Raw genomic sequence first — 72,089 nt, 5'->3', positions numbered from 1 at the left:
AATCTCCAATAAAGGGTTAAAAAAAGACACCACACAGAGAAAAAATATTTTAATAGAAATAAATACACAGACACACTTAGAGACTCCATGTTTATTACTCCCTCTCATCCCTCCACGATCAATGGTCTTCTGTCTTTTTTCTCCTTCAACCCATGCAGCTCTGCTACATCAGACAGCACAGCATGGGAGGAAGACGCTGCTGCTCCCCGTGCAGTCTAATCACTCAGTGAGTGAGCAGAAGCTGCAGGCTGTAAGCGGTGATGTCACCGCTGACAGGCTGGTTGCTATAGCAACGGTGATCTCAGTTATTCACCGGCTGTGGCAACCAGTCCTTGCATGTGGGCTGACTCTGTAAAGAGCGCACACATGCAGGAACGGGGAAGCCGACCATGTGCCAGAGCATTTCGCCGGTACACGGAGATGCTGGAATGATCACCGCATACCGGAGAGATGCACTGACAGGACCTAGCATGACGCCTAGCCATGTGACCAGTCTGTAGCCAATGAGATAATAGGCACGTGACTCGTCACATGCTATTTTGACGTCATGATAGGTCCTATCATCAGTGCTGGTTACCTGGAGGACGCAGCGATTATCGGAAGGAAAAGTGGCGGGAGACAGAGTGCAGGATGCATCGCGGGGACTTGTAAGTGTTATGGCAATGTTTATTAACTGTATACATTTATATGTATAATGTGTTTTTATGTGTTTGTGTTTGCCTCCCATTGTTTTCAATGGGGTTCGAGTGGTTCGCCGAACGGTTCGTCGAATGGAGCCTCCGTTCGACGAACCGAACCGAACTCCAACGCTAGTGGGGTGGCTCATCTCTACACTGAATACAATGAGGAATGCAAATCATCAAAATCCGCTGCTGGCAGCTACCTTTGCAATTGTCAACCAATGACGTCCTGGATGTGCTCAATAGGAGCATGCTGTAGGCCATAGTAGCATGCTTAGGCCATGATGGCTGCTCATCATAGCACGAACAACATGTAGGCAAGCGTTGTAGTGTTGAAAAACATTTCCTAGGACACTTTACGTCAGAGGGTGAGACAGCCATGTTGGCAGGAAGCCAGGTAAAAGAGACTGAACTATGCACGATTGATCAGGATCACTTGGAACTACAGCAGAACGGTTCCAATAGTAACTGTAGGGCAAATCGAGCCTGATAGGGAATAACACCTTAATTTTTTGTGCTTCATTGCTGTCATTCTGTACAACAAGCATTGAAAGACCCCGTTTATTTTAAATATTCATTTAAAGGAATTTTCCAGCAATATTTTAATGAGAGAGTTGTCTTAGGGCATGTCCAAAGTGTCAAATCCACACTGAAATTTGCAGAGGCAAGCAATGCACCAATTTTTCATTGAGGATTTTAATGCAGAAATATGGTAGCTTTGCCAGAACTTTGCATTACAAATGGTAAGATTTCCTATGTAAATCCACAGCATAATTTGATATGCTACAAATTCAATCTCATAGCGACCCTTCATTGTTGTGATCAATCTGAGTTTTGGAAACTACCAAGAATGTCCAGGTCGCATTTATGCGTTATTATTACAAACCTATTAATATTTATAGCGTTATATCTGGCACATAAAGAAATGTTCCTAGCAAACTGATAAGTCAGATAAAAAAGGAGCGGCTGGTCTGAAAATATCTTCTATATTTTCTATTTTTAGAGCCAGCGCTGACAACAAGGGGTTGATTTAGAACCGTGTTAGGATGCCAAGAGATTTCATGACCTTATACTAGACCTAGCTGTCTTACAACACTGTCAATAACACTTCACAGAAAGGTCTGACTGTTATGGGGTCTGCTGAGAAGCATGTGCTGATAATTGCCTTGGGTGTATACAAACAGTGGGAGAGAATCAATACTCCTTCTTGTTAGGGGCCCACATGCATTAAGCCCAAAATATGGTGTTCCCTGTTCACCTGAAAAAACTATACTCATTACCAGTGCCGACCTAATAAAGCAGGATCTGTTGTTAGATACTTTCTTTAAATAAATAAATCTTTATTTTTATATAGCGCTAACATATTCCACAGCGCTTCACATACATCAGCAACACTGTCCCCATTGGGGCTCACAATCTAAATTCCCTATCTGTATGTCTTTTGGAGTGTGGGAGGAAACCGGAGTACCCGGAGGAAACCCACGCAAACACGGGGAGAACATACAAACTCTTTCTGGAACCACCTCAATGTTCTGTTACCTCTTTTATTGTTACATAGCTTGGATTTGTAAACACTAACAAAATAATTAATACTTACCTGCTAGCAACCTCCCAGATCCAATGCAGTCTGTTTCTTAAGGCCGCTTTACACGATACGATATTTCTTACGATATGTCGTCGGGGTCACGTCGTAAGTGACGCACATCCGGCACCATTTGATATATCATAGCGTGTGACAGCTACGAGCGACTGTGAACGAGCAAAGATACTCACCTTATGGTTGCTCGTTGACACGTCGCTCATTTTCTAAAAATGTAATGTCCTTCTGTGGTCTAGTTGTTCAGCATTCCCGGGGCAGCACACATCACTTCGTGTGACACCCCGGAACGATGAACACAGCTTACCTGCGTCCTCCGGCAATGCGGAAGGAAAGAGGTTGGCGGGATGTTTATGTCCCGCTCATCTCCACCCCCCCGCTACTATTGGCTGGCCGCTGTTTGACGTCGCTGTGACGCCGAACGTCTCTCCCCCTTCAGGAAGTGGATGTTCGCTGCCCACAGCGAGGTAGTTCGGGAGGTAAGTACGTGTGACGGGGGTTTAAGACTTTGTGCGACACGGGCAACAAATTGCCAGTGCCGCACAAATGATGGGGGCCGGTGCGATCGCAAATGCGATCGCACGACAAATTGCAACGTGTAAAGCAGTCTTTAGTCTGCACCAACAAAGGAAGAGGAAACAATTGTTTCCTTAGTACCATGACTGCTACAGCCTGTGATTGACTGCAGTGGTCAGGTGACCTGAGTACTGTATCACTGGTGTTTCCTGTGATGCACAGTTCAAAGTCGCCTGACCACCACAGTAACTCTGCCGTGTTCTTTTACAGATCCAAACACCTAGGATACTTTCTTTGCCCAGACAACCCCATTAAGGTACCTATTTACATCAGATAAATATCTAATAAACCTACCAAATCTACACATATTACAGCAGGGTGAGCAACTAAAAGAGTCTGGCAGCAACTAGAAAAAAAAAAACAAAACAAAATATGCATGCTCAGTTACACTGTGCAATCATATGGTATGAGGGGTTGGACCAATTGCTATTTAAAGTGTACAGGTAGCTTTGAACATTTTTTTATTTTGGGTCTATGTTATTGCTGACTTCTGAGTCCTGACAGCATGCACTATGCCTACTGTCAAGATTCACTGGTATTTCCGATGAGACTACGCTGTCACATGTCCACATGTGCATACTTCTGGCCACATTACAACTAAACATGCCTGGCTTCTCTCAGTACAAGTGAATTGAAAGAAATCAAGCATGTCTATTCGACATGTGAATACATGTATGCAAATTGCATAAATGTGGTCACATGACCGCCTGCTTTCATCTGCAATACTGGTAAATCCTGACAGCAAGCACATTGTATGTTGTCACAATTCAAAAACCAGCAGTAACATATAGTGACTGCAGACTTTTGTCAGAAGAACAGACACTTTAGAAGCTAGTCTCTACCAAGCAGGTCAGAGAGAATGGAAAATTAGAGACTGTGAAAAACTGCTGAAATATGCAGGACACATTATACACAGGAGCTCTGTATATAGTGTATAGTGTACAGGTAATACAGGGATCACCGGTGACATTATACACATTATACAGAGGAGCTATCTATATAGTATATAGTGTATGGTGTAAGTGTACAGGTAATACAGAAACTTAACAGTGAGGTCTGTAGTTGAAGTCATTCATCTTTGCTCTTCCTTTTCAGCTGGCGCAGCCCGCTATCATTTCGTCCTGCCAGGCTTGAATTTGCAGAAAATAATAAACAATCATCTATAACTGATTGCTTCTAAAACACATTCCCACTTTTTTCCTCCAACGTCTACACTTCACAAGTTGAAGAAAAAAAAAAAAGCAACATAGAGTCGCCCTGCAAAGTAACAGAACCTCTCTTTTGTCCCCCCATGGAAAATAATATGCTGAAAAATATATTACAGCAGTAATGATGTCCCATAATTGGCCCCTGCAGTAATTTTGTCCCCCAATTGCCACCATAAAGCAATGATATATGTTCCTCATTCTAGTCCCCATATAGTAATTATGTCACCTATCCTGGAACCTAGTCTGTAATAATTTCCTCCATTCTGGCCCCTTCTTGTAATAATGTCCTAAATCCTGGACCCCTTATAATGTCCTCCATCCTGGGCTCTTTCCTATAATGTTCCCCATCCAGATCCCTTTACGTAATAATGCACCCCATCCTGGTTCCCATACGTCCTCCATTCTGGCCCTCATATAATCCCCCATCCTGGTCACCATATGTTCTTCTTATGTCCCTCATCCTGTTCCTCAAATGCCCACATCTTTGATCCCATGTAATCCCCCATCCTAGTCTCCATATGTCATTCATTCTGCTCCCCATATAATGCCCCTATCCTGGTCCTGATATAAACCCCTATCGTGGTGCCCATATAATACACCATCTTGGTCTCCATATGAGTAAAATAATTAAATAAAATAAATAAAAAATCTTCTTACCTGTCTGCCCTGCCGTCCAGCAGCATCCTCTTCTTGCTTCATTGGTGGTATGGACTGGCTGGAGCCTGACAGTGACGTCATATGCCGGCAACATGCACACTGATGTGCTGTCGGCCTCTGATAGGCTTGCAGCTGATACCGGTGACGGGCATGCTGAAGTCATCTGCCGGCATCTAATAGGCCAGTGACGTGCACATTGACTTCAGCTGCTGGCCTCCAGTAAATTGGTGGCTATTTTAACTATTGCATTCCAGGGTTTCCTACATCATGATATATTTCATCTGAATGTGTGTCCAAATACACACATTCAGTTGAAACCAGCAGGCCCCCAGACCGGATTGGTGTACTGCTTCTTGCCGGTTCGGGGAACTGGCTGCAATTTTAAAAATTGGTTCCCCTGGACCATAGAAAACCGTCTGAAACTCACCCCTGATAAAGGGGTTTTCAGGGTTCACTATCAATCAACTGAAGTCAAGATTCTAAAAACTCCTGGTGGCTGCTGCTGGAAACATGTGACGCAATGAATATAATACATAGCCATGCAGAGTCCTATCTGGAGCTGTTTGGTGCAGTGGCTCTTTGCTTTGGCTAATAGAATGTGATCCGATGTGGGACATCCCTATCTATGATATCCATATACTTTCATAAGCTGTATGAACCCCAGGGGTCAACTTAGTACACATTGTATACTATATTTGGGCTGCTCCAACAAGGACCTGGGGATAATGCATTAAGGACTTAGCAGAGGTATGCATTTACACACTATTCAGATTAGCCAACATTCCAACAGCTTTTAATAAAAAATGGATTTCCCTGGATTTTCATCAAACATTATGTACCAGTGTAGTACAAAAGAATAAATCGTACATATACACATTGACGGGCTTTTATATTTATACACATTTTGCAAATATCTTGGAGTTTAGTATACTTCTACTGAACTGTACATCAACACTGTAGAGTTGGACATTAATTTAGGGGAATTGCTAAAGACCTTTTGGCCATTAAGAGCTCATATGCCACATTAACATCCATGTTTGGCTAGTTTATACTTTGGTGATCTAATCCACATCAAAAAAATTTGAGAAAAAGAATTACTTTTTTTGTTGTTGTTTTTTTTTTTTGTTTAAAGAAACAGCATCATCCTTTTCATTGGCTTAGTCAGGTAGTGCTGCTCCTGGGGAATGAGGATACACTGTAGTAAAAGACAAAAGTGGACAAAAGTGACGCTTCTTCTTGAAACAGGCAGACCGTTTTATTTCTAAACCCAAAAAAAGGCAATAGCGAATATAGGGGCACTTCATATATACAGTATTTGGGCTGCTTGCTGTCCAACAGGCTAATTGTCAAGAGTGAAGTGATGATGTGATAAGTCTGCAGCAAATTTGGTGTGCCAACTCATACTGTCTGTGTCCGTACTTGAGGGTGATTGCCAGTCATAGATAGATACACATTCAGACTATTGCTTGATTTTCAATTAACAGCAGTCTAATATTCATAGTGCCCCTAGGCTATCTCCACAAGTCCCTAGAATGGAGCGACATGGTCACATATACAACCCTGTGCCAGATTGTGTTGCTGACACACTAGTCTCTGGAGCTCTATATTGTGAGAACCCACCAGACCCATTTCTTATATCCAAAAAGAGACAGAATAGGTGGCACTCAGCGGCATCCAAATGCAGAATTTATTCCAAATTCATACTGAGGAGTATAGGTGGTGGGGGAGGATGAGGACTAAACACACAACGCCGGATGCCACCGAGCCGTTTTGCACCTTTGTGCTTCCACGGGTCCAGTGCACTGGACCTGTGGAAGAACAAAGGTGCAAAACGGCTCGCCGTCGTCCGGCGTTGTGTGTTCAAGGAGAGGAGACTGGAATGGTAAGTATAATAGGCAAATATAGTCGTGGAGTCGAGAGGTGCCGATTAGCACAATAGCGGCCAATAAAAGAAATCAAGTCCCAATGCCCAGACTAGTCGTGGAGCCAAAGAGAGGTGGAGAAAAAGGAACGATGCCGAAGTGTAATCCCAGGGCAGAGGATACCGGGCAACGGCAGTAGAGAGAAGGCAAGTATGAACAGTTAGTTAAGAACAAAATACAACCCAACCCCTGTGCGGGGAGGTATGAACGGACAGAGGAAGGGAGGTACCTGAGACGGTCCCTAGTATAGAAAGGGCTAGTCGTGGAGCAAGGAGAGGAGACTGGAATGGTAAGTCTGGCTGACAGTTATAGTCAATGGGCCAAGAAGTGCCAATTAGTGCAACAGCGGCCAGTATAGAGAATTAAAACCAGAACAGATCTCAATGCCCAGGCTAATCGTGGAGCAAAAGAGGGGGGGGGGAGTAATGGAGAGAAAACTGCCAGATAAAAATAACAGAGCCGGAAGGTGCCAGACAATAACAGTTCAGAAAAAACACAGTGTGGAGCAAATAGTTAGGAGCAGAGTACAAAAAACCCTGTATGGGGGGATGTAAATGAGCAAAAGAAAAAAATGATGGAGATGTTGCCAGCCAAAGGAGCTAACACGCTGTGTAAAGCGTGGCTAGTAAATGGAAATGAAAAACCAAGTAATACCTGAAGGAGTGGAGGAAGATGGCGGCAGGAGGACGGTCCCAACAGCTGTTTCGCCTGGACGCTTTTACGAGGGAAGTGAAAAGTGAAGTGAGGCTGACCGCTATATAAAGGGTATAAAGGATAACTGCGCATGCGCCGGAAGTCGAGGCCAGCGGGCGGAGCGGGCCGAGACCGCCGGGAGTAGTGCGCATGCGCGGGAGAACGGACGTCTCCATGACTCCCGCGCATGCGCACAAGGCGGACACGGCCAAGCAACGCCACGCCAGCAGTCGGCAAACCGGCAGACGCGCAAGGACACCAGATATAATAGAAAGGAAAGTGAGGAGAATATATAACAATTGTGATGGCACATAGAAATACATAAGTCAATAAGGCACATTAAATTGCATAAAGAAGAAATAAATAAAAGATAAAAAAGGGGGTGAGTTATATAACAGATTGGTAGCACAGATACATTGATAAACGAGACACAGACAGATGTGCAAAATAATAAATACAGATTTCCAATATATTTCGATCCGGGCATTCTGCACTATCCAAGTTGTCCACCAATGAGAGAAAAATGAAGAAGAGATAAAGGAGATACGAATCCACAGCAACCTAATACCTATATAAAAAACATGCACAAAAATAAAGAAAGAAAAAATGAGTAAAAACAAAAACCAAATAAAGATTAAAAACAATATAAAAGAGACTAATTGTGTTCATATGGAATTGTGCCCCCTGGAAGTCCAGCGGCATGGACCAATGCGCAAAAAAAACGGTCCATGTCACAACATGTACCAGTAAAAGGGAGGGGAAAAAGGGACCGTCAGGAAGAGGTCCAAATGCACCACACAAAAGTGTGGAGGTGGAAACTGCGTGATCTCTACAAAAATGGGGAGTAGCTGACTGTCTCGTTGAGACCATGGGGGACCAAAGTGTTGAGGGAGACAATCCACCTGGACTCCCGCTGTGCGAGAGTCTTGCGCAGATTGCCTCCCCGGACACCCGCGTGAATTATATCTATGCCACGTACGCTTAAGGACCTCGCTTCACAGCCGTGAAATTTACGGAAATGACGGGGAAGGGTTTTAAGAAGAGAAACATCCTCCACGGACGCAGCAGCAGTTATGTTCCTGACGTGCTCCCTGACTCGTACGCGCAACTCGCGTGAAGTGAGACCGATATAAATCAGGGAGCATGGACAGGTCGCATAATATACCACGTGCGTGGACGCACACGTGATACGTTGGTCAATGGAGAATGTCCTCTTCCCCTTAGAACAAACAAAAGAAGAGGTCCGTAAGATATTAGGGCATGCCACGCAATGGCCACATGGATAGCAACCACGAATCGGACCACCGGAGCCAAATGGGTTGAGGTGGGGGGGATGTAGTGACTATTGACGAGAAGATCTCCGAGGTTCCTCGCCCTCCTGGCCGTCATGAGGGGTCTCTCCGGCAAGACATCAGCCAGAATAGGGTCCAAGTTGACCAAGTGACAAGTTGATATCTTATATCTTTGTATATTGGTGTGAATAAACGTGATAATCAGGGCCGGGTTGGCCATCTGGCAAATGCCAGATGAGCCGTTCCGGCCATGGTCCGCATCAGTTGCAACTCTGTTAACAACATCGGCATCTGCAGTCATTGTCACTTACTCTGGCAGGCTGCAAAAAATGTACGGCCTACAGGAGGCCAGCGCCACTCAGGTCACATTGTGAGGCACGATGATATCACTGCATCAACCGTCCATCCACTGCAAGACAGGATAGAAGGTGAGACAGTGGCTGTGAGTCGCCTACCACAGCGCTGCAGCGGTCGCCTGCGGGAAACTGCGGGGACTTCTCTGTAGGGACCCTTCTGGCAACAGGTATGTCAGGTTCACTTGTATAGGAGTCGTGACGCCACTCTCGGTTTTGCGGTCAGGGTGATGGGGTGACCACCACTGCAGTTTAACGAGCGACTGGGGCTGATTGTGTCTGCAGTCTGGTGGTATGGCCTCCCAAGAGTGAGGCCGGCCCCATGGGCACGGGTGTGTATGTGGAACCACAGGTAGCAGATTAACTCAAACACAGTCAAGAAAGTCTTTCAACTTGTTTACTCACTTTTGGATGGTTAGTGAGAAACCCGGGCGATGCTGAGATAATACCAGGTGGAACTAAGAATTCCTGCAGGCCGTTCTGAGGGTAGCTATTAACTTGCCTTCCTTGTACTTCCTTTTGTTTCGGATAACCCCTGACTTGCAGTATCGTGGGATTCATCCAGGGAAAGTTGCTACTGCCTCTCCTTCCCTTTCTGGCCTGTTTGCAACGGACCAGGTGAGATGGCTTCTGGCCCTATCTCTTTATGGGTCCCCCTGTTGCTGCTGGGGCTCGAGCGCTGTATCTTTGGTGAGGAACCTCTAGTCCCCTCACCGGCAGGTTTAGCAGATCAGTAAATCGATGTCTGGCTCTATGGACCTGTTCCCTGTGCATGCGTAGTTACCAGCAACTCAACTGCCTCTCTTCAGGTGTCTTTCAGGCTGACTTTCTGATCACTGTACTCCCCCGGTAACAGCTACCACACCTGCAGGGTCTGACTAGCGTGGCTGTACGTATGCTTCCTTCAGCAACTTCTGTACACTGCTCCAGACTGGCTTGCTCCTCCTTCTTTTCCTGTCTGCCACTGCATCTAGCTTCCAGCCCCTCCCCTGCACCCCTTGCTGAGAATTGAAAGCTAACCTCTTCTGAGGCTACCCAAGGGTCCCCTCTCAAGGTGTGGGAGACTTGGTCACTATGTGTTTGTGTGTACACACCTCATTCTGGCCTTTTGGAATTACCTGGAAGCACTGTCCCAGATGGGTCAGGGGCGCCACAGCTGCGTTGGACATGGAGGCTGGATTAGGTGAGTATTAGGGTTTTTTTTGTGTGTGTGCAGCGTGGTGCCCATAATACTGTCTTGGGGTTGGGTCATCATACTGTATTAGAGCCTTAAATGGGACCATTTTACCATATTGGGGCTGTAGATTACCATCATACTATTTGTGGGGGGATAATCATACTGTGTGTGTGGTGGGCTGTCTGGTAACCATTATACTGTGTAGCATACTGTGTGGTGCCCATCATACTGTGTGGTGGACTGTGGAGACCAGCATCCTCTAGATCAGTGATGGCGAACCTATGGCACGCGTGCCACCAGGGGCACACAGAGCCCATTCTGCTGACACACGTGCTGTCGCCTGATCCTGCCGCTTTGATCTGTTGGTGCAGTCGCGCCGGCAGATCAAAGCTGTGTTGGAGCAGAGGAGACATTTCTCCTCGCTCTGACACTCCTCCTCCCCCAGGCTGCAGGTGTGTTGCCTAGGAGACGGAGGAGCGTCAGTGAGCGGCGCCGGCGTAATGAGGTCTTCTGGCCGCGTGGGAACTGAGTACCCAGCGGCGCACAGCGGTGGAGCGTGTGCAGGAAGGTAAGTTGTGTGTTGCTTTTTTTTTTTTTTTTTTTTATAACTCGTGTGCGGCTGTGCCAAGGTGGGGATGGGGGGGCCAGCGCCAGCATGGGGTGGGGGAGAACACACATGCCAGCATGGGGTGGGGGAGGGGGAGCACACATGCCAGCATGGGGTGGAGGAGATGGAACACACATGCCAGCATGGGGTGGGGGAGATGGAACACACATGCCAGCATGGGGTGGGGGAGAACACACATGCCAGCATGGGGTGGGGGAGGGGGAACACACATGCCAGCATGGGGTGGGGGAGAAACACACATGCCAGTATGGGGGGGAACGCGCATGCCAGCATGGGGGGAAACATGCATGCCAGCATGGGGGCAACACACATGCCAGCATGGGGGGGAGGGGGAACACACATGCCAGCATGGGGTGGGGGAGAAACACACATGCCAGTATGGGGGGGGGAATGCGCATGCCAGCATGGGGGGGACACATGCCAGCATGGGGGGGTGACACACACATGCCAGCATGGGGGGGATGACATGCATGTCAGGATGGAGGAAACATGCATGCCAGGATGGAGGAAACATGCAAGCCAGGATGGAGGAAACATGCATGCCAGGATGGAGGAAACATACATGCCAGGATGGAGGAAACATGCATGCCAGGATGGGGAAAACATGCATGCCAAGATGGAGGAAACATGCATGGCAGGATGGGGAAAACATGCATGCCAGGATGGTGGAAACATGCATGCCAGGATGGGGAAAACATACATGCCAGGATGGGGAAACATGCATGCCAGGATGGGAAAACATGCATGCCAGGATGGAGGAAATATACATGCCAGGATGGAGGAAACATGCCACGATAGGGTACATTTACCAGGAAGGGGAACATTTACCAGGAAGGTGGACATTTACCAGGAAGGGGTACATGCTAGGAAGGGGGACATTTACTTGGATGGGGGTACATTTACCTGGATGGGGGTAAATTAACCAGGATTGGGAACATTTACCAGGATGGAGGACATTTACCAGGAATGGGTTACATGCCGGGATGGGGGAACATTTACAAGGATGGGTAATATGTCAGGTTGGGGTACATTTACCAGCATGGGGGAACATGCCAAAATATACATTTACCAGGATGAGGTATATTTACCAGGATGGGGCCATGATGGGGACAAATATACCAGAATGTAGGAAATATATATCAGGATGGGTGACATGTTTACCAAGAAGTGGCCCAGGAAGGGGACATAACTACAGAATGAATGGGGAGGGGAGCCACTCGTACGTCTTTATGGGATATCAAGATGTTCAGACTTTGAAATGTAGATGTAGATTACATCAGTGATTGCATTCCAGGCTAAAATCTCTGTCTAATATGCTGCAATTTTTTCCAGAAAGATCAACTGCTGTGTCTGAAAAGGGCTCAGCTTCAATGTGTGGTAAGCAAGCATGAGCGTGATGCCCCCTGCTGAAGAGAAGAGAAGACAGCAAAGGTAAGGTTAAAATCAATTATTTACATAATAGGATTGGTTAGCACTTCGGAAAAAAAATTGGGTTTAGGGCTAAAGTTTGGGCACCCGGCCTGTAAAAGGTTCGCCATGACTGCTCTAGATGAACCATCATACTGTGGTGGGGAATTAAAGAGGACATCATACTGTATGGGGGTCAGTGGTAGCAATCACAATATGTGGGGGGGCTGTTATGATTATATGACTGAAAGCCCAAGGCTGCTGGCAGAGGGACTCTCTCTGGCTGCACAGCGTAGAATGCTATTAACCTGCAGATTAACCCCATGCTTGCGGGTTAATAGCGCTCTTTTTACATGACAGGTTCCCTTTTAGGCTAGGGTCAGACGAGTGTATGAGACAAATCACCTGATTGATATGCCATGTTTGTGGCCATATTTTACATCCGTGAAACATCCATGTGCTATCCCTTTTTATACGCCAACAATTTAAAATGTACATGATCAAATACAGTTTTCGACGTTAATAATTGCAATTGGATGCAATACGGATGCTCCATATGGCATCAGGGTTTATTTTGCACACCCATGGACTTGATTGAGTGATTTTCATCTAAGACTGGAACGTGAATAACGCAATGCTGCAATTTTTTTCCATATGAAGACTTGGTGAAAAGACTGTAATGTGGATGGCCTATTTGATTTACATTGGTCAGTATGCTGTCTGATTTTCATTGGACGCTACATGTCTGTATTATATGCTCGTGTGTACGAAACCTTAGGAAGCCATAAAAAACAGCAAAGTTGTATTGGGCTCCGTGACCAACAAATTGGTCTGACTTCATAAATTGTTTTTCCAGTTTCAGATGCTATTGCAAGATAAAGCTACAGACTTTCCCTCTTGACTAATAGAAGGGGACCCCAGTGGATGAACCCCCTGACATTCATATACTGTACTTTAATAGGGCAAATTGAAAGGGTTTCTGTAAGGAGTGAACTGCTTTAAAAACTCGGACATGAATATTTGCTTTAAGCAGAGTTTGGACCTTCCTTTGTTAGTATTACGGAATGATCTGAATGAGTGATTATGTTGTGGCTATAACAGTTCAGCCTCGCCGGGCATTTGAGTGGGTGTTCAGCTATAACGAGTGGTATGTTTTAGGAGTGCCACTAAAATCACTGAAACTCTAGCACCCCACCCTTCATGGATGCCTGTGGTCAGACTACTATTTAGGTAACAGCATTTCAATATGACCTTTTCTGAGTCAATCCAAACAAGTACCTGCATGACGGTCGGGCAGTGTTTGGCAGCATATGGTAGTTTTACGTAGAATGATTTATCACAGTTTTTATTTTTTGTACTCATATTAAATCTTTAAATGTGTTTGATCCTCGGCATAGGACAGAAGAAGCCCATGTGCAGGAAAATTCTATGAGCCAATGCAGTCCAATAGCTCATCATAATGCACAATTCCTCCTGCTTTGGAAGTGGAATGGACTTTCTTACTTCTTGAGTTCTGTGCGACTGCCCAAGTTCCATCACTGGTATGTCCGCCCTTGCTTGGCACTCCATTAGAGATTATGTCCCTCAATAACAAGCATTAGCTGTATTCTGAACTAATTTGATTTTTCCATTGTATTTTCAGCTATATTAATTTACAGGAGCTGTAGCCCATTAGCAATAATGTCAGAAAGGCATATTGACAACAGATGGCTTTAATTTGGAAGTTCAGTAATTTAACAATTAAGCATTGCAGTTAAAATAAGAAAAATACAGTGAATTTGGCATCTGATAATCGTAAAACACTGCTAATCCAGCATTTGTTTCCAGCATATGGTTTTCATATGTAGGGATAAATTTAAGAGGCCCTCATATGCACCAGATTGTCAACCACTACTACTGAAATTAGCTTGTTCACTTGACTTTAAAGGTATTCTCTAAAGATTGAACTTCGGGAGTGCTCCACTGCCTTCCAGTTGTCTGCTTGCCAGGGGGCGGTGTGTGGCACCCCTGAGGCTCCAGTCGCCACAGAGGTACTGCACCTCAGCTAGATGTTGGTATTTCTGTTGCGGGCAGAGGCTGCTGCCGCTTCTGGGGCTGCTTGGATCTGGATTACTGCTGCGGCTCGAGTGGTGACCGGACCCGGGCTCGCACGACCGTCCGTCCTCACAACCGTCGGAAAGGGGATATTTACAAGGGAGTTGTGTCTGTGATGCCACCCGTAGGTTGCGGTGAGGGATGGTGGCACCGCTGCTGCCTGGTGATGGGGTGCCCAGGGCTGATGGAGCGGAGCAGCAAGATGGGATCCCCTCCATGGGTAGGGGAGGTGTAGTCCCGGGGTCCGAGGATGGAACTGGAGGTGGCGCTGGAGGGGGCGCGCCAGACCGGACCGGGGGACAGTGGTGTACTCCAGTTCAATAATTTCACACAAGTCCAGTAGTAAACCAAGTTGCCAGTGGCTTTGGAGGGTTAATTAACCCGATGTGTACTGTAGCTAGGAGAGCAAGGAGCCAGCGCTAAGCAGTGTGCGCGGCTCCCTGCTCTCACGGTTATGATCGCTGCTTCGGCTGCTGTGTTTGACAGCTAAGCAGCGATCATAACAGCGACTTACAAGGTCGCTGTTACGTCACAGAAAATGGTGACGTAACAGCGACCTCGTTGTCGCTGTCGCTTAGTGTGAACCAGCCCTAAAGCTCAATGTGGATGAAACTGAACTCATTATCTGTCCCCATCTCACTTATCTCCCCTACTTAATCTATCTTCTACAAAAAAATGACACCACGGTTTCCCCAGTACCCGAAGTCCACCTCGACTCTGCCTTGGCCTTCAAATCACACATACAAGCTTTGGCAACATTCTGCCTCCGCCAACTCAAAAATATTTCCAGAATCTGTCCTTTCCTCACTTCCCAATCTATGAAAATGCTAGTGCATGCCCTCATCATCTCTCACCTTTACTTCTGCAACATCCTTCTCTGTGGCTGCCTTGCTAATACTCTCGTACCTGTTACGACTGAACCCTAACACTCTTATGGACATGGACTAACCAGAGGAGATGTGAAACCAGAAATTCACTGGGCCCAAAACAGGCTAGTACTTGCACTAAACCTGCCCCTGATTTGCCTCTGCCTGACAGCAAAGGTTGACACCCTAGGATCATGTAAAGCTGGGTTCACACTAAACGACAGCGACAACGACGTCGCTGTTACGTCACCATTTTCTGTGACGTAGCAGCGACCTTGTAAGTCGCTGTTATGATCGCTGCTTAGCTGTAAAGCACAGCAGCCGAAGCAGCGATCATAACGACACGCGTCGCTGTGCTGCAACATGTGCAGAGAGCAGGGAGCCGCGCACACTGAGAGCTGGCTCCCTGTTCTCCTAGCTACAGTACACATCGGGTTAATTACACGATGTGTACTGCAGCTACATGTGCAGAGAGCAGGTGTGGCGCCCTGGACAAGCCAGGGGCCACAGGTAACAACACACACACACCCCCACCCCCAGCAGTTTCACAGCAGACATCCCCAAAGTGACCTGCTTTCTGCCTCGGGCTCGGACTGACACACTAGGTGGGCGGAGTCAGGAGATGGAGACGCCCACCCAGGAGTTAGCCTGGCCTGAGGCAGGAAACAAGCCCAGTCAAGTCCTAGGAGAGGAAGAGAGAGGAGGTCTGCAGAGAGGCAGACGCAGACTGGGGCCTTGGATTGGAGCCTAGGGCCCTCGTGCAGCAGAGAGTCAGGCAGACGGTAGTGGCCGCCTGCAGGGAGCCGGGGAGACAGTTGGTGGAACCGTAGGTAGCCGGGGCTGGGCGGTGGCCCACCAGTACTGAATCGGGGAGCCAGCTGGAAACCGGAGCGCAGGAGGAGCGTGCACCGAGGTGGAAGAAAGGACTTACACCACCAAACTGGGTCAGGGGAGAAACAACAACCGCAGCCGTCTGTGGGCACCCGTCCATCCAGCCGAGTGTTTACCAAGGACTGTGTCGTGATTACTGGCTGAGTGAGTACCCCGTGCCGTGCGGCACAGTGCTGCCCCTGCGACCCTGCACCTCGCCAGGCCCCGCAAACCGCCTGCCATCATCCCCAGCTTCCCCATCACCGGGCCCCGGGACAACCAACCCCCTACCCACGGAGGGGAGGACTAACATCTAGCTGCTTCATACCATCACTCCCGGGATCCCCGTCCAGAGCAGCGGTGGTGTTCCAATCTCACCACAACCGTGGGTGGCGTCACGGACAATATCTCCCTTACCAAATCCCCTTTTACTGTGGAGCCTGGGATCACAGACCGGATCACGCCACCGTGATACCCACAGAAGTGACCCCGTGGCCCGGATCTGAGTACCCCTGGTCCCCGGGCGACACACAGGGAGCTGCGCACACTGCTTAGCGCTGGCTCCCTGCTCTCCTAGCTACAGTACACATCGGGTTAATTACACGATGTTTACTGCAGCTACATGTGCAGAGCGCAGGAGCCGGCACTGGCAGCGTGAGAGCGGCGGAGGCTGGTAACGAAGGTAAATATCGGGTAACCACCTTGGTTACCCGATGTTTACCTTGGTTACAGCTTACCGCAGCTGCCAGATGCCGGCCCCTGCTCCCTGCTCGCTTCATTTCGTCGCTCTCTCGCTGTCACACACAGCGATCTGTGCGTAACAGCGGGAGAGCGACGACCAAAAAATGAAGCAGGACATTCAGCAACGAGCAACGACCTCACAGCAGGGGCCAGCTCATTGCTGGATATCACACACAGCGACAGCGACGGGACGTCGCTGCAACGTCACAGAAAATGGTGAGCTCGGACTCCAGGAAACCATACATCCAAAAATATAGGCAGCACTGAGACATGTGAGTAGTGAGTATAAATGGCCCCTCCCAAAATATGATTGGGCAAACCAAGGAAGAAAATGCACACACCTAATTGAAGTGAAACAAGACGTCAAAGCATTTGAAAGAAAGACAAGAGATCCTTCAGCAATTGGCCCAACACAAAACAGGCTATGGTCCAACGAAAAGGGAAACTGATCAACAAACAGAGATCACCGGTTCGAAACTTGGAGTGGAGCCTTGACAGCACCTCTGCAGTCCATCCTTAGTGCTGCTGCCCGATTAATCCACCGATTCTCCGCTCTGAAAATCCCGTCATTGGCTCCCAATTCTCCAATGTATCCAATCCAAACTACTAACACTGACCTACAAAGCCATCAATAATCTGGCTTTTTCTTATATCTCCAAACTAAACTCCAACAAGTAACTGCCGTTCCTCCCAAGACCTCCTCCACACTTACCTGTTCCACCTCCAAGACTTCTTGCTAGTAGCCCCCTCTGGAATTCTGTGCCCCAACATGTACGATTATCTTCTACACTTGCATGCTTCAAACGAAACTTGAAATCCCATATTTTCAAGAAAGCTTACAGCCTTCAATAACCCCTCTGTCATCTCGTCACTGGAGCTGCTGCAACCCCCCAACCTGCTGTCTCCTCCCCATTATCCTTTAGATTGTAAGCCCTCAAGGATAGGGCCCTCTCCCCTCTGCACCAGTCTGTCTGCTGTAATTTATATCTATATTTTGTATATAACCCCGTCTCATTTACAACACCTTGGAATCATTGGTGCTATGTAAATAAATATTAATAATAAAATAATGTTATACCGTGAAAGGTGTGTGAGATGAATAAGCAATTTCTAATTATAAGAACGGAGCCTGAGCAGAACCACATTGTAAGCAGTTCTATTAATGTAAATTGCTACATCCTGTATTATGTAAGCCAAATTGCTGTAAGGATGATTAAATGTTTCATTAGAGCTGAAATACAAAGAAAAGCTTATAAATCTGATAAAACAGTGGAGTCCACCTCTGAATGAAGAAAAAATACACATAAGTTGCAAATTATTTAGCAAATTAAAATATGCCCAAAACTGATTTTCCACTTTCATTTATTTTTAGGAAATAATAATAATACTGCGGTATGAGATGGGATATAATCAGGGCCGGACTGGGACTAAAATTCAGCCCTGGCATTTGGAGGTTCACAGGCCCACTTGTCGCATGGTGAATGTGTAATATCTTTTTGCACTTGTAGGTTACAAGAAGTGCAGTGAATGTAACATGACTATATAACATATAGTCAAAGCTGCGTCCAGTATTACAGCTCAGTCCTATATAGAGTGGTCGCATTAACCCAAGATCTCAGACACGAGAGTTATACTTACCAGCTGCCGTCTTAAGCCTGCTTTACACGTTGCAATTTGGCATACGATTTCGTATGCGATTTGCAACGCCCCCATCGTATGTGTGGCACATTCAATTTGTTGAACGTGCCGCACATACGAGTAACCCCCCCGTCACACGTAATTACCCGTCCATACGACCTCGATGTGTGCGGCGAACGTCCACTTCCTGTAGTGGGAGGGACGTTCGGCGTCACAGCGACGTCACGCGGCAGCCGACCAATAGAAGCAGAGGGGCGGAGTTGAGCAAGACGTAAACATCCCGCCCACCTCCTTCCTTCCGCATTGTGGGCCAGGAGCCACAGGACATAGGTAAGATCTGTTCATCGTTCCCGGGGTGTCACACACTGCGATGTGTGCTAGCCCGGGTACGATGAACAATCTGACGTGCAATTCTAGAGACAGATACGACGTGCGTGCGATGAACGTTTTAACGTTCAATCGCAATCGCATGTACCTGTCACACACTGCAATGTAACTTACAATGCCGGATGTGCGTCACGACGTGACCCCGCCGACACATTGTAAGATATATTGCAGCGTGTAAAGCGGGCTTTAATCTGTTATCGGTGCTGCTCTGGTCAGTCTGCAGCAGTTTCTGACCTGCCGTATCACTCCACTATTTGCTGGATGGGGCAGAAGTCACTAATGAACGTAAGTCTATGAACAAGGCCAGAACGAGACTCTCATGGACTTACACTGAACGTTTGTGACTGTTACCTCTGCAAATTAGGTGGACCAATTAGGGAGTCTATACATGCACTTGATGAGCCCATTTTGGTCCACATGATTGGATCATTTTCCTTGGTTTTAATTCTCACCTGTGAACTTCTGTTCACTTTTACCTGCACATGAAGTAAAATTTATTTTTTAGGTTTGTTTTTCATTCTAGCTCCCTAATTGGTCCAGCTAATTGGCTGATATTACTGTGGATCTTCTGTTGGTATACTGCTATATTCCTGACTGTTACCTCTGACTTATGGTCAGTCAGAAGTTGTACCACTGGATGCATGGCCAAATCAATGTAACGTCGATCTGTTAAGGTACCTGTTATAGTACCTGGAATGAATATTAGAGGGGTCCAAAAACCTATATTATGTCGTGCTACACCATAATTATGGGAGTATGTGTTTTGTGAAGTTCCCTCTTCATGACATTCCCCACATGGTCTCCAGATGGGGTACAGAGGATGGAATGAAGAAATGGAGGCTAAAATGGAGGTCCATCCTTTCAATGATGAGTCCGCTTTTGTCTTGGATGCAATTATAGCCAAAGATTGGTCTGGAGATCAGTTGGGCAATGCCATGAAGAGGCCTACCCAAGGGAACATCCTACTCCCGGATTTATGGTGTGGCATAATATATGGTAGCCGGACTCTAGTCTTTATTCCTCACACAGTTTGGCGTTACAGTGATTTGATGGTGGAACCAGTGGTACTGCCATTTCTTTAAAGCATTACAGGAGCTGTTTTCAACACAATACCAGGCAGCATGTTGGTTGTGCTTTTGTGAATAGCCTCTATGGTCTAAATGTGCTACTATCAATGTCAAACAAAAGGGTAACAATGTTTTGAACTTTTAACTTTCAGGATCCATATCTCACCATCCACTACAGCTTTGAGCATGAAACTATATTGATTTCATAGACAATCATCTTGGCTATCTCATACATATATTTGACTTGCAAATGTGGTGCCCTGGACAAGCCAGGGGCCACAGAGAACAACACCAACACACCCCACACTCCCAGCAGGCACACCGAAGTCAGACACAAAACCCTTGTTGCCTTCCTCCAGGGGCTGATGTCCACACCAGGGGGTGGGCCAGGCGGTTGGCCCCGCCCACCGAGGAGTTCACAGTCCTGGAGGCGGGAAAAGTAGACAGATTAGTTTTGGAGGTGAAAGTGGAAGGAGGGAAAGTAGTGAGAGAGGAGAAAAGTGACAGCTAAGCAGCCTGAAGTTGGTCCGGGTGTGTGGCCCAGACAGATCAGCAAGGTTGGCAGACGGTGGTGACTGTCTGCAGGAGTGGCCGATTGGAGTCTACCGTAAGGACCGTGGACGGGCGGTGGCCCGGCGGTACCGGACCGGTACGCGAAGAGAAGCCAGCACCATCTGGCAGGGGCTTACAGACCCCGGCAAGGCTAGGAGTTGCCGTGAATTTGCCGAATTCGTTAGTGAAGGGAACCTCCTGGGTTTCCCAACAGCCAAGTCCCGACAGAAGGCAACAGTCCAACCAAGAGAGGGAGACACCGCCACCGCCAAGGCAACTGTTTCTCAGGGCCAGAGCCTGCGGGCAAAAGGGGGTCCTCCGGCTCATATCCAAGCCGGGGAGCGGGTTACCGGTGGGAACCCATTGGAACCATCTACCGTATCTAGGTGTAGGGAAAGGCAGTCACCATCAACCTGCCGGGAGAAAACAACACCGCAGCCGTCTGTGGGACCCGTCCATTCAGCCGTGTGTTTTACCGAGAACTGTGTCCTCATGATTGGCTGAGTGAGTACCACCGTGCCGCGCGGCACAGCGCTGCCCCTGCGACCCTGCACCTCACCAGGCCCCGTAATCCGCCTGCCATCCATCCCTACCCCATCACCGGGCCCCGGGACAACCAACCCCCTACCCACGAAGGGGAGAACTAACAACAAAGCTGCTCCCTGTCACCGCTCCCGGGATCCCCGTCCAGAACAGCGGTGGTGTCACCAATATCACCACAACCGTGGGTGGCGTCACGGACAATAATCAAAACCCCCACAATCAAAACCCCCTTTTCACTCACGGGCGAGGAACGCCGCTCGAGTCCCCGGGATCCGGCCCACCGCTCGAGCCACCACTGAGCAGCAGCAGCCGCAGCAGCAGCGGCAGCCGGACCCGAGCAGTGGGAGAGCGCAGCGTCCCCTCCTCCGCCCGCGACACAAATATTTAGCATATAATACTTTCTGCCCTCCACAGTATTCAAAAATGACAATCACTAATGAGTATCATTACATCTCTTTAGTGCTACACAGGGGCATAGGGAGAGAAGGGTGGACACATACTGCTTGCCACCAATATGCCACTTTGTGTGGCTGGGGTATTTAGATAAAGAATTAGGGAAACACACTTAAAATTTTCAAGAGGACAAGAAAGCCTAATAAAAACTATTGGGGTGAATGAGCCTTAGTTAATAAAAATTTAACCGACAGCTGTTTCTCTAAACTGCACAATACACATGAATGCTCTGTGTTAAACTGTCTGGTTTTTTTTCCATAAGAATGATACATTACTCCATATCCAGAGTACTCTAGAGGTTTGCCAACCATGTGGAAGATGCCTGTTTGTTTTTCATTTAGGGGAAAATGCTGTTTTCATCTATGCTGATTTTAATAATGAAATTAGCTGTTACAAAGCCCATGAGTACTCACTGTTATAGCCTCAGCCCAACCAGACCGGTGGTGAGGGAATCTCCATTTTGTATATGCCTTCCCTCAATCGCAATGTGAATTTCAAGGTCTAGTGATGAACTGAGGAAATCCTTTTGATGGACTATCCCCATTTAAGTGATCTGTTTAAATGCTTTACATTGTAAGAACAATGCAGTACAGGAAACACATAACTACATGAATGAAAATAAACTCCTAATGGCTAGATTCACACCATTATGCGAAGCATTCTTTAAAGGATATTTATAACACTTTTGTACAATTTATGGGCTGTGTTGCTTTTTGTAGGAAGCCAATTAACTGTAATAGGTTGTTGTAGAACAATGGCATATATGAGGAATCTCTATAGCACACACTCTACATGCTAGTAGTGCAATGGCCAGAGTCAAACTCATGGTCATAAAGTTACATTCTTGGGTGCCATAATGGGAAACATTGTTGTGGATAGGAAAGATATTATGAATTCTGTTGTTTCACCATGAGTTATACAGAACCTTGAGGCTGATATAATTAGTGGTGAGCTAGCATCCTTGCCACCATTCAATAATCGATCCAGCACCGGGGTGCTCGAGAAGCTTGGTACTGGATGAAACATTGCTGGTGCCATACTTGAGTCCACACCCAGCATGATTTGTCAATGCCCAGCCAATCAGCCTCCCATACACGGTAATGCCATAGCCATATTTTTAATTTTGCCCATATATATATATGTACATACAAGTCATTATACAGGAAAGAATGTTTCCTAACATTTTTTACCAGTAAATTCCATTTTATCTTCGGTTTTGTGTGTTTTATTGTCAATTCGTAAAAGTGAAGTAATACTCTGACAATATTGCTCTGAGCAGCAACCTGGGTGTCAGAGATGCATCCAGGCATCATCCCCATGCTGTTCCCATTACATTTGAGTGGTGTTACCATCCTTTTAATTTTCCCTGCAAACCCCCATGCCTTCTGGAAAAATGCTCCAATTTCCCTTCGACTTTCATTATATTCATTACTTGAATAGAGCACGTCCAAGTGTCCACCCGGCTCAATTCATGTACCGATCACTCAAGCATTTAACGCTCGCTCATCGCTACTGATGATCTCCCCTATTCTTCATGAATGTGACATTTAGTTGGGTTGTGGCTGATAGCGCCAATGGTTTTGGTGCGTTACCACATATACATAGTGTAATAATATTGGTCTTAAGTACTGGCCTGTTCTTAAGATCAGAAATTAACTATGCTTCTTTGAATAGCAAGTGCTGTTTGATTGGAAAAGACTATTAAACAGTAAACACCCCCATACACATTAAAGGTCATATGAACCCGCCAGTCCTAATTGGGTAGGCAAACTATCTGGGGAGTCTTCCAATTGTTCCCCAAAGGATGATACCGGGGATGAAAAGGATCTGGCCTGTTTAATGTCTACAGCTGATCCTTGTGACAACTCAGCATTTGGCTACTTGTGTGTGTGTGTGTGTGTGTGTGTGGGGGGGTTTCTTAATTAGGCAAGATGCATATTTCCTTTGTTTGTTAAATCAAGAGAAGTTAGCTATTGTCTCATGTAGATTGATCGGAGCCCTATTGTCTCTAAATGTTTATTGCCTCAGCCCTTCTGAGTACATACAGTGCCTACAAGTAGTATTCAACCCCCTACAGATTTAGCAGGTTTGATAAGATGCAAATAAGTTAGAGCCTGCAAACTTCAAACAAGAGCAGGATTTATTAACAGATGCATAAATCTTACAAACCAACAAGTTATGTTGCTCAGTTAAATTTTAATAAATTTTCAACATAAAAGTGTGGGTCAATTATTATTCAACCCCTAGGTTTAATATTTTGTGGAATAACCCTTGTTTGCAATTACAGCTAATAATCGTCTTTTATAAGACCTGATCAGGCCGGCACAGGTCTCTGGAGTTATCTTGGCCCACTCCTCCATGCAGATCTTCTCCAAGTTATCTAGGTTCTTTGGGTGTCTCATGTGGACTTTAATCTTGAGCTCCTTCCACAAGTTTTCAATTGGGTTAAGGTCAGGAGACTGACTAGGCCACTGCAACACCTTGATTTTTTCCCTCTTGAACCAGGCCTTGGTTTTCTTGGCTGTGTGCTTTGGGTCGTTGTCTTGTTGGAAGATGAAATGACGACCCATCTTAAGATCCTTGATGGAGGAGCGGAGGTTCTTGGCCAAAATCTCCAGGTAGGCCGTGCTATCCATCTTCCCATGGATGCGGACCCCTTGGCTGAGAAACAGCCCCACAGCATGATGCTGCCACCACCATGCTTGACTGTAGGGATGGTATTCTTGGGGTCGTATGCAATGCCATCCAGTCTCCAAACGTCACGTGTGTGGTTGGCACCAAAGATCTCGATCTTGGTCTCATCAGACCAGAGAACCTTGAACCAGTCTGTCTCAGAGTCCTCCAAGTGATCATGAGCAAACTGTAGACGAGCCTTGACATGACGCTTTGAAAGTAAAGGTACCTTACAGGCTTGTCTGGAACGGAGACCATTGCGGTGGAGTACGTTACTTATGGTATTGACTGAAACCAATGTCCCCACTGCCATGAGATCTTCCCGGAGCTCCTTCCTTGTTGTCCTTGGGTTAGCCTTGACTCTTCGGACAAGCCTGGCCTCGGCACGGGTGGAAACCTTCAAAGGCTGTCCAGGCCGTGGAAGGCTAACAGTAGTTCCATAAGCCTTCCACTTCCGGATGATGCTCCCAACAGTGGAGAAAGGTAGGCCCAACTCATTGGAAAGGGTTTTGTATCCCTTGCCAGCCTTGTGACCCTCCACGATCTTGTCTCTGATGACCTTGGAATGCTCCTTTGTCTTTCCCATGTTGACCAAGTATGAGTGCTGTTCACAAGTTTGGGGAGGGTCTTAATTAGTCAGAAAAGGCTGGAAAAAGAGATAATTAATCCAAACATGTGAAGCTCATTGTTCTTTTTGCCTGAAATACTTCTTAATACTTTAGGAGAACCAAACAGAATTCTGGTGGGTTGAGGGGTTGAATAATAAATGACCCTCTGAATAAACATTTCACAATTTAAAAAAAAAAAAAAAAGAAATAACATTCTTTTTTGCTGCAGTGCATTTCACACTTCCAGGCTGATCTACAGTCCAAATGTCACAATGCCAAGTTAATTCCGAATGTGTAAACCTGCTAAATCTGCAGGGGGTTGAATACTACTTGTAGGCACTGTAATTCAGAGGAAAATTATTCAATCTGACTGTACTTGCGACTAATGAGAGACTTGCCATCTCTACCAACCTGTAAGAGAAATGAGTGGTATAAAAGGGCCTTGCTTCTGTCACCAGGGATTCTACATGACCCCAGCCGATGAGTTTCGGTGCCAGCTGGGGGAATCACAGAACTACTTCACTTGGGATATTCTCTATGACCTTAGTTGTGGAGCTACGGTTCCAGTTGAAAGAACACAGAACTGTTTTACAGCTCAATGCGGAGCCCACAAATTCACTTTGATAATCCAGGTTGGGACAACTTGGTTGTACGTCTACATATCTTGCTGTGCATGGTCAGCTTCCTAAGCTTGCCTCTATCTCTTCTCAGTGGGTGCATGCCAAAAGCGGGGTGCTGCTCGACTGATATAGTTGACTCTGGAAGCCCCGAAGTCACAAAGATTATAATCCTTGTTGGGCCAAAAGAAGGGTGAGACTCTGTTGCTTGTACCATCTTGTGTTTTGCTGGGAATGTAGAATATGTTTTTTCCTGTTGGTGAACCAATAAAGTCTTAACAATGTGTGGTTCCTTCACCCTGTGTTGTCTGAGTAGTGTTTTGCCCACGAGGATGGAGTGCGAGTGTTCAGTGTGATGAGCCCTTGTCCATGTGGTCTTTCTGAAGACAGTGAATGCAGCGGACGAGAGCACTCACTGACCCTCGTGTCTCCACAATCCTTTTCTTTGGTTGTGACTCGTGAGTTAACCCTCTGTGAGAGGAGTCCATCAGCATTTCTAGAGGAGTGGGGAGAGATACCTGTTGGTTGAACCATTGTTTGGCCGCCAGCTAACTCAAGTGTATCGGGACCTTAAAACTAATGCTCCATGATGACATCAGTGTGATAGGTTTTTCCTTACCTTATATTAGAATACGATGAAGATTTTAATGGGTTTTGTAGGGTGCTGTTCCTGGAGAGCACAACTGAGAGGCCTTCACAAAGCAGTGTTTGATCAGTATTAAAAATGACTCAACAGAGTAAGTTCTTTAAACTTAGGACTAGTGTTGAGCCACCCCCCTAGTGTTCGAGTTCGGTTCGGTTCAGTTCGTCAAATGGCGGGTTAGTTTGGCAAACGTTCGACGAGCGTTCGACGAACACCTTCGAACACCATTGAAAACAATGGCAGGCAAACACAAACACATACAAACAGATTATACATATACACATACAGTTAATAAACATTGCCATTATACTTACAGGTCCCCACGACGCGTCCTGCACTCTGTCTCCCGCCGCTTTTCCTTCCGATCATCGCTGGGCCCTCCCGGTAACCAGCACTGATGATAGGACCTTCCGTGACGTCGTCATAGCATGTGACCAGTCACGTGTCTATTATCTAATTGGCTACAGAGTGGTTACATGGCTAGACGTCATGCTAGGTCCTGTCAGTGCATCTCTCCGGTATGTGGTGCTCGTTTGAGCATCTCCGTGTACCGGCGAGATGCTTGGGCACATGCTCGGCTCCTCGTTCCTGCATGTCGGCGCTCTTTACAGAGTCAGCCCACATGCAGGGACTGGATGCCACAGTCAGTGAATAGCGGCACAGGGAATCAGGTGATTGGAGATCACCGTTGCTATAGTAACCCGCCTGTCAGATTACGATAGCAACGGTAGCAGCGGTGACGTCACTGCTTACAACCCACAGTCTCTGCTCACTCACTGAGTGATTAGACTGCACGGGGGCAGCAGTGTCTTCCTCCCATGCAGTGCTGTCTGATGTAGCAAAGCTGCATGGGTTGAAGGAGAAAAAAGACAGAAGACCAGGATCCAGGATCATGGAGGGGTGAGAGGGAGTAATAAACATGGAGTCTCTAAGTGTGTCTGTGTATTTGTTTCTATTAAAGTATTTTTTCTCTGTGTGGTGTCTTTTTTTTAACCCTTTATTGGAGATTCTTAATGGCCGGGTCAAACTTGCCTGACATGAAAAATCTCTGTTTTAATACTAGGTAGTAAAACAAAGCTAGTATTAACCTATTATTACCCAGTGAGCCACCCGTCACCAGGGCAGCTGGATGAGTTGGATACAGCGCCAGATGATGGTGCTTCTATGAAAGCGCCATTTTCTGGGGCGGCTGCGGACTGCAATTTGCAGCAGAGGGGCCCAGAAAGCTCGAGCAGACCTGTGCTGCGGATTCCAATTCCCAGCTGCCTAGTTGTACCTGGCTGGACACAAAAATTTGTCGTTTATTTTTAATTATTTCATGAAATTCATGAAATAATTAAAAAACTGGCTTCCCTATATGTTTAGTTCCCAGCCGGGTACAAATAGGCAGCTGGGAGTTGGGGGCAGCCATACCTGCCTGCTGTACCTGGCTAGCATACAAAAATATGGCAAAGCCCACATCATTTTTTTGGTGGGCAAAAAACTCCTGCATACAGTCCTGGATGGAGTATGCTGAGCCTTGTAGTTCTGCAGCTGCTGGGAATCAAAAATATAGGGAAGCCTTTTTTTTTTTAATTATTTCATGAATTTCATGAAATAATTAAAAAAAAAAATGACGTGGGCTTCGCCCAATTTTTGTGTCCAGCCAGGTACAACTAGGCAGCTGGGGATTGGAATCCGCAGCTCAGGGTGCCCAAGCTTTTTGGGCACCCCTGCTGCGAAATGCAGTCCGCAGCCACCCCAGAAAATGGCGCTTTCATAGAAGCGTCATCTTCTGGCGCTGTATCCAACTCTTCCAGCTGCCCTGGTGACGGGTGGCTCGCTGGGTAATAATGGGGTTAGGGCTGGCCCTAAGCCCGAAATTCATGGTGTCACACCAATATTAGACATGGCCACCATGAATTTCTAGTACATATAAAAAAACAAAACATACAGAAAAATATTTTTATTAGAAATAAAACACAACACAATTAGTGACTCCATCTTTATTGAAATAAAGAACCCCCCTCCACAGCAATCCTGGGTCAAAGGTCCCGCGCCGTCCAATCCGGATCCAATATCATCTGATCGGTTTGCTGGATGGCAAAGTGATCAGATGATGTGTCAGGTTCAAGGGCCTGAATCACATGACACAGCAGCTGATTGTATAAACGGCTTTTATACAATCAGCTGATGCATCGGTGCAAAAAAAACAAACAAACTACACACTTCTGTGCAGACTCCTGTCCGACAGCAGTAGCTGATAGTTTAGCCAGCCGGGCGGTAAAAAGACTCACCACTTGACTTATAGTGTCAGCTGATTCCGTCAGGTGACCGCATCAGCTGATCATCGCCAGGTCTGAGAGAGAGAAAAAAGAGAGAAAAGAGAGAGAAAAGAGAGAGAAAAGAGAAGAGGAGAGAAGAGAGAGAGAGAAGAGAGAGAAGAGAGAGGGAGAGAGAGAGAGAAGAGAGAGAAGAGAGAGAGAAGAGAGAGAGAGGGGAGAGAGAGAAGAGGAGAGGAGAGAAGAGAGAGAGGAGAGAGAAGAGAGAGAAGAGATAGAGGAGAGAGAGGAGAGAGCAATGCAGCCTCATTCCGTGAACTGCTCCGATTTTAGAGGTGTGTCCTGCGGCTCACAGCTGATGTCCGGCTCCTCCTCTCAGTGCATAGTTAAATTAGATGACAGAGAGAGAGAGAGTTGTTTGGGGATTAATAAAGAGGTAAATGAGGGTTTTTTTTGTCTTTTATTCCAAATAAAGGATTTTTCATTGTGTGTATCTATTTACTTTCACTTACATGTTAATCATGGAAGGTATGTCGGGGAGACGCCTGTCATGATTAACCTAACCTTTTTACCTCGATTGCCACCGCACCAGGGCAATTCGGGATGAACCGGGTAGAGTCCCGGGACTGTCGCATCTAATGGATGCGGCAATTCCAGGCGGCTGCTGGCTGATATTGTTAGGGTGGTGGGCTCCCCATAACGTGGCGCTCCCCATCCTGACAATACCAGCTTCCAGCCGTGTGGCTTTATATTGGCAGGTATCAAAATTGGGGGGGACCGCATGTTTTTTTTTTTTTAAATTATTTATTTATTTTACTGCACGATATAGACCGCCCGCCAGAGGCTGTAATTGGTTGCAGTGAGACAGCTGTCACTCAGCGTGGGCGCGTGTTTGACTGCAACCAATCATGGGCGCCGGTGGGCGGGGAATGCAGGGAATACCAGATTGAATAATGAGCAGCAGACATTTTCAAAAGAGGAAAAGCCGCCGGAGCTTTGTGACAGCCGTGCAGCGCAGCGCCCGTGATCGGTGGTAGGAAAGAGAGAGGGATTGTGCTGGGGATGCAGGACGCATGCAAATACACAACGTGAGCACATAGTCTTACTGTGAAAAGCCACGCTTTTGGTGATCGAACCGTTATTGAACGGTAACTCGAACGGCCGAAGTTGAAGCAAATCGTTCGAGTTCATCGAACGACGCGAACACCGCCCAAAATCACTCGAATTTGAAATTGGTGAATGGTTCGAATCGAACATCACTCATCTCTACTTAGGACATGACATTACTCAATAAGAATGTAAAATATGTAACTTTTCTAACATAGAAGCAAAAATATCCTTAATGTATGGCCCAATTATTCAGGTTGTCTGATCAAAACAACCCATTTTTCAAATGTAATTGACCAGCTAGGGGCTGTTTCTCCTAACCTAGGGCAACAGATGGTGCCATTAGGGGAGTTGATGCTGGATTCACACATACTAGTCCATAAAATACAGTTCAGGATGGGACTGATAGAGCTAGAGGGATTTTTTGGAATTAGCTGTCCACTTAACCTAGTAGAAGGCACCTCAAAAGGGGGACCTCCTAATATGATTTTTGGAGAATCAAATCTAAAGTGAGCAAATGGAGTTCCCTTTAAATATGTTACATAAGGGCATTTTACAGCTCATTTATTCAAGGCACCTTATTTCCTGTGCCTTCTTGAAGAAAATGCAATAGCAGAATAAATACAGTATAAGGCAGACATCTCTCTCACGCTGTCCAGAGGCATTTCGACAGATACTAGATCCTCTTTATTCTTCACAACTGAACCATGGGACTTTGATCAGTAGAAGATTTGAAGGGTAGAGCCAAAATGATGGCATTTTGGTCTGTAAGGGAGAAAGCTAGGCTTCTCCCTGAAGCAAGATTTCAGCGTGAACTATGAAATATAGAAGAATCATTGCAGTATACATATTACGTAAAGATCAAAAGAGTACACAGATAAAAACATCTCCCTCCTTTGTCCCATGAAGTTTATTAATGACAACTGCTGAGCCTCATTACTGTGCAGTGCACATTAATACTAAATGGCAATATAGGAATCTCTTGACTTTGGAACTGCTAGAAAAGAAATATATTCAACTTAAAATACTATTAGGATTTCTTCACGTCTGTAGAAATGTTTAATGGAAGATACGGTAACTCTTTATGCTATCTGAAATAGCTGATTGACTTTCTACTATTCCTTTTTTCATTGTTCACGTTTAAAAAAAGTCTACTCTTTTTTCCATAAAAAGTGTGCCACCCTTGTACATGGGCTGTGGATGGAATTGTAGCCAATGTTTTAGGGGTTCTCTGACAGTGAAAACATTTTTGATAGACATGGATTATAATGCACTCAACTTCCATGGCCTGTATGCACACTCACTACAGAAGACTCCATTACTGAACAAAATTCTGTCCAACCATATTTAAAGTTTGCTCAACAACTTGTAGACAAGCCTGTGAAGTATGGGGTGAATATAGTTGATCAGTTTTTAGAGATGAGCAGAGTCGCATATAACTGGGACCGGCAGGTCCCAGTTATCTATTCTTTTTAAATCCGGAAGATTAAAAATAGAGAGATTAAAAATGTTGGTAGAAGGGATGGGAAGATAGGAGCATGCGTAGTTTACTTACCAAGGCTCTGTCATGGTGGCAAGCTGCTTCCAGGTCGTGCATTCGCTTCCGGAGTAGCTAATTAACAATCATTGAATATGAACTGCTTTCTCCACCCACCGGCACCTGTGATTGGTTGCAGTCAGCCATGCCCCCACACTGAGTGTCAGCGTGTCAGCTGACTGCTTCCATTCACAGGTGCTTTGTGCGTCTATATTGTAGGTTGGGGTCACACTGGCACATAGCATCCGAGTGATGTTTCTCTCGCACCCATAGACTTGTATGGGTGCGAGTGATAGGAGACTCACAGACAATCGCAGCATGCTGTGTTTTTTTTCTCAGTCCGATAAAGGCTGAGGAAAAACTCACAAATTGGAGCTGCAGCATTGTCTTACATGGGGCCAAGTGCAATGCCAGATTTTCTCACATTGCACTTGTGCGAGCCATACATCAGTGTGACGCTACGAGTTCAGTATTCAGACTGGTGACGGCCATGGTTATTGGCCGCCCCCCCAGCCTAAAGATAGCAACCTGCAGCCTCCCAGGATTGTCACATCCATTAGATGTGACAAGCCTGACTCTTTACCCAGCTCTTCCTGATTTCCCTGCTGTGTTGGCAATGGGGTTAATAAGGAATTAATGGCAGCCCACAGTAGCCACTAAGTCCTAGATTAGTGATGGCAGGCGTCTATGAGACACCCCCCATCACTGAATGTAAGCGAAAGTAAATAAACCCAGACACTGAAAAATAAAATACAAAACACATCCTCTTTCCCCACTTTATTAACCCCCTAAACACCCCTGCAGATCTGACATAATCCATACAAGGTCCCTTGGCAATTCCAGCTCTGTTACATCTCAGTCACAGCGAGTGGCCATAGAGCATGACTGCCCGCTGTGAATGCAGACTATGACTGAGCTGCGATTACCGATGACTGGTTGCAGGCAAACGCTGTCACACAGGATGGGGGCGTGTCTGACTGCAACCAATCACAGACGCCAGGCCAGCTGGTGGACAGGGAAAATAGTGCACATGGATGAGCAATGATCAGCGGCCCAAGGAGGCTGCAAGAGCAGCATACAGCTGCGATGGAGCCTTGGTAAGTATGAAGCGCTTAATTCATTCTTATTTTCTTTATTTTTCTTATTGTTTTTTAATTTCTCGAGTGCCGGATACGGATCAAACACCCAAAATCCCGGGCCCGGCACCCGGGAACCTTTGAAACCACGCACATCTGGACTTTTATATCAAAATTCAATCATTTGGATACCATAATAACGTATTTGGATGCTCAATCCACAACAGCATTACCTAACCAGTAGAACTAATACTTTTCACTTAACCTTCCAAAAACTTGGTACCAATGTTAAGAAATCGCTGGCAGTTAACAGTACTGTAAAGCACTATGAATAGAATATCTGTATCTAATAATAACCTGTAACAAATATTCACCTTCTTGCAGTGTCAAAAGTAAACATTGAATTTCAATGTACAGTATTTAATTACATTTTTATGACAAAGATCTACAAAAAGGACTATGACTGCATTCATTGTATAACTGAACACACCATTTCCTGCACTATTATTATTTAGTAGAGGTATTGTTACAGCAATGACTGCCTTGGTTCTGTGTGGTAAATCACTGTCTGCTTTATACTGTACATATTGGACACCGAAAACTTACACCCAAACTATTTATTTAGGAACATGAATAGTGACAATTTTCAAGTCTACCCACAAATTCTCACTAGAATTGAAGTCTGGACTGGTCTACCCTAAAGTAGATTTAACAGAGGATAGTAAAGGGCATTATTATTTATTGGAACATGGTTGTCAGATTTTTTAAATACCTTACTTGCTGATATATGGTCACTTAAAACTGTTGTCCAGTCACAGCATAATGTGTAATAGTCGCTGTTGGATACTGCAGAACAGTCTCTATTCAAAAGTAGAGTAGCGACCCAGTAGCGGTTGCTTTACAGTGTATAAAGCTGCACTTTGCCAAATTTTTGTGAAACACAAAGTTGTGCAGTAGTTTTCCCACTTTTTCTCATTTTCAGATAACTTTCAAGCAGCTCTGCCAAAATACGAGTAACTGGAGCATAACTACACTCACTCACCCATCAAATGTAACATCTGGATCGGTGTCAGCTTCAGCCACTTGGGGGCGCTACCCTGTTGGTGCAGGTGATGCTTCATAGCATCAATCCTGTGACTTGTACTTGTACCCAGTCTGGAAGATATGGGGTTAATCTTGGTTGTGGTTTCTGTCTGCTGTCAGTACTAGTTGGGGCTGTTTTTATACCCCAGAGAGTCAGCTCCCACTACCAATCAATAGAGATTCTATCCCGGTTTGTGCCTCTGCTCTGTTGTTTGACCTGTTAATTCCCATTCATTGATCTCGGCCTGACATTTGACAGCCCGCTTGCTTTATCATTTTGTTCCTGATGTCCTGGATCTGACCCGGCTTCCTGACTATCCTTCTTGCCAGCTTGCACCACTGAACAGCACCTGATTCTGTGTCCCTTACCTAGGGACCTCTGTTTAAGTCAAGAACACTGCACAGGGGTTAAAAGAAAAAGGCTGGGGCTATCTCTGGGTTCTGACAAACAGAGTAGCATGTTCTAAGCCTGTTTGTGGAAGCCATTTTGGAGCTGCCAGGTGACTACTAACAGTGCGCGTGTGACATCAAAATCATCTAAAGCGGTAGCTTACATTACAGCAGAAATGCTACTCCAGCTCCTGACTGGAGTAAAATTCCTGGCAATGTGTATGAAGGTGCACACCACTAATAAAATGTGCCAAATTCATTAAGTGGAATGCATCTGTCAAACAATTCAGCATATTTTTTCTCGCATACCTCTCATTGACTAGGTTACAAAATATCTGTCTTAGTGAATTGGGGGTCAAAATATTTACCTCTAGCAGGCTGACAGAGCAAATACAGCTCATCAGTGGGGGTGCTGGGTGTCACACCTGATATTGATGACTTATCTTGTGTATAAGAGATCTTGCATGGATCCAGATAACCAAATACATCAATATATGCTTTATTCTTGCTTGGATAGGGCCTATTAATATACAGTATTTGGTGATGTCCATGCCCAATACTGAAACTTCTCAGGACGTATCTATTAAATCAGAATGCATGTGAGAACCAGAGCATTAATTCTAAGGTAAACTACAGTGCCCCATATAGGCACTATGCAACGACAATTGGAGTGCCTATGGGTCCTTAAGACTGTGGGGTACTTTGCACGTTGCAACATCGCTACTGCGATATCATCGGGGTCAAATCGAAAGTGACGCACATCCGGCGCCGGTAACGACGTCCCAACGTGTAAAGCCTAGGAGAGAAGATGAACGAGTGTGAAACAGTCAAAAATCGGTGATCTGTGTCACATCGTTCATTTTCATAATGTCGGTGCGTCCGCAGGTACGATGTTGTTCCTCGTTCCTGCAGCTCCACACATTGCTGTGTGTGAAGCCGCAGGAGTGAGGAACATCTCCTTACCTGCCTCCACCGGCTATGCGAAAGGAAGAAGGTGGGCGGGATGTTTACGTCCCGCTCATCTCTGCCCCTCCGCTTCTATTGGCCGCCTGCCGTGTGACGTCGTTGTGACGCCGCATGACCCGCCCCCTTAGGAAGGAGGCGGGTCGCCGGCCAGAGTGATGTCGCAGAGCAGGTAAGTGCGTGTGAAGCTGCCGTAGCAATAATATTCGCTACGTCAGCTATCACAAGATATCATATCTGCGACGGGGGCGGGGACTATCGCGCTCGGCATCGCTACAATCAGCTAGCGATGTCGCAGCGTGCAAAGTACCCCTATGTGCGCACTTTGCGTTGAGTTTCTTGCAGTTCTAAACGCATCCTCTGGCAGAAATTGTCTTTGTCAAATTTAGTTTTGACCACAAAAACGCTAAAAATACGCTTGCGTTGTTACCGTGTTTTAGCCGCGTTTTTACCGCGATTTACATGCTTTTTCATGCCTTAAAGTCAGATGTGTTTTGAATACAAATACACCACTAAATAAAGTTTAAACATTCAAACACTATGAAAAAAATGGGAAAAAATTATAACAAATATCATGATTAAAATCATGCACAAAATAGCTATTTTTAATAAAATTATAACTGTTTTATAATATTTATGCAATAAATAATGTTAAATTATGTTTTTTCATTAACTTAATTGTCGGACTATATGTGTGTGTAAAGGGACATATCATGCCCTTATTATAAAGTCAAAAAGGCATGTTTTTTGCATCAAAAAAGCATGTAAAACGCTGGGATTTTGATGTAGAATGCGTTTTGAAAGTTCACATTGACTCTAATGTTAGCAAAATGCTGCCAAAATGGGAAAAACAATTGACATGCTGCTTCTATAAACTCAGAGATTTTGCCAAATATTCTGCAACTGAAACTCACAAATTCCCATAGACTTTGCTTGAAAATCAAAACGCATGTATTTTGGCATTAAAACGCTGCAGTTCAAAACGCTGTGGAAACACATGAAAAAACGCAAAGTACGCACATAGCCTAAAGGGAACCTGTCACCGTTTTTTTTAACCTATAGGCTGCGACATGCTGTATATAAGAGCCCAGGCCGCTGTGTAGAATGTAAAAAACACTATAATCTTTATAATACTCACCGAAAAAACGGTCACAGGTTCCCTTTAATAAAGACTAATAGAAACCAAGGTGCATTGTCATTCAGGATCTGATAGATTGACCACAGAGTAACCCATGCTGGGATGCCAATTAATCTTTTGGGAAACTTAGGGGGGCTTTACACGTTGCGACCTCGCTACTGATATATTGTTGGGGTCACGTCGTTAGTGACGCACTTCCGGCGCCGGTAGCGATATCGCAATGTGTAAAGCCTAGGTGCGACGATGAACGAGCGCAAAAGTGACAAAAATCGCTGATCTTTGCAACGTCGTTCATTTTCATAATGTCGCTCCTGCTGCAGGTACGATGTTGTTTGTCGTTCCTGCAGCAGCACACATCGCTGTGTGTGAAGCCGCAGGAACGACAAACATCACCTTACCTGCGTCCACCAGCTATGCGGAAGGAAGCAGGTGGGCGGGATGTTATGTCCCGCTCATCTCCGCCCCTCCGCTTCTATTGTCCGGCCGTTTGGTGACGTCACGGTGACGTCGCTGTGACGCCGAACGCACCTCCCCCTTGAAGGAGGGGTTGTTCGGCGGTCACAGCGACGTCGCCGACCAGGTATGTGCGTGTGAAGCTGCCGTAGCGATAATGTTCGCTACGGCAGCAAACACCATATATCGCATGCACGATGGGGGCGTGTGCAATCGCACTGGACATCGCTAGCCGATGCTAGCGATGTCGCAGCGTGTAAAGCCCGCCTTAGTAGTAAGTGTTCAATTTACCTGCAGCAACACCAAAGGGAAAGTAGTGCATTACAGAGTACTAGCTCTAATAAGCGTCTCTTCTGAGTAATGTAGGAAAGGTCCTCCAGAGAGAAAAACACTTTTTGTCATCATATTTCCTTCTGGTCAAGAAATGAGGATTCCAAACAAGGGACCAGTTATATCTCTACCTTGATGTGCTCGAGCAACATCTGCCACAGTTGCCAGGTACCACCATATTCACTCCACAGGTGGTGCTGCTGATGGAGAAATTGGCATTGCCGATATCACTTGGCAGAGCAGTTGTTGTCCAACTGGGACTGTTATGCGGGCATCACATGAGACGATATATCGTGCGATATGTCGGCGGGGTCACGTCGTAAGTGACGCACATCCGGCATCGTTTGATATATCATAGCATGTGACAGCTATGAATGAGCAGAAATACTCACCTTCTCATTCATCGCTGACACGTCGCTCATTTTCTAAAAATCACACGTCCTGTTGTTCATCGTTCCCGGGGCAGCACACGTCGCTCCGTGTGACACCCCGGAAACGATGAAAACAGCTTACCTGCGGTCGCGGGCAATGCTGAAGGAAGGAGGTGGGCGGGATGTTTACGTCCCGCTCATCTCCGCCCCTCCGCTTCTATTGGCCAGCCACTGTGTGACGTCGCTGTGACGCCAAACGTCCCTCCCCCTTCAGCAAGTGGATGTTCGCCGCCCACAGCGACGTCGCTCAGCAGGTAAGTGCGTGTGACGGGGGTTTAACAACTTTGTGCGCCACGGGCAACTAATTGCACGTGACACACAAACGACGGGCAGTGGGTACCAGCATCAGTGTACCTGGGACTTTTGGTGCAGCCCAGGATGCTCAGCAGATGTAATGAGCTCCTTGTGGTGGCCTATGTATCAGTACCACCCAGTCTGATAAGAGTCACCAATTATTATATTTGGTTTCCCTATACTACCAGTGTGCCTTTGTAGTGTTCTATAGGTGATCCAGGCTACGCTTTTGAGCCTTTTGGACTCCCTCTGATCCTGACCTCGGCTAATCTGATGCTGCTCTGAGTGACTTCTTGTTACCTGACCTCAGATATTTCCCTAAGTACAAATGTATCTCCTGATTATGTCCCTTATGGAACAGCAGCTACTCTATGGATACAACTCTTGGTGTAAAGCCTGCTTTACATGTTGCAATTTCGCATACGATATCGTATGCGATTGTTCAATTTGTTGAACGTGCCGCACAAACGATTAACCCCGTCACACGTACAGTTAGGTCCAGAAATATTTGGACAGTGACACAATTTTCGCGAGTTGGGCTCTGCATGCCACCAAATTGGATTTGAAATGAAACCTCTACAACAGAATTCAAGTGCAGATTGTAACGTTTAATTTGAAGGTTTGAACAAAAATATCTGATAGAAATTGTAGGAATTGTACACATTTCTTTACAAACACTCCACATTTTAGGAGGTCAAAAGTAATTGGACAAATAAACCAAACCCAAACAAAATATTTTTATTTTCAATATTTTGTTGCGAATCCTTTGGAGACAATCACTGCCTTAAGTCTGGAACCCATGGACATCACCAAACGCTGGGTTTCCTCCTTCTTAATGCTTTGCCAGGCCTTTACAGCCGCAGCCTTCAGGTCTTGCTTGTTTGTGGGTCTTTCCGTCTTAAGTCTGGATTTGAGCAAGTGAAATGCATGCTCAATTGGGTTAAGATCTGGTGATTGACTTGGCCATTGCAGAATGTTCCACTTTTTTGTACTCATGAACTCCTGGGTAGCTTTGGCTGTATGCTTGGGGTCATTGTCCATCTGTACTATGAAGCGCCGTCCGATCAACTTTGCGGCATTTGGCTGAATCTGGGCTGAAAGTATATCCCGGTACACTTCAGAATTCATCCGGCTACTCTTGTCTGCTGTTATGTCATCAATAAACACAAGTGACCCAGTGCCATTGAAAGCCATGCATGCCCATGCCATCACGTTGCCTCCACCATGTTTTACAGAGGATGTGGTGTGCCTTGGATCATGTGCCGTTCCCTTTCTTCTCCAAACTTTTTTCTTCCCATCATTCTGGTACAGGTTGATCTTTGTCTCATCTGTCCATGGAATACTTTTCCAGAACTGAGCTGGCTTCATGAGGTGTTTTTCAGCAAATTTAACTCTGGCCTGTCTATTTTGGAATTGATGAATGGTTTGCATCTAGATGTGAACCCTTTGTATTTACTTTCATGGAGTCTTCTCTTTACTTAGAGACAGATACACCTACTTCACTGAGAGTGTTCTGGACTTCAGTTGATGTTGTGAACGGGTTCTTCTTCACCAAAGAAAGTATGCGGCGATCATCCACCACTGTTGTCATCCGTGGACGCCCAGGCCTTTTTGAGTTCCCAAGCTCAACAGTCAATTCCTTTTTTCTCAGAATGTACCCGACTGTTGATTTTGCTACTCCAAGCATGTCTGCTATCTCTCTGATGGATTTTTTCTTTTTTTTCAGCCTCAGGATGTTCTGCTTCACCTCAATTGAGAGTTCCTTAGACCGCATGTTGTCTGGTCACAGCAACAGCTTCCAAATGCAAAACCACACACCTGTAATCAACCCCGGACCTTTTAACTACTTCATTGATTACAGGTTAACGAGGGAGACGCCTTCAGAGTTAATTGCAGCCCTTAGAGTCCCTTGTCCAATTACTTTTGGTCCCTTGAAAAAGAGGAGGCTATGCATTACAGAGCTATGATTCCTAAACCCTTTCTCCGATTTGGATGTGAAAACTCTCATATTGCAGCTGGGAGTGTACACTTTCAGCCCATATTATATATATAATTGTACTTCTGAACATGTTTTTGTAAACAGCTAAAATAACAAAACTTGTGTCACTGTCCAAATATTTCTGGACCTAACTGTACTTACCTTCCATATGACCTCGATGTGGGCGGCGAACGTCCACTTCCTGGAGTGGGAGGGATGTTCGTCGTCACATCGACGTCACGCGGCCGCTGGCCAATAGAAGCGGAGGGGCGGAGCTGAGCAGGACGAAAACATCCGCCCACCTCCTTCCTTCCGCATTGTGGGCCGGGAGCCGCAGGACGCTGGTAAGAGCTGTTCATCGTTCCCGGGGTGTCACACACTGCGATGTGTGCTACCCTGGGTACGATGAACAATCTGACGTGCAATTCTAGAGAAAGGTACGATGTGTATGCGATGAACGTTTTACCGTTCAATCGCAATCGCACGTACCTGTCACACACTGCAATGTAACTTACAATGCCGGATGTGCGTCACTTACGACGTGACCCCGCCGACACATTGTAAGATACATTGCAGCGTGTAAAGCGGGCTTAAGTCACAGCAGCTACTCTATGGATGCAACCCAGGGGGTAAGTCAATGTCCCTGTACAAAGGACACATTTTCTTCTGGGACCTGCTAGAGAGTGACTAGACCTAACTTATTCCAAGGTTGCATTTTTTGGGCTAGTGGTGGCCTCTGAAAGATGTTACATGACCCCACTAAGCATTCATTATTAGGTCATATGAAGATGAATTTTCTAAACTGGACAAACCCTTTTACCTGTGTAACTTTCCTCTCAGCTCCCATTATGCGCTGCTTTCTGATAACCGGGAATAAGCAAAGTATTAAACATAAATGGAGAAGACATTGTAGAATGATAAATCAGTAACAGATTAGTGAAGTAAACTGAATGATAGTGTTGGCAGAGGCGCTGTACTCACTGATCCAGAGAATATTATTTCACCATGTGATGTATCGCTCAATTTATAACCTGAAATATCTCTCGTTGTCAGTAAGGATGCAGGTTTCTCCGACAATTTCCATAATTATCCTCATTATCTCCTAAATCAGTCATGTCCCAGGCACTCGCTGTACAGTATAATAACTGGGAAGTAGGAAGAAGATATGTTAAAACTGTCGCTTGTGTGGTGAGCGAGCATAGACTGCCATCATTATTTATGCCGCCTACAGGTAGACCCTTTACTAGAACAAAATATCATTCTCTGGACAAGACCTGTTCTTGACTTTCCTACAATTCTGCGATCTTAAGCTCTGTAATATAAATGGAAGCATCAATGAAGCCCAATTTAATATTATTCCCAACTACTCCATCTTTAAACTATATATTACAGAATTGTATAAACAATTATATAATATAATGTTATCATTAGAATAGTTTTTTAGCTGTATACTGTAAGCATTCTGAGCTCAGGTTAGGTCATCATCAATATGAGATTGTTTAGGTCTCACACCTGGCATTTCCACCAATCAGCTGTTACCAGCTGTGCACAGCAGAACAGCACAGTTCCATCCCACTTATTAGCGGCATCTGCCATCTCCCAGAAATTAAATAATGTGATAAAGCTATGGTGTTCATCTCCATAAACTGTTTTCATCAAGATCTGCAGGTGCTGGTAACACATGATTGGTGGTAGTTCAGGGTGTAAAGGGTACTTTACATGCTGCGATATCGTTAACGATATCGCTAGCGAGCGTACCTGCCCCCATCGGTTGTGCGTCACGGACACATCGCTGCCCGTGGCGCACAACATCGTTAGGAACAGTCACACATACTCACCTGCCTAGCGACGTCACTGTGACCGGTGAACCGCCTCCTTTCTAAGGGGGCAGTTCGTTTGGCGTCATAGCAACGTCACTAAGCGGCCGCCCAATAGAAGCGGAGGGGCGGAGATGAGCGGGCCGAACATCCTGCCCACCTCCTTCCTTCCTCATTACCGGCGGTCACAGGTAAGGAGATGTTCCTCGTTCCTGTGGTGTCACATAGCGATGTGTGCTGCCGCAGGAATAACAAACAACCTCGTTACTGCACAAACAACGATTTTTGGTAAATGAACGACCTCTCCAAAACCAACGATTTTTACCTATTTTGCGATCGTTGAAGGTCGCTCGTACGTGTCACACACTGTGATGTCGCTAACGACGTCGGATGTGCGTCACAAACACCGTGACCCCGACGATAAATCGTTAGCGATGTCGCATCGTGTAAATAACCCTTAACACCCCTGCAATCTTATATTGATGACCTATTAGAAGGTTAGGCCATAAATGCAGAAGTGGACAACCTCTTTCAGTGTCCAAATAAAGAAATTGGTAAATGCAGTCGCATATTTCTTGCAGTAATTTTTCTCCACGTGTCACTTCGGTATTCTCATCTCCTTATGAAGAGTTCGTCACACCATATCTCCTGGCATCCAGCTTGCAACTGTTCAGTCCAGCAGTATTGTCCCTCCGGTGGGCCGAACTCTGCGTTCTCTGATGCTGCAGGTGAGGGGGAAGGGGGACTGGAGCAGAGTCATGGATCCTGTAAGCTTCAGAGCAGCACTTACAAGTTCTATTCAAAAGAGTTTTCATGCTCTTCACTCTTTGCCTAAAGCCCCTTTCACACATCTGTGAAAAACATGTGTGACGCCCCTGGAATATTCAGGTCGTCACAGGGTACTGCACAAACTATTCTATCCGTGTAGTATTCAACCCCCCATGGTTCTGGGTCTCTATCCTGCAGTGTTGCCTCCATCTGCATTCACAAATCCTAGATACACTTTGCACCACACCTGTCAGGCACACCAGTGGACTGCTTAAGCATGAATAGGGCCATCCACCTAGGGGTCAGACAGGGAGGTGGGAGGTGTCAAGGTCAAGTCAGCGAGGTAGGAAGTGCAGAGCAGAGCTGACAGGGAGAGGAGAACAGAAGTAGCTCCCAGTAAGAGAGGAGCTGGGAGTTGGAGCTCCCCGAGGAAAACTAGGTCGCAGACGGTGGTCTGGACCTAGAGGAGTCGGATCCCCGGTTGCAGAGGATTGAGGCTACGTACCTGGGACCTGTCAAGGAGGACGGTCAGCTGCCTGGGCCTAATCACCGATTCGGGACCGAAGGCACGACGGGGTACGTCGACCCTAGGTTGGGGAGAAGCTTCAGGCAACCCGGCAATTAACCTAGGGAGAACGGGGCCTTTATGGACTGTTCCCACTAGCTCCAGAATCGGGGCACTAGCGCAACAAGGGGGATAGGGCTCTCCTAGCAAGCAGCCCACTGAAATCCAAAGCGTGAGCCCTGAGAACAGGCTCCTCCACTTAGCCACATTGGGGAGCGGGGCCCGGATAGCTCCAAGCTATCGGACCACAACTGACACTCTAAAATCTAGTGCCAGGAGGCAGGTTACAGACCACCAGCAGCACTGCAGGGGACGGGACCCGGACGAACTCCCCTTGAAAGGCAGCGGCATTCAGAGACTTGGTTTACCTTGTTGTCAGCGTCTGCTTCATTGCTGAGTGAGTACCCGACTGACCCCTGCACTGTGTCCCCGCATCACCATCCAGAGTACCGGAACCTACCCCTACCCGTGGAGGGCAATGTCACCTAGCTGTCCCACTCCATCACCCCGGGTACTCCCAACGGCAGCGGCGGTATTCCCAATTACCGCACACCACAGCTGGTGTCACGAACTATACCAAATCACCTGTAAATACTCCCTTTTACATTTGAGTGTGGCCCCTAATCCCCCGGGTCCGGAGACCCTTGAGCCACGAATGGACACTACCCTCAGATCCGATCAGTTCGATTCGCTGCTGGGGCGGCACACCTCCACATTTTGCACGGACGTGTAAAAAGTGCATATGGCCCTCCGTGTGCCGTGATTTTGGCACACGAATGCTCTCAGTGTGCTATGCGTGATAACACACAGAGAGCAGGAAATGTTTGCTCACCTGTCCCAGTCGTTGCTGTCTGTGATGCTGATGTTTTCCGCTCTGCGGTCCCTGGCCCTGCTGACTCCCCGCTGCTGCTGCTTCTGCCCCGAAGTGCAGTAAATATGTGATGAGCATAATGAGCGGGGGTCAGAAGCAAGTGACAGCAACGGCAGAGACAGCAGTGCTGGAGAAGGTGAGTATAGAAATTCATTTTAATTCAGAAAAGCGTAATTTTGTCCGGTACGTTTCACACTGATGTCACACGGATCATATCCATGCGGTCCATGTGACACCCGTGGTGCTGGAGAAAAACTGACATGTCTATGAGTGGAGCACACACGGACACATGTATGCTCCACACGGACACACGGTCCATGTGAAAACACGCATGTGTGCGCAGACCCATTGATTTTAATGGGTCTATGTGTGCTAGTGTCTCCAATACGTGTGAAAATGGATGTCACATGTACAGGAGACACGGATGTGTGAAGGGGGCCTAATAGAAAGGCCATCACTGAGATTGCCAGAAACATAGGCAGCGAGCAGTAAACAGAATTAAAAATTCCTCCTTTCTTTCGAATGAAGGGGATTTTTGCAAAGTTGCTTATTATTAGAGGGACATTGTAATCTTATTCATTTTACAATGATTAGACAAACCCTTTAAATGTAAATGGCTTCTTCCATAAACAAAATATCACCTATCCATTTTGTAGATGTTACGTATACGACGGTTGGGGGTCGAATTACTGGAACCCCTACTGATCACGAGAATAATGGTCCCAAAGACACTTGTGTGACTGAAGCTTTAGCATGGCCAGCACTCCTATAGACAGTGGATAGAGAAATGTTTTCTCCTGTTCAGTAATGTTTTATTAGTGGACTTTCAGAGTGGACTTTGGGCTCATTGTTCTTGTGAGTAGGGGACGTTCCACTGAGGGGTACTTTACACCCTGCGACATTGCTAGCAATTTCTAGTGATGTCGAGCGCGATAGCACCCGCCCCGTCATACGGCTGATATGTGGTGATCGCTGCCGTAGCGAACATTATCACTAGAGCAGCGTCACACGCACATACCTGCTCTGCGACGTCACTGTGACCGGCGACCCGCCTCCTTTGTAAGTGGGTGGTTCGTTCAGCGTCACAGCGACGTCACAGCAGCGTGACTGAACCGCCTGCCAATAGAAAAGGAGGGGAGGAGATGAGCGGCCGGAACATCCCGCCCACCTCCTTCCTTTCTCCTTTTCCAGTGGACGGAAGTAAGGAGATGTTTGTCGTTCCAGCGGCGTCACACATAGTGATGTGTCCTGCTGCAGGAACGACAAACAACATCGTACCTGCAGCAGCAGCGATATTATGGAAATGAGCGACATGTCAACGAGCAACGATTTTGCACGTTTTTGCGCTCGTTGATCGTTGCTCATTTGTTTTACACACTGCGATGTCGCTACCGGCGCCGGATGTGCATCACTAACGATGTGACCCCGACGATATATCGGCAGCGATGTCACAGCGTGTAAAGTACCCCTTACACCTTTCACTTATCCTATGAATAGTTGATAAATGTTTTTCATTGGACATCCACTTACTTTGTTAATATATATGTGTATTCTAACTGTATTCTAAGTGTATTACTTATATACTGAATGTTCATTACCAGGATACAAGAAGAAAACATACTTCCTGGCAGTTCGGTTAGACATGTAAATCAGGTTTTTCTTGTTTTTCTTCCTTCCCTCTGTCCATCATTTGATTGTCATGTTCATTGTTACTTGATGGACTTATGCCATTACTTTGAAAATCGTTCTCTTCCAAGAGTCACGCTAAGCTGTCTGACCGGAGAGATCTGCAGCGATGGTTAATAATTACTCAATGAATGACAATGGTTGGCAGTGACTGGCATTGTGTTTTCTTGCCTATCCAGTAATCTTTTAGCATATGGCCCAAATGGTGGCATTAACCCTATTATTTTCTCAGCCTTAGGCTTGGCACAGTGTCGCTAATTATATTACGAGGGTCTGGGGTTTTTGTGTTATACTGAGGGTATTAGCATATGCCACTTGAGGGAGAAATCAATGCAATCAGTATTCCGCTTAATAGTCTTTGTTGTATCCTTCAATTTACGCTAAATAGAGCAGATTATCTTCTATTGATGCCAGAGGCCAACATTGAGCTCAACGGGTTACAGGTTCTCTGGCAGAAACGGGCCACACAATAATGTCATATCGAGTTAATGTGGAACGAAAAAAAATCCCCTAATGAATGTGTTTAATCCCTTTTCTTGATCTATTCATAGTACAAATCTCCATCAAAACATCCTTGTATCAGAAGGGAAGGACTGCACGATTCTGCAAGCCATGTAGAATATGGGTGACAACAATCTGGATGATGTCCTACGGCTAAAAGTGTCATGTCCAATTGTTTGACTTTGAGAGCTTTGACAATCCTGGATGTTTGAGACAGCTTGAGTTAGTCTGTAAAGATGCTCATTCTCTGTATTGTGTGAAAAGTTAATGGGTCTATCTCCATCACTTCAAAGAAGAGCCACATCAATAGGGTCTCAAGCTGCCCACCATAACCGCTATTATAGTCCTGCTCTTCTTCAGGCTAGGTCAAAGGCTACTCTTAGCTAGTTTGGTTGAAAATGACATGTCCATCAATTTATTTTTTTAATGTACTTGGAACATCACAACCTCATCATAAAGTCAAGAATACCGGCATAACTCCTACTTTTGCTTAAGACAGATTAGATCTTTTACAAATTTCATGCCCTTAATTCAGTTAACAGAGCCATTATGGTGCCGGTCTTGTTACTTATTCATGTTCTCTTAGGTTTAAACAGTGGCAGCAGTCTGGCTTTGTGTAATGGGACGCACTTGTCTCTTAATGCAAGACATCGCTATTGTACGGCCTGACATTGCCAGTGTGGAATTAATGTGCTGTGAGCAATGTATGGGGTGGGAGTTAGAAGATGCATTTACAAAGCCAGCTGGTACAGGCTTTTAGGAAATTATTGTGCATCGATAAGTGGTAAAGCGCAGAAACATTATTATTCACTCAGTACAGTGCAACCTCTTCATTCACCTTATATGACCTTATTTAATACTATCTTTAAGAAACCACAAAACACAATATTCTTATAATTACAATATATAAGGTTGAAGCGTCAGTAGACTTTTGAGATTTATGGGGCACTAACGAAGAACCTAAAACTAAATGTGATCATCTGTCTCACCAAGAAAAATTTGGCAGCTGGAAACTTGGTGTTAGGTTCTAATAACCAGGGCTAAGAACTCAGAAAGTCAAACTTCCAATACACATTTCTCAATTTTAATGCACTCCAACTCCAACTATGACTGTAACATCATAAATGGCTCATGTGGAATAATTAGTAATAACCACTTTAAAACGGTAAACAGATTTCTTAGATTAATAAAACTATCATATATTTATATGAAAAAAAACTTTACATTTTCCTAAATTCTTTTATAAGTGGAATAAAATATACAATATTTGTGATATATAATTTTATTTTGAAGCCAAAGTTGTAGTTGATATATTTTTACCCAAAATTTACTCCCACTCCAGGTCCAATTCCGCAGCCAAACTAGTAACACAAATGATAAATGATATAATAGTAGAAGTGCAACCATCTACTTTGTCTACCACCCATTCCATACCTGTGTAAGGTAGCCATGAATACATAAAAGATTCACCATGAACACCACATTGAAGAACACATACTTAAAGGGAACCTGTCACCAGTTTATTGAGTTATAAACTAAAACTAGCACCGTAACCAGCGCCTCTGCTGCATTTTATAAAGGTGCATGTTATCCCTTGACTTGCCCTGTATACTCCACAGATAGCTTTTGAAAATCTCCCTCGCTGTATGGTAATCCTTGGGTCCAGTCCAATGGGAGTCTTTGGTTGCGGCTCCTGTTCCTCCTCTCCGTGCTAATCGCCGTCCTCTGCTGATGATTGATGTGAATGACGTCTCCTGCGCCATCCTCAAACCGGGCAAAATCTCACGTCTGCGCTGGGAAATTTCCGGTTTGCGCAGGCACACTTCGGTCTGCACTACTGCACTACTACAATAGACTATCAGGGAGATCTGTCTCTGGCCCATAGATGTTAACAGCTTGAAAATGTTGATTTCTCTGGAGTAAAACATCAGATTGCAGATGAAAGAACAGATTTATAAAAGCAAAAACACTCATAAATGTGGAGCCATACATATTGGATGCTACACTATGCACATTTCAACTACAAAAACAATGAAAACTCTATTCTAGATTATCTAAAATTGTAAATTCAGTTTTGTAGCCTAAGAACTCACTTTAGAATCAAGTCAGCCTGCAAATTAGGGTCATTACTACCTCACTATTGCTGTAAAGATATGTAGATATTAATGGAGAGAAACAGGTTCCTAAGGGATAAAGCTTTGTTGGGTGCAGAAAGGGAGCAGAGCAGAGTGTGTGGGATTAGACTAGAGCCCAGTGTGTACAGGTCAATAGGTGCAGAGCAAAGATAGGTCTGGTACAGAACTGGGAAGATGCACAAGCAAGCAGCAAGAAGCAGAAAGATAGGGCCACAGTGGCCATAGCTAGATAAGGCCCGAGCATGACACACGTTTGAAAGAAGGAAGCCATGAAGGGATTAATGGTTAGTTTTGAACGTCCACAAAAGAGTAGCTAAATGGGCATGGAGTTTGAATTCAAGTCACATGGGTTGGGATTCAGTACAGGATTCAATCGGAAATTATGGGAAGAGGTGAGGAAAGACGTTTCAATGTACATTAAAAGAAGAGGCTTATGCAGGATCGTCATCTTCTCTGCGGATTCAGGACCATGGAACATCCAATGGGCATATCAGCATGGACCCAAAGTTGCTGGCATCTCTTTAGGCTGCTAAGGAGAGGAATGGGAACAAGTGTCTGTAGGAGCAGATGAACTTAGCTCAAAGAGTTACTGTGTACCCACCCGCCAGATGTCAGCGCCCTCCAGAGCATCTAAGTCCACATGTGCCACAGTGATCTAGGAGGATGAAAAGTCCATCGATGACCGCTCCATCTGCTCAGGACCAGGTAAGAGCTGCTGAGGGTAGAAAAGCTCCAAGCAAAGCCAGACCACAAAGGGAAGGCAGAAGATGGGCTGAGCTTCCGTCCTTTGCTTCTTCATTTATAGCTACCTCATCTTCTGGAGCAGGCCCAGATGGTGCTACATCTGAGCGTAGGGATGATGTGGCCCTGAGTGGGCTTTCGGCGGGGAGCAGGTGCAGTATGCACCATCCAATGCGGAACCCAGGGTCTGATGATGTCACAGGGTGAGCGAGTGTTTCATGCCTCTTCCCTTTTGGCTGAGGCATCTTCTGGAGCAGTCTTTGCCAGTTCTTCTTAGGAAGCTATGGAACCTGTGGCCAGGGACTGGGCTGCAGGTGCTGCCTGTGGTATCCAGACGTCATGGCCCGATGACATCAAGAGGAGAGCGACTAGTTCTGTCCCTTCCAGAATTGTGAGAGAAGTCGGGATCACCAGTCCTCGCTCTGCTGCACCCCCATCGCAAGGATCATCTATGAAGTCTTTTATTTGATATTTTGATCAGTAGGACCAGCTACTAGGATAGTGTATGAATCGGTATAGAAAGAATGGTTAGTTTTTTGTGGAAGCTTAAATAGTAATGGGATGTGCACAAACCTTGTGCCATTTCTTTTAAACTTCATAGGGGATTGCTCTTCAAGAGGGGTATCAATTTCAGGTATGTCAAACAAGATGAAAAAAAACAAAAAAGCCAGCTCAACTCAAAAATGGCAAGTATTAAAAGATGTGCACTGTACTAAAAATTCTAAACTGTACTATTTCAAAATTTGAGATTTTGTCAAAAAAATTGCAATTTGTTGAGCTACCCTGCCACGTCACGGCAAATCTCTTTGGGGCAGTCCTACTCTAAAATATTTTAATTAAAATGTGCCCTATGGCCTCACCTATGAAAAAATAGAACTGTTTATAGCAGCCCTTACCTTATGCTTTTCAATCCCGTGCCCATGACTGAATCATGGCTGTGGGCGGGACAGCCCCAAGCAAATGCTGCATGAATTAAATATATCAAAAAAAGCACCCTTAGGTAAACTACCTGGGAATTTTGAAGCAACGCTAAGAAATAATGAAAATATCATAGAATAAATTCAAAATATTTTTATTCCATCATTTTTTATTCAAACATAAACCACACCACAAAGGAGATCATGTTACATCCAAAAAACTGCCTCAGGTTAAGAAAGGTTTGGCATTAAATATCCTACTACACATCTAGACATCAATTTTCTATATATGATTCGATTCATACGGTGCAACGGTTCATCATACTGGCAAAAAAAATTATACACTCATCTATATAGCAATATAGTGGTATAATAGATATTAATCATCCCCTAGCTTTAATTTTTTTTATTAATTTTTTATTTTTTTATTATTATTTGGCTGTCTCAATAGTGCTTCACCGTCTTATTAGTTGTTTGTTAAATATTTTAAATATATGAATAATCAAGGAATAAATAGCATGAAATTACTCTTTTACCTATCTGCAGACAAATGCACAAAATTTCTTGATTTTACCTCTGAAAATATCAATTTTATCAGTGAAGTCGGTATCTACCAATTGATCTGTTTATAAACCTTTGAAAACAGCCAGATTTCACAGATGGAAAACAGTAAATAGGGGCATGAGACATCGGCCTCTATTTTAAAGACATATGTCGAGAAATAAAGCCAAACGATGATTTATTAGCCGACTGATGGGTAGAGGTGTGTCACTGTTTCATATGCCTAAGCCTAGGTGAAAATTGTAAATATTTTTTGTCTATCGGCTGGCAGTAGGATTTTTTTGCCATAAAGGCACTTTGAATACAATATTAGATTTATGTGGCACGGAAATTCCTCCCCTAGCCGTTTGGCTTTATTTCTCGACATATGTCTTTAAAATAGAGGCCGATGTCTCATGCCCCTATTTACTGTTTTCCATATGTGAAATCTGGCTGTTTTCAAAGGTTTATAAACAGATCAATTGGTAGATACCGACTTCACTGATAAAATTGATATTTTCAGAGGTAAAATCAAGAAATGTTGTGCATTTGTCTGCAGATAGGTAAAAGAGTAATTTCATGCTATTTATTCCTTGATTATTTATATATTTAAAATATTTAACAAACAACTAATAAGACGGTGAAGCACTATTGAGACAGCCAAATAATAATAAAAAAATAAAAAATTAATAAAAAAAATTAAAGCTAGGGGATGATTAATATCTATTATACCACTATATTGCTATATAGATGAGTGTATAATTTTTTTTGCCAGTATGATGAACCGTTGCACCGTAGGAATCGAATCATATATAGAAAATTGATGTCTAGATGTGTAGTAGGATATTTAATGCCAAACCTTTCTTAACCTGAGGCAGTTTTTTGGATGTAACATGATCTCCTTTGTGGTGTGGTTTATGTTTGAATAAAAAATGATGGAATAAACATATTTTGAATTTATTCTATGATATTTTCATTATTTCTTAGCGTTGCTTCAAAATACCCAGGTAGTTTACCTAAGGCTGGTTTCACACTACGTTTATTTAACATCCGTCCATAACGTTATTTTAGCGGAAAAGCGGATCCAGTGCAAATGCGTTTTCACTTCAATGCATTTGCAATGGACTCGCGTTAACATGCGTTCACCTGCGTTTGCGTGCGTTATAGTGAGGATCCAGCGACTTGCAGTTTTTTAACATCTTTCAAAAACGCTACTTGTAGCGTTTTTGAGCTGCGTCCAAATACTGCATGTCACCGGATCCTGACTAAACAGCACGCAAACGCAGGTGAACGCTGGCGTGCTGATAGACAGGATCCTGCTTGCTCTACTGAGCATGCCCAGAACCAGTCTCGCGTGATCTGTCTCTCTCTCCTCCTCCCTCCCTCTCCCTCTCTCTATCTCTGTCTTTCCCCCTTCCTCCCCTCCCTCTCTCTCCCACCTGAGAGCTGCGGACACTCGTAACCAAGGTAAATATCGGGTAACCACTTCTCTTAGTTACCCGATGTTTACGTTGGTTACGTGTGCAGACAGCCCTGCTCCTAGCAGCTGCAGACACTCGTAACCAAGATAAATATCGGGTATCCAAGCCCGATGTTTACCTTGGTTACGAGCGTCTGCAGCTGTCAGAAGCCGGCTCCCAGTCTAGTTCCCCTCACTCCCGATCACATGACTCCAATGCCCGCCCCTAAACATCCAGTGACAGGATCCTGCAAAATAAGACATGCGTTTGCATGCGTTTTTTGCTGTAAAAGCAGGATCCGCTTTTGCAGCAAAAAAACGTTCATGACGCATGTTAAATAAACGTAGTGTGAAACCAGCCTAAGGGTGCTTTTTTTTTATATAGTTGCTTCCTTGAAGGCTAAGTTGATACTTTTTTGGACTTTGTGTGTTTCTAATTATGAATTAAATATAGTTTGTGGACAGGGCTTAATGGCTGAATTTGAACAGCCACCAATTGCCAAAATCAAGACAGGTGGAAAAACAAACCAAATTGAGGTGCACGGCAAGGTGGAGGTCAGCCACCAACCAGTTCAATGAATTGCCATGACGTGGCGAGATAGCTCAAGAAATTGCAATTTTTTGCCAAAAATCTCAAATTTTAAAGTAGTACAGTTTGGAATTTTTAGTGCAGTGCACATCTTATAATACATGACATTTTTGAGTTGAGCTAGCTTTTTTGTTTTTTCTTCATGTCAAAAAAGATGGCTGGCTTTTCCTTTTGGTTTAGGATGTGCGTAAAATGGACATTTCAAAGAATTTTCTGGACCAGCATATTTTATAGAGCAGGATATGAGAAAGGTGGTTTCCTTTGCATTATTAGGTTACATAATAAACCCAAGAAAATATGTTTGAATGATTATGGAAGATGCTTATTCCAAGCAGCTTTTTCATTGGCCTTTTTTGGCTCTTTTAACAAGTTTTTTAGTGAGTTTGTTAATCTAAGGCTATGTGCCCACGGGGAAAGTGTCCCGTGGATATATCCGCAGGACATTCTGCAGGAGCTCCCAGAAATCCGCAGCACAACTTTTGTCTGTTTACATGCTGCAGATGTATTGCGGAATGTCCTGCGGATATGCTGCGGGCACTCTGCATTGAGGATATAGTACCATGGCTTCGGTACTGCATCCTCAATGTAAAACAAGTGCTGGAGTGATTGGGGCGTTCATACTTACCTCCATCATGCAGCACTTCACTTTCCGTCCGTGTCTGTCAGCGTCTGCACATTGCAGGAGAAGGTGGGCGGGCCTGAACTAGCTCCGGCTATCACATGACCAGAGCTCGTGCAGGCCCCACCCACCTCCTCCTGGCTCCACTGCTGTCCTCTGCACCGGAGGAAGTGACGCCGGTGTCTTCTATCAAGGCAGGTAAGTATAGGATCGTGTGGAGAAATCTGCAGGAATAATTCCCATGCTGCTGATTTTTCCGCAGGGAAATTCGCATTATTTCCGCTGCGGAAAAAATCACAGCATGGGCACAGCCGTTCCAAAATGCCATAGAAATGGCTGAGGACCCGCTGTACTACGGATTTTTGAAAAATCCGTTGAATTTTCGAGAAAAAATCGCGGCAAATTCTGCGAATTTTCCACAGCGTGGGCACATAGCCTAACTGTTTTATCCCAGGATTGTCTAATCTAGAGGTTGATCTTTTACAGGATTGGGTGACGTGTATTACATTGGTCTAAAACTGATCGGATGGAAGAAGGTGAGAGGGTAATTTTGTTCAAAATACTTGGCTCTTCATCTTGTCCAGTCCAATGAGTAGGTGATTATCGGGCTTGTAGGCCTAAAGGAGTAGATAGTTCTTTTCTTATAAATGAGGATGGGAGGGCCTTCTACAGGTTTCAATTTGTTGTGGTCTTTCGAAAAACATTGCAGAGGTTGGGTCTTAAACATAAAGTCTTTGTGTCTCATTCATTTAAAATATTGGCGACAACATAGACAGCTAGGTGAGACAGTGGGAGACAAATAGATATAAAACTTATATTTGGATATGAATATGGAAAGTAAGTGTCATCTTATTATTTTAATCTTGTGTGTTGCATGTTGGTGTTGATAATTAATTCCTTTCCACTGTTCAGGAGACATGTGTGTTTGGTTTGGATTGTGGGTAACTCGTTTGTGTAATGGGGTGTACTAAGAGCGGATTCCTGACCAGAGTGTAGATTGTTAGAACTTGAGGAATAACGAATAGGGTCAAGTAGACGTGCAAAAGTCCAACAAGTGGAAAAAAGACTCCTAAAACAACTTTTACTAAATTGAAAGCTTAAAAGTGACAAAAGTCACATAAAAATGTGAACATAAAAATAACACGTTTGCTGGATCACGAAGATCAAACGGGCCCAGCACTCATGTGCAGCACAATAGAAACAAATCCCTGAGACAATTCCAGGAACAATGCAAGGTTTCTCAACAATCTCAAAGTATTCCCATATTATCCCGTGAGGGGAACCGCCCCCCAAAAGGAAAACTGGGATTTTTATAAAGGAAAAATAGTGAGACCGGATATTAACCAACCAGAACCACTGAACATCATTTGCACAATATGACAATTCGTGTTAAAGATATGGAAAGATCTCACCAGAAAATAGGCTCATCTATTGATTCCCATCACAGGATATTCAAGCATGGTCGACCTTCCTCTTTTTTAGTCGCCACCATCCTCCTGTTTTTAGGGATCAAATTTCCTGTGCAAGTCAGAATATATTTCCTCCTGTCATAGCACAGTGTGCAGATATGTACAATTACTTCCGACGCGTTTCGTTGTCACTTTCACTCATCAGGGGAGTTTAAGTATTCATAATAGCTGTTATAGAGTACCCGGGACTTCCGGTCATGCACAGTGAAGCCGGGAAGCTAACACCCGGCATCAATTTAGTGCGCATGATCAGAAATCCAGGGGACTCCAGATCATGCGCAGTGCACATCCATCCTCCGCTGGTAGCCACGAAGAGTAAGATATGTGCGGCGAAGCTGCGCATTCATTAGCATGTTAGCATGCCCACATTATTATTTTACAACTTTAGGATCTACTTTGATGATAAAAATATAATTAAAAAGAACCAAGATTTCTGCCAACAGTATCTGTTCTTATCCCTAAACCAGATTGAGATCAATCATCAACCACATTGTACCAGAAAGACATGTTAAGAGAAAGAGATATTGCCAAGAAGACGCTCAGCCCCATTATTACTACAGTATAATATAGCTGCCGTCTATGTTCGGATACTTACCCTTACTTCCTCTGGGTTGTTCAATCCACTTATTGTCTTAGCACCTCTAGCAGGAGACAACTGCAATTTTCCCTGACAACAAGTATCTTCCCTAATTCCAGCTCCTGTCAATAAGGACTTATTCAGTAATATAAGCTTCTTTCATGTCTGGATTTTTCCTGTTTAGCATTGTACGATTTAGCTGCCTTGGAGCTAGTGAGCGTGTTGTCTAAGGCAAGAAGCTTACAAGATCTGAAGAGTGTAATTAATTAAAGCTTGTAATTAGCTTTCATCGCCACATACTTTACTTGCTAGTGGAGAAGACTTTGCTGTCAATCTTCAAAGTCCCACAAATTGTTAGATTCTTTTTGTTAGGAACATCACCTTTTAGTTGTCCCAGCCCCTAAATTCTACATAGACGCAAGTAAACCCTGCCCCTAAATTCTACAAAAGTACAATTAAAGATTTGTTCATTTATCTTTGCAAAGAAGAGCGAAGGAAAATTAATCATCTAACGGACAATGACACCACCACTGCTACTCTGATCACATATTTCAGAATATGTAGAATGATCAGTCCAACATCCCACCTCTTGATATTAGCTTATGGCAGGGCACCCTCACACTATACCACCCAGATGACAGGTTTAAGTAACAGGAGGAGGTATTTATCTCAATTGGGGGGGCAGTATTATAGAAATACAGTACATACATAACACTCGCTCACTGTTCTAAACTTTTTAGGGTAATTTTTCAGATGACAATATTGGGCAACCAGTGATCATAAATGAAATGTAATTTCTATTGCCTACCAGTATAGTTAAGGTGGCTTGGTTAGTTGTACAGTAATTCCAACATATTTCCTTAAGCGGGCTTTACACGCAACGACATCGCGACGTCATTGCGTGTGAAACGCACGACCGACCGTTAACGATCAAAATTACTCACCTAATCGTTGATCGTTGACACGTTGTTCTAATCTCAAATATCGTTGCTGTTGCAGGACACAGGTTGTTCATCGTTCCTGCAGCAGCACACATCACTATGTGTGATACTGCAGGAACGAGGAACATCACCGTACCTGCGGCCGCCCGCAATGAGGAAGGAAGGTGGTGGGCGGGATTTTTCGCCCGCTCATCTCCGGCCCTCCTCTTCTATTGGGCGGCTGCTTAGTGACGCCACTGTGACGCCAAACGAACCACCCCCTTAGAAAGGAGGTGGTTCGCCGGCCACAGTGACGTCGCTAGGCTGGTAAGTATGTGTGACAGGTCCTAGCGATGTTGTGCGCCACGGGCAGTGATTTGCCCGTGATGCACAACCAACGGGGGCGAGTGCTTTCACCAGCGACATCGCTAGTGATGTCGCTGCGTGTAAAGCAGCCTTTAGGCTCTGTTCACTTATGCTATTTAATTCCCTAGTCCTGCTTCATCATAGGAACAGAACAAGTAAATTGACGGAGGACTGGATCCATCACAAGACATATACAAATGGCACCTGAAGGATCTCCTAAGGGTTTTCATATAGTGTCTATCATGTCACTAAAAAAAAAATAGCACAGCATGGTGAACTATTTTTCGGGGGTAAATATAACAAATAAAGCAACCAACAGAAAAATTAACACAGCCTTAGCATGTTGAACTGGTCAACTGAGCTACTTTGGTGGGAGAAGGGGAATGGGTGGCATAGCTTTATCAGCACCTTCATATTTTCCACAAGCCCAGAAGTGTAATTTGATTTCCTAATGGAAATCTGTAAGATGGCCACCTTATTTACTATTTGGCATTTAGAATACTGTTGTGTTCTTATGGGGCAGAGGGACCATTGGTCTTGCCTTAGGCTCTGAAGGACAGCTGACATTGCTACCTACTCATCTTCTAGAGAAGGAATGGACAACTCTTTTTCGGTCTGAGGGCCACATTGTTAGCTTGTATAGAAGGAAAAGAAATCGGCACATCCAACGTAAAATAATTTCTTTCTTTATATTTTAATTTAGGGTCTTTTAAATATGGATGGACATTTTTAATACTATCTATATATATATAATTGCCTTATTCTGTCTGTCTGTCTGTCTGTCTTGCTCCAAAATTGTGTTACGGTGACACAAAGCTGATTGGCCGCTGGGCTCGCCATTGCCCCGCCCCCCTACACGGATTGGTCGCTCGCCTCGCCTCCGCCCCCCCCCACGGATTGGTCGCTCGCCTCGGCCTGGCCCCTCCCTCCGCATGGATTGGCCACTCGCCCCAGCCCTCCGCACGCATCGCCAGACATAACCTTGCGCTGCTGGGATCGTGACGGAGCCGGTGAACGCTGGTAACCATTATTCACATCGGGTATCTAAGGTCCCTTAGTTACCCGATGTGTATCATAGTTACCAGTGTACACCGGCTCCGTCACGATCCCAGCAGCGCCAGACATAACCTTGCGAAGCTGGGATGTTGACAGAGCCGGTGAACGCTGGTAACCATTATACACATCGGGTAACTAAGGTCCCTTGGTTACCCGATGTGTATCATAGTTACCAGTGTACACCGGCTCCGTCACGATCCCAGCAGCGCCAGACATAACCTTGCGATGCTGGGATCTTGACGGAGCCGGTGAACGCTGGTAACCATTATACACATCGGGTAACTAAGGTCCCTTAGTTACCCGATGTGTATCATAGTTACCAGCGTACACCGGCTCCTGGTACACATGTGCAGGGAGCCGGCATTATACTCCTCTCCCCCCAGGACTACTCCTCCTATTATAGTCCTCCTATTATATTCCTCTCTGAGTATAATAGGAGAACTATTATAGCATGGGGGATGGAGCACGATGGGGTGCGCAGCATGGGGGATGTAGCACGATGGGGGGTGCGCAGCATGGGGGATGTAGCATGATGGGGAGTGCGTAGCATGGAGGATGGAGCACGATGGGGAGTGCGCAGCATGGGGGATGGAGCACGATGGGGAGTGCGCAGCATGGGGGGTGGAGCACGATGGGGGGTGCGCAGCATCGGGGATGGAGCACGATGGGGAATGCGCAGCATAGGGGATGTAGCACGATGGGGTGCGCAGCATGGGGGATGTAGCACGATGGGGGGTGCGCAGCATGGGGGATGTAGCACGATGGGGGGTGCGCAGCATGGGGGATGTAGCACGATGGGGAGTGCGCAGCATGGGGGATGTAGCACGATGGGGAGTGCGCAGCATGGAGGATAGAGCACGATGGGGAGTGCGCAGCATGGGGGATGGAGCACGATGGGGAGTGCGCAGCATGGGGGATGGAGCATGATGGGGGGGTGTGCAGCATCGGGGATGGAGCACGATGGAGAATGCGCAGCATAGGGGATGGAGCACGATGGGGGGTGGGCAGCATGGGGGATGGAGCACGATGGGGGGTGTGCAGCATGGGGGATGGGGCACGATGGGGGGTGCACAGCATGGGGGATGGAGCACGATGGGAGGTGCACACCTCCCCCCAACACACACACACAACACACCACACACACACTGGGAACCACAAACACCGCCATACACAGACACCCACACACACAGACAACGCCGCACACACACAACACCCAACACACAAACACCGCGGCATACATAAATATACGCACATACCGCGCAACACACACATTGCACAAAACATACCTCCCCCCAAAACACACCACACCCACACAAACCGCGCAACACACACACACACAACGCTACAGACACACAGCGCTCCACAAACAACGCAACACACGCAACACACATACAACACCGCTCTCACCCCCCGCCACACCCAGACAACACCCAGAACATGTACAGCGCCCTACACAAACACTTGGTAACTACACACAACAACATCTATATATATATAACAAAAATCATACATGAACTACACAATACGTAAATTCTAGAATACCCGATGCGTAGAATCGGGCCACCTTCTAGTGTGACAATAAAGAAAGAAATTATTTTATGTTGGATGTGCCGATATCTTTTCCTTTTATTCCAGTTATAGTCTACCTGGCGGACTTCAAATCGTTGCACTCCATGGATGTCTTGTGACCTATTCCATTGGGTGTGTCAAGCTTTCCTTCACCTCGTCTGTTATTGTTAGCTTGTATCACTCCCAAGGGCAACTATGAAACTTAAAGGAATATTCACATCTAACAGCATTCGTCATATATATCTGATAAGTGTGGTTTCTATGGAACTTGTGCATAGTATGGGAGTCTCCTGATTATTTGATCTTACAGAGAAAATTAATAGAGAAGGCCATCCAAAAGGGAAGCTATGTCAATTGTAGTATACTAGAGTTATAGAAATAGCTAAAAAATGTTGTTTAAAAGAAGTGAAGTCCTCAGTGGTTGATGCTAGTGATGAGCGAGTACTAAAAAGCTCGGGTGCTCGAGGCTCGGGCCGAGCATCCCAAGATACTCGTGTACTCGGCCCGAGCACCGAGCCCAATGTTATCCTATGGGAGACCCGAGAATTTTTGTGAAATGACCCCCGGCAGCATGTAGAAACCCTAAAAATGGCACAAAAGTCTCAGAAAAGTGCTCAAATGACATGGCAACAGCATGGGGAAGACCCCTTGAAGCATTTATCACTCAAAAGTCACAGCTGTGAACAATTTTGTCCGCGTTTTACGCCATTTTTACGGACTCACCAGAAAACCTTCAAAAATGACACCAAAATGAATTTTCATGGCGGAAATGTTAAGGGCACATACCCAATAGTGAGATAGAGCTAATGTATGTTACTTTTTGAGATTAATACATGAAAGATTTTACGTAAAACATTGTGTGGCACTCCGATGTCCCTGAGAAGAGACGTACATAAAAGGCCTCTGAGTCTAATGTGCCCATTTTGAGGAAGTGAGTCTTTGTAGTATTTTCCTTTGCCAGGGCAGTCCAAAATTGTGAGGTTCACCAATGCCCCTGCATACAGACGTGCATGAGGGCCTGTAAACCTGAAGTGCCTATTGTAAGGAAGTGGGTCTATTGTAGTATAGCCCTTTGGCAGGGCACCCAAAAATTGGGAGGCTCCACGTTGTCCCTGGATAGAGACGTGCATGAGGGCCTGTAAACCTGAAGTGCCCATTGTAAGGAAGTGGGTCTATTGTAGTATAGCCCTTTGGCAGGGCAGCCAAAAATTGGGAAGCTCCACGTTGTCCCTGGATAGAGACGTGCATGAGGGCATGTAAACCTGAAGTGCCCATTGTAAGGAAGTTGGTCTATTGTAGTATAGCCCTTTGGCAGGGCAGCCAAAAATTGGGAGGCTCCACGTTGTCCCTGGATAGAGACGTGCATGAGGGCCTGTAAACCTGAAGTGCCCATTGTAAGGAAGTGGGTCTATTGTAGTATAGCCCTTTGGCAGGGCAGCCAAAAATTGGGAGGCTCCACGTTGTCCCTGGATAGAGACATGCATGAGGGCCTGTAAACCTGAAGTGCCTATTGCAAGGAAGTGGATCTATTGTAATATAGCCCTTTGGCAGGGCAGCCAAAAATTGGGAGGCTCCACGTTGTCCCTGGATAGAGACGTGCATGAGGGCCTGTAAACCTTAAGTGCCTATTGTAAGGAAGTGGGTCTATTGTAGTATAGCCCTTTGGCAGGGCAGCCAAAAATTGGGAGGCTCCACGTTGTCCCTGGATAGAGACGTGCATGAGGGCCTGTAAACCTGAAGTGCCTATTGTAAGGAAGTGGGTCTATTGTAGTATAGCCCTTTGGCAGGGCAGCCAAAAATTGGGAGGCTCCACATTGTCCCTGGATAGAGACGTGCATGAGGGCCTGTAAACCTGAAGTGCCCATTGTAAGGAAGTTGGTCTATTGTAGTATAGCCCTTTGGCAGGGCAGCCAAAAATTGGGAGGCTCCACGTTGTCCCTGGATAGAGACGTGCATGAGGGCCTGTAAACCTGAAGTGCCCATTGTAAGGAAGTGGGTCTATTGTAGTATAGCCCTTTGGCAGGGCAGCCAAAAATTGGGAGGCTCCACGTTGTCCCTGGATAGAGACGTGCATGAGGGCCTGTAAACCTGAAGTGCCTATTGTAAGGAAGTGGGTCTATTGTAATATAGCCCTTTGGCAGGGCAGCCAAAAATTGGGAGGCTCCACGTTGTCCCTGGATAGAGACGTGCATGAGGGCCTGTAAACCTGAAGTGCCTATTGTAAGGAAGTGGGTCTATTGTAGTATAGCCCTTTGGCAGGGCAGCCAAAAATTGGGAGGCTCCACGTTGTCCCTGGATAGAGACGTGCATGAGGGACTGTAAACCTGAAGTGCCTATTGTAAGGAAGTGGGTCTATTGTAGTATAGCCCTTTGGCAGGGCAGCCAAAAATTGGGAGGCTCCACGTTGTCCCTGGATAGAGACGTGCATGAGGGCCTGTAAACCTGAAGTGCCTATTGTAAGGAAGTGGGTCTATTGTAGTATAGCCCTTTGGCAGGGCAGCCAAAAATTGGGAGGCTCCACATTGTCCCTGGATAGAGACCTGTTAGGTTCTTAGTGCCTCCGTGCTTGCATTTAAAAACCGCACGTGTGTGCCTGTTGGTGGCAGCTTTCCGCTGCACTTGTGTGCGTTTTGCAAAAACTTTGATATAACGCACAAGTCTAGTGAATACACATCAGCACAGTATTGCAAAATGCGCAAGGGCGTTGTCAACGAACAAGGAAGTGGACGTGATGGTGGTGCAGGCAGAGACCGAGGTCGTGTGCAAGCTCTAATTTCGCCACAACAAAGGGCCACATCTACTCGCTCGCACGTCCTGTCCCAAATTCTTGGGGACCGCGGCAGTACACCGCTCTTGAACCAAGACCAGTGTCAACAGGTTGTTAGTTGGATAGCGGATAATGCTTCCAGTCAGATTGGCACCACCACAAACACTCTGTCTTCCACACGGTCAAGTGTCAGTAGCCGTGATACTGCACCGCACATTTCAGAACCTGATCCTCCTTCCTACCACCAGGCCGAGTACACGTCCACGGACATTACTGATCCCACACTTGGACACTCGGAAGAGCTGTTCGTTCACGTTTCCATTCACACATTCTGGCCTCTCGCCAGCTCCTGTTGAAGTGGGCCATGACGAGATTGTATGTACAGATGCCCAAATATTTGAGCAGCCACGTTCTCACGAAGTTGGCAACGTGTCTCAACAAGGGGTGGACGATGATGAGACACAATTGTCAGGAAGTCAGGAGGAGCAGGGTGTGGAAGAGGAAGACGACGTGGTGGATGATCCAGTAACTGACCCAACCTGGCAGGAGGATATGCAGAGCGAGGACAGCAGTGCACAGGGGGAGGGAGGCGTAGCATCCCAACAGGCAGTAAGAAGCAAGGTGGTGGCCCCAGGCAGACGTCAGGCAACTGTTCCCCGGAACAACACGACACAAGGTGCCTGTACAAATGTTAGGTCTTCCCGAGTCTGGCAGTTTTTTAAGTTGGCTCCAGATGATTCTAAAAAGGCCATTTGCAACACCTGCCATGCCAGCATCAGCAGGGGTACCAAAACTAGCAGCCTGACCACCACCAGCATGATCAGGCACATATCAGCCAAGCACCCGACTTTGTGGGATGTACAACAGAGTCGAGGAGCAGTGCTTGCTGATGTCACTGCTATGTCTTCGCTTGTTGTGCATGCGAGCCAATCCCCTGTCCATGCTGCCCGCGAACAAGCCTCCTCCGGCCCTGCACCTGCAGTTGCCCACGCAGAAATAACACCATCATCAAGCACGTCCTTGTCCCAGCGCAGCGTTCAGTTATCCATTCAGCAAACCTTTGAACGCAGGCGCAAATACACTGCCAACGCCCCACATGCCACACTTCTAAATGCTAACATTTCGCGACTGCTTGCGCTGGAAATGTTGCCTTTTAGGCTGGTTGAGACAGAAGCATTCCGCGACCTGATGGTGGCAGCTGTCCCACGTTACTCGGTCCCCAGCCGCCACTATTTCTCCTGGTGTGCCGTCCCCGCATTGCATAACCACATGTCACAAAACATCACACGTGCCCTGAACAACGCTGTTTCAGCCAAAGTCCACCTAACCACAGACACGTGGACAAGTGCATGTGGGCAAGGCCGCTACATCTCGTTGACGTCACACTGGGTTAATATTGTGGAAGCTGGGACCCAGTCTGAGCGAGGGACGGAACACGTCCTTCACACACCAAGTTTTGCAGGCCCTACCTCAGTCAGGGTTTCACCCACACTCTACAGCTCCGGAATGTCATGCTCCTCAGCCTCCTCCTCCTCCTGCGCATCCTCATCCACTTTACCCTCCACACCAGTCCCAAGCTGGAAGTGTCGCGGGCGGAGGAGGGGACGCTGCGCTCTCCCACTGCTCGGGTCCGGCTGCCGCTGCTCTACGGCTGCTGCTGCTCGGTGGCTCGAGCGATGGCCGGATCCCGGGGACTCGAGCGGCGCTCATCGCCCGTGAGTGAAAAGGGGTGGTTTGGGTTTTGGGGATATTGTCCGTGACGCCACCCACGGTTGTGGTGATTGTGTGGACACCACCGCTGCTCTGGACGGGGATCCCGGGAGCCTGTGACAGGGAGCAGCTTTGTTGTTATTGTGGGGCCCCGAGGCTCGGTGTCGGTGCAGCGGCGCATTACCTTCAGGGACTCCACGCGGCTGGATCTTGTCACAGGTAGGAAATCCTCTATTTTGATTGTCGTGACGCCACTCTCAGAATTGCGGTCAGTGGAGACCGCCACTGCAGGTTAGAGGTGCCTGGGGCTGATAGTAGGTGCAGTCAGTTGTAATAGCCTCCTGAGAGTGAGGCATGCCCCAGGGTCCCGTGTAGGTGTGTGGAACTACAAGTCGCAGAATGACTCACACGCACAAGCAGGATGTCTTTCAGGGATTTTACTCACTGATGGTGGCAGGGTGAGTAACCCGGGCGTAGCTGGGATGAACCAGGCTGGAACCAGGTGTCCTTCAGGCTGACTTATGAGGGTGGCTACCAACTCGCCTTCCTTAGCCCGTTGTCTTTTGGGTTAACCCCTGCTTGAAGCCCTGCTGGGGTCGCCCAGGGAAGTTGCTGGTGCCTCTCTCCCCTTCTTTTTGGCCCGTTTGCTTGTAGCCTGGACCAGGTCACTCCGGCTGCTTGCCTCCTGTGAGCTATGGGCCCTCACTTTGCTACGTGGCTGCGGACTCTGTGGTGTTGTCTTGGGGGTGTAAAGTGCCCCCTCATGCAGGTTTGGCAAAGGACAGGTAGATCTATCCCTGCCCCGGGACCTGTTACCCGTTTGGGCCTGGTATCTCCCTGACAGTCTCCTTACTTTCCACTCCGTTGCTCTCTCTTTAGCCGTGTGTGGATTTCAGGCAGCACTACCAGGTGACCGTTCTCCCCCGTCGGTAGTCACTGTGCGTACGTTGTCAGAATTGTGTAGAGCTACAGGGTCTGCTTCTGCCCTCCCTGAACTTCACCACTCAACACTCAACTGTCCTCGGCTCACTCTTCCCTCCTCTCCTGTTCTTGCCTACGTCACCTAGCAACCAGGCTCTCTACCACACCCCTTGAGTGGAGATGGAGGCTTCGCCCCCTCCTGGGATCCCCAGGGGTCCTCTCAAAGGTAAATGTGTGAGACCTGATCACTATGCGCCTGTGTAGTCACACCTCGGTCAGCCTTCTGGATTACCTGTTTTGTACTGTCCCCAGCATGGGTGCAGTACTCAGTGGTGCCTGACCAGGTCAGGGGCGCCACATTCCCCCTTAGTTATCACCAGCACGTCCTCAGGCTGCAAGACAACATTTTAAAATGCGTAAAACAGTAAAACATGGTAAAACGTTTTAAAACCATCAGGTACCATACATCACCACCCTCCACCCACAAGTCCGTTAACCCACCCTAAACCCTCTCAGGCGGCAGGTCACCGGTTTCTTTTGGTAACCAGGTCTGGGCCATCAGCTTCCCTAGACCTTTCTTCCCATCTGCCTCTCCCGTTGGCCGCGCCTTCAGCCACTTCTGGCAGGATGTAGAGGCGGCTTTCATGGTCTGGTGGTTTCAGGGTATACCTGGCCTGGTGGAGCCGCGCCTTCAGCCTCTTCTGGCAGGATGTAGAGGCGGCCTCCACAGTTGGTGCTGACCAGGTACCCTCTTTGTGGTGGAGAGCCAGGCCCCATAAACAGGCGTGCTCCTTGGTAGTGGTGGTACCTCTGGGGTAACTATAAACACTGCGAGAGTTTGTGGCTATAGCCAGTTCATAGCCTTAAGGTTCATTTTTCAAAGTGCAAAAAGAGGTTTCTCACATTAGTTCATGTGGGCACATTTCTTGAACATGTAAACGTTGCGAAACTTGTCAAAACTTGTAACTGCTGTACTTTACTTTACTTTACATGGACTTTGCTCCTTCTTCCTCCTTACCAGGGCTTGGGCCTGTAGGGCTGCGGCACCTGTCGTCATCATCTGTAGTGGTCTCATCAATGGGTTCTTTGTCTTTTCTTTCCTCTTCTTCTGTGTCTGTTTCTTTTTCTCTTTCTTTATCTTGTAGTGTTGAGACAGCAGGGTTACTGCAGGGATTTCTGGGGCATGGTGTAACATCTAGTGCGTACCATCCGCGTTCTCCTTGGTGCTTTGTAAATTCTACTGAATCTCCTATCTGTAGGTTTCTTCCTGGATGTCCTCTGGGTAAATGTGCTCTAACATCCCTTCTGTTCACAAAGATGCCCTCTTTTACACCAGGTGCTACTATAAAGCCATATCCAGACCTTAGATTGAAGTCTTCTACAACTCCTCGACAAAGTGGGCCTCTGACCTGCGATTTGGCTCTTCTCAAGGACCGCTTTTCCTTTAAGTCTCTGGCCGTGACCTCGTCCTTCTCCTCGGGAGACTGCTGTGCAGGTGGATTCCTTGTCCTGCTGCGGCGCCGTGTCCTGCGGGCTGGGTCCTGCCTGGCTGCCACCTCACCGCTTGCAGGCTCCCAGGTGATGTAACTGGACAGATCTTCCTCAGCGGAGGATGTCGGGCCCTCTTCATCCCAGCGGGAGTACGGCAGCATCTCTGGCTCTTGGACTGGCGCTGCATCCACTGCTGATGGCTTTGGGGTCAACTTCCCAGCTTCCTGGCCTCCCCTCCCCCTTAGTTCTTCTGGGCACTCCTCTTGTAGCAGCGCTAGGGATGGATTTTCATCAGCAGGCCAGGGCAGGGGACCCTTTGGCATGAATGTTGCAGGAGTCTTCCTGTGAGTATGCGGAGGGAGCAGATACCGGTCCACCATCTCCTTTGGGAAGTGGGCCTCTAGATCAGCCTTCAGCTTCCAGTATTCGGGTTCCTCCCCCAGCAGGGACTTCCTAGCAGGGACTTCCTTGGGCTGGGGAGCGGTGTCTGCTCTGGCCTTGCAGGCCGGGGTAAATAGTTGTACGGTCTTGTCTTGGCGGGCCGAGCCTGGCGTGGCAGCGGCCTGGTCTTGGCAGGCCGAGCCTGGCGTGGCAGCAGCCTGGATTGGCGTCGCAGCTGCGATGGGATCTGTGCGGGCCGGGCTGGGCGCTTCTGCGGCCTGGATTGGCGTCGCAGCTGCAATGGGATCTGTGCGGGCCGGGCTGGGCGCTTCTGCGGCCTGGATTGGCGTCGCAGCTGCAGCCGGTCCTTGGCGGGCCGCACCTGACGTGGCTGCGGCCTGGTTCAGCACCTCACTTGCGGCGCGGACGAGCGTCGCTGCTGCGGTGCGGTCTTGGCGGGCCGGGCCTAGCATGGCGGCGGCCTGGGTCAGCGTCACACCTGCGGCGTGGAGGAGGGTCGCGGCGGCAGCCGGATCTTTGCGGGCCGGGCTGGGCATCGTTGCGGCGGCCTGGGCTCGGCGGGCCGCACCTGGCGTGGCTGCGGCCTGATTCAGCGTTGCAGCGCCGGGCGCCTCTTCAGGGACCGCGGGCATGGCAGCAAGGGTCGGGGCACTCGCGCTGACAGGGGCAACACAGGACTCACCCATCGGTAACATCGTCGGGGCCTGAGTCGTCGCCGCTCGGTCTGGCACTCGTCGTGCGGTTCCCCTCTCGTAGGCCTGAACCGCCGCAGCCATCTCCTGCAGCTCCGCACGTCCCTCTCGGATCTGCTGCACGATCCTCGCTTCCAGTCGGTTACTGAACTGGGCAAGCTCCCAGGACCACCAGGCAGCGGAACCCGGCTCTGGGCTCCTATCTTCAGACGCCATCTTCACCACGTCGTCGCCGCTCTGCAGATCTTTTCTCAGCAGCAGACCTCCGACTCTTCCTTGCAGTCTCAGTGCCAGTTCCTTCACTGCCTTGAACTCTTCTCCCAACAGCAGGCTTATCAGTTTCTGCTCTGCCTTTTCCAGCAGCAGGCTTCTGGCTCCCTTTCCTTCCCGACGTCTCTGAACGCCTCCGCTCTCATCACTTGCGAGACCAGGACCCTTCAGGGGATCTCGGGGTAGCCACACCTCTTCGTGGGCGGTAACTTCTCCCAGCGCGGGCTGCTGTTGTTTTTCAGCGCGCTTTTCATGGTGGCAATATGGCGGCGCTTCCAATTTTCCAAGCGGACCGCCCAGGCACATGGTCACCTGTCTGAACAGGTCTAGTCCTTATCCTGTTCGTGACGCCAGATGTGTGGGGCCCCGAGGCTCGGTGTCGGTGCAGCGGCGCATTACCTTCAGGGACTCCACGCGGCTGGATCTTGTCACAGGTAGGAAATTCTCTATTTTGATTGTCGTGACGCCACTCTCAGAATTGCGGTCAGTGGAGACCGCCACTGCAGGTTAGAGGTGCCTGGGGCTGATAGTAGGTGCAGTCAGTTGTAATAGCCTCCTGAGAGTGAGGCATGCCCCAGGGTCCCGTGTAGGTGTGTGGAACTACAAGTCGCAGAATGACTCACACGCACAAGCAGGATGTCTTTCAGGGATTTTACTCACTGATGGTGGCAGGGTGAGTAACCCGGGCGTAGCTGGGATGAACCAGGCTGGAACCAGGTGTCCTTCAGGCTGACTTATGAGGGTGGCTACCAACTCGCCTTCCTTAGCCCGTTGTCTTTTGGGGTAACCCCTGCTTGAAGCCCTGCTGGGGTCGCCCAGGGAAGTTGCTGGTGCCTCTCTCCCCTTCTTTTTGGCCCGTTTGCTTGTAGCCTGGACCAGGTCACTCCGGCTGCTTGCCTCCTGTGAGCTATGGGCCCTCACTTTGCTACGTGGCTGCGGACTCTGGTGTTGTCTTGGGGGTGTAAAGTGCCCCCTCATGCAGGTTTGGCAAAGGACAGGTAGATCTATCCCTGCCCCGGGACCTGTTACCCGTTTGGGCCTGGTATCTCCCTGACAGTCTCCTTACTTTCCACTCCGTTGCTCTCTCTTTAGCCGTGTGTGGATTTCAGGCAGCACTACCAGGTGACCGTTCTCCCCCGTCGGTAGTCACTGCGCGTACGTTGTCAGAATTGTGTAGAGCTACAGGGTCTGCTTCTGCCCTCCCTGAACTTCACCACTCAACACTCAACTGTCCTCGGCTCACTCTTCCCTCCTCTCCTGTTCTTGCCTACGTCACCTAGCAACCAGGCTCTCTACCACACCCCTTGAGTGGAGATGGAGGCTTCGCCCCCTCCTGGGATCCCCAGGGGTCCTCTCAAAGGTAAATGTGTGAGACCTGATCACTATGCGCCTGTGTAGTCACACCTCGGTCAGCCTTCTGGATTACCTGTTTTGTACTGTCCCCAGCATGGGTGCAGTACTCAGTGGTGCCTGACCAGGTCAGGGGCGCCACATTATTTCTCCCCTCCGAGGGTAGGGGGGTTGGTTGTCCCGGGGCCCGGTGATGGGGTAGAGATGGATGACAGGCGGGTTGCGGGGCCTGATGAGGTGCAGGGTCGCAGGGGCAGCGCTGTGCCGCACGGCACGGAGGTTCTCACTCAGCCCAATGATGATGACACAGTTCACGGTAAAACAAGTGGCTGGATGGACGGGTCCCTCGGACGGCTGCGGTTGTTCCTCCCTGCAGGTTAGTGATGACTGTCTCTCCCTGCACCTAAGTTCAGTGTTGGTAGTGATGGTTTCCCACCGGTAACCCGCTCCCCGACCTGGATATGGGCCGGAGGAGCCCCTTTTGCCACAGGCGCTGGCCCTGGGAGACGGTTGCCCTTGGCGGTGACGGTGTCTCCCCTTCACGGTTGGACGGTTGCCTTCTATCGGGACTTGGCTGTTTGGAAACCCTGAGGTCCCCTTCACTAACGGATTTGGCAAATTCACGGCGACACCAAGCCTTCCCGGGATCCGAAAGGCCCCTGCCAATGGTGCTGGCTTCTCTTTGTATACCGGTCCGGTACGGCCGGGTCACCACTCGTCCACGGTCCTTACGGCAGACTCCAATCGGCCTCCACTGCAGACGGTCACCACATCCTGCCAACCTTGCTGTCCTGTCCGGGCCACACACCCGGACCAACTTCAGGCTCTTTGCTGTCACTTTTCTCCTCTCTACTACTTTCCTCCTTCCACTTCCTTAGCTTAACTCTCACTGCCTGTGTTTTCCCTCCTCCTTGGTGGGTGGAGACCAACCGCCTGGCTCCACCCCCTGGTGTGGACAACAGCCCCTGGGGAAGGCAACAAGGATTTTGTGTTTTGACTATGATATGCCTGCAGGGAGTGTGGGGTGTGTAAGTGTTGTGCTCTGTGGCCCCTGGCTTGTCCAGGGCGACACAGAAGTGTGTCACCCTGGGCAAGCCAGGGGACACAGGTCACACACCACCACACCCTACATCCCAGTTAGGAACACCAAAGCTAACCAAAAATCCTTGTTGCCTTCCTCCAGAGGCTGATGATTCACACCAGGGGGTGGGCCAGGCGGTTGGCTCCGCCCACCGAGGAGTTCACAGCTCTGGAGGCGGGAGAAACCAGGCAGATTAGCCCAGGCAGGGCTCGAGGCAGATAGAGTTTGGAGGAGGAAGTGGAAGGAGTGGAAGTTAGAGCTCAGGGAGAGCTTGAGTAAACAGCTAAGAGGAGTTAAGGAAGTGAAAGTAGAAGGAAGTAAAGTGGTAAAGGAGGAAAGCAAGAGTGGTGACAGAGAGAAAGCCTGAAGTTGTCCAGCTGTGTGCAGGACAGGTCAGCAAGGTCAGCAACGGCGGTGACTGTCTGGAGGGGGACCGTTTGGAAGTTCCTGGAAGGACCGCGGACGGGTAGTGGCCCGGCTGTCTGGAGCAGTGTTCCGAAGGACAGTGAGCACCAGGGCAGGGGCCTCTCGGACCCCGGCAAGGCTAGGAGTCGCCATAATTTGCCGAATCCGTCAGTGAAGGGGACGTAGATCCCCCAACAACCAAGTCCCGATTGAAGGCAACAGCCCAACCAGTGTAGGAGAGACACCGCCACCGCCAAGGCACCAGTTTCTCAGGGCCAGCGCCTGCGGGCAAAGAGTAGAGCTCCTCCGGTCCAGCTTGAAGCCGGGGAGCGGGTTACCGGTGGGAACCCATCGCTACCAACACAGAAACAAAGGGGCAAGGAAAAGGGACATCACCGTCACCTACTGGGAGAGCAAGTGCAGCCGTCCGTGGGAACCGTCTTTCCAGCCGTGTGGTTTACCGTAAAACTGTGTCAACGTCTCAGGCTGAGTGAGTACCACAGTGCCGCAAGGCACAGCGCTGCCCCCGCGTCCCTGCGCCCACCAGACCCTGCATCTCCCAAACCCTCACCGGGCCCCGGGATCACCAACCCCTACCCACGGAGGGGCAACACAACACCTGGCTGCTCCGCATCACCATCCCCGGGATCCCCATATTGAGCAGCGGTGGTGAAATCACCACAACCGTGGGTGGCGTCACGACCAATAAACTATTCCCACACCCAACAACCCCCTTTCACTCACGGGCGAGGAGTGCCGCTCGAGAAACCCCCGGGATCCGGCCCACAGCTCGAGCCACCACTGAGCAGCAGCCGCCGGACCCGAGCAGAAGGGGTGAGCGTAGTGTACTGACACCCTCCTCCCCGCCCGCGACAACTTGGCGTCACGAACAGGATCTTACCGCTCTGCCGTTTGGTAGAGATGCGCCTTGTTACCGCCGGAGGTATCCGGCTGAAAAATTTCAGAAGTCGCCATCTTTGGCGCGAAAAGTTCCCGCTCGAGTGTCTTCTCGAGTAGCAGAGGCGCGAAGGCCAAAACCCCGCCCCGAGAGAGGAGGGGCCGGAAAGAGCTAAGGGGGACGCGATGGCGGCTGGACGCATGTAGCTGCAGCTATAAAAGCAGGGACGCCAGGACTCTGCAGACATACAGTTCCTGGAAGAAGAAGCCATCATGTGGATGCCGTCCCGCGACACCGTAGCCCCCGCGCCTGGAACCGCGGCGTGGGTGGAGATCCGGACCGCGCAGCTCTACCAACGGCTGCAGGTGAAGATGCAGCTCCTCATGGAGGAGTGGGAGGCCAACATGGCAGATGTTATAGCTACCGTGCGGAGACGCGAGGAGGAGGCGGAGAAAGGGAGGGTGAGTGACCCACGTCCCGATGCCCTGGAAGGGCCGGTCATCGCGGCTGTGGGGCCCGGTCCAAGCCCTCTCCCCCCGTTGCCTCCCTCGCCACCCGTCTCGGAGGCCGTGACCCCGCCACTAGGCCTGCTACCACCGCAACCGGTAGCAGTACCCAGCATCCCCGCCCAGGCGGGCCAACCTGTAGCCGGAGCCCGCAGTAAACCGGAGGTGTTACAGTGGAAGATTCCGAAGGTTGAACCGGAGGCATCCCCTGAAAAATCCCCCGAGCCGGAGCCGATGACCCGCTCCGAGCCGAAGGCCCAGCAGCGGAAAGCCCCTATGCCCATCCCCTACACCTCGGCTGAGGTAGCGCCGGGTTGTTGCTGTAAGGCAGCGCCCAAGGCCAAGACACCGCGGGACATGCCGCCCAGATTCCTGACAGTGGGCAACGTCCAGGATGTCCCGCGGGGCCCGACCCGCGCGCTGGCAGCAGCGCCGTATTGGGATAGGGAGCCGGTACCGCTGGGCCTGGAGATCGCTGAGAGGGAACGGAAGAAGGCCGAGCTGGTGGCCCAAGCTATCCGGGAGAAGGAGAATCTCCGCCAGGCCACGTTCCGTGTCCGGGGTCCGTTGTACGAGGGGCAGGTGAGGCGGTTTGATGTCCGCCGAGGCTATGGGTTCATCTACGAGCCGGGCCTGGAGGCCGAAGTGTTTGTAGCCCGGCGGGATGTGAATGCCCACCTGCCTGAGGAACATCCCGGCCGCAACCTGATGCCGGGCGACATCGTGCAATACACCCGGCACTGTGGGGAGCGGGGGTGGTTCGCGCTGGATGCTAAGTTAAGGGGCAGTCAAGAGTCCCGAGTGAGTGCCGCGCCCCCTCCCTGGGAAGGAGCACCTGAGCCTGAAGGCCTGGAGTAGGGCAGCGGAGCACCGTTGTCCAGTCCCCGTTGGGACCACCATTTTGTTTGTTTAAAAGTTTGAAGAGTTGAAAAATGATGAAAATGATTACCGAACAGTAACCAGATTATCTTTGTGATTTGCAACCGGCTGGAGCTGGCACCGTTGTCCCAGTGGGGACTGTTTAAAAGTTTTGCATGGAGGACTTTCCATGGACAAGCCCGTGAACTTGCAGGGCAACCACAAACGTTAGTGGCTTGTAAATAAGTTGTTTACCGTTACCGTTTTCCGCAATGCCACCTCCGGAGAGGCAGGTTGGAGGGAGGGCCCTCAGCAGAGCAGGCTGGGGCCCAGCCACCAAAGGAAGCGGTGGCTACCCTCTGGAGGGGAAGGACAGATCCCGCTCGGGTACCGTGTGCTGGACTGTGGGTCAAGGGGTGCTGCCTGGGCTTTAGGGGCAGCATCAGGGCCTGGTTGCTTAGGTGGGAGAGAGCGGAAACCGTAACCGTAAACCGTTATGCAACGTTTAAGAAATGTGCCTCCCGTTATGGGAAGATTCATTAAAAATGTACATATGTTATTTTACCATGTTATCTTTTACAGAAAAATAA

Source organism: Anomaloglossus baeobatrachus, chromosome 5 (genome assembly GCF_048569485.1).
Source record: "Anomaloglossus baeobatrachus isolate aAnoBae1 chromosome 5, aAnoBae1.hap1, whole genome shotgun sequence".
Classification (NCBI taxonomy): Eukaryota; Metazoa; Chordata; class Amphibia; order Anura; family Aromobatidae; genus Anomaloglossus; species Anomaloglossus baeobatrachus.
Note: the sequence above shows the minus strand (reverse complement) of the source record.